A 70040-nucleotide genomic window follows, 5' to 3' on the forward strand; every position below is an offset into this window, starting at 1 on the left:
CCTGCCTGCCTGCCTGTCTGTCTGCTGTCTCAGCTTCTGCTTTTTCTTCCTTTGGCCCCCACGGTCAGGCTAATGTTTGACTCCACACTGTGTCAGTGTTTAAAAGCCACATTTCAAATGCCGAGCTCTTCTGCTGCCTGTGTCTGCTGCCAGCATCGCTTTTATCAGCTTGTTGGTAATTAATTTGCAACTCAGGGGTTGTGCATCAAAAGTCACACTCCTTTGTTGTTCATTCCAGGATTTCCCAAACTGTTAAATGTCAACGACACCCCCTCACCCAGAGCACTTACAGTCACCCACCAGACAGCCATCTGATGGCGACAGCTCCTACTGTAGTTATGGCTGGTTGTGGAGCTGTGTGCAGTGTCAAATTAATTTAAAATGAATATTCATTAAGTCACTAATATGGTGAGTAAATTAGCTAAAATATTGCTAATCATAAATTCTGGGATGGGTCTACTGTGTTGTCATTAGCGATAGTGTTGGAGGCTATTTGGTGTTTCATCCTCTGAGACTTCAGGAGGGTCATTTCGTGCACGCGCCGTGTATGCATAGACCAGACTCGTGCGTCCTTCATCCGTACCGTCCATCCGTGCTCTTAGTTTGACTTTTACAGCATTTGAATGGCAGTTAGCAAGACGTCATTTTAGCGCGCTGGACTGTGCAGTACAGCGCGTGAGCGAGAGGAGAAATAAAGTAATAAAGTGTACGCGTGTGTGCGTGTCTCTGTGTGTGTCTGTCCTGTATGGTGGGCTGAGCTCGCGCTACACGCCAATCAAACGCAAGGCAGGTGCGTGGGAGAGAGAGAGAGAGGGAGAGAGAGAGAGACGGATTAGGAGGGCGCGTGGTGTCTCTGAAAAGCGAATAAAGCCGGCGCGAGCGTCGCAGTTTACTCACCTCTCTCGAGCGGCTCACTCGACTCTTGGAGACAAACGCTGGTGCCGCTTCTATGCGTTCCCCGGATATAATTCAGTGAAACCGGTTAATTTACGTGATAAAAATGAGTTTTAAAGTGATGTGTAGGATGAATCGGTGTCTCTCGTGACGGGGATATTTTTTTTCTTTTTTGACGCTGCGACCGTTTTGGGATTATAGCTACTCGAGAGTAAGAGGTAAGGAGTGCTCCACTGTTACTGCGGTAAAGTTGGCTGACATGTTAAAAATGTACCCTCTTAACGAAAAGTGTGCGGGATAGAAAACAGAATTCCAAAAATGACTTAAGGAAGAAAACGCTTGAAAAGATGTGTGAACAGTTCACATTCCGTTGCATTAACCGTAATTCAGAATGACAGAGTAGCTATTATTATTATTATTATTATTATTATTATTATTAATAATAATTGTATTATTATTATTATTATTATTATTATTATTATTATTTTCGGGTCTATTTCTTGTTCCTTGATAAGCAAAGCCCTCCTCTTTAATATTGCTCCTTGTAAGTTGAACATGATGTCCAACTAAACTGGCAAGCGTGCCAGTTTAATTACGGCCTGTACTTTTACTTTGCCAGAAATTAAACTTTGGCTGTACTGAAATGATAAAAAAATGTAAATAATTCAATGTATACCGTAATTTGAAGCCAAACTCTGAACGCTCGAGTTCGAGTGTTAGTTGTTGAATTGTTTCACTTGTTCTTGCATACTGCTCCTCCTCAGTCAGTTTGTATGGCCATTAGTCCATATTGTGCTGTTCCAGCTCAAAACACACCTGTCTGTTTATAAAATAGATACAGAAATAAATAAAATTCTTATAATTCTCTATTATAGCTTGCAGTTGGGCCTATAGTAGTATAATTAGCTAGTAGTTTAATTGAATAGCTATAATGTGGAAGTAATTGCAAGTGATTTTTTATATATATACATAAACATTTCCTGAAATTACTGAAAAAAAAAAATTAAAGCAGTTTCTTTTTTCTTTTTTTTTTGATTGTTGTGTTTTTTTGTTTTGAAAACATATCACACATGATGTATAAAAAAGATTTGATATTGTTGTGCTGTAGGTAAAATCAAAATTTCTAAAATGCAAATTTCAGAAGTTTTCATTTTTATGTAATATATTCACCACTAAGTAGATTGTTACTGTAATGTAAAACAGGTGCTTTATATTGTACATTCAAAGCATTACATCGGCCTAATTTGTGGAAATAACAGCACGATAAGTGTCACCCAGCCCATGAAAATGTAGTTAAAAATACTTTCTCTTCACATTGAATTCATGGCAATGCTTTTGATAATATATGGAAATAAATAAGAAGACTTTTAAAAAAGATGAAGGGATACAGGATTTAAACTTAATAGGAAAATTAACATAATAGTCATAAAATTGTCTGATTGTAGCCAAAAACTGCCACATTTCGGCCCATGTTTTATCGAGCACTGGTGGGATGAACTTTGTGGGTTACACCATTTTCTAGATTTAAAGGACATTTTATTATATCAAAACTCATAATTTAAACATTAATTTGTGCCTTTATGTTTGGGGAGAAATCTGGATAATATTGCACTTTCATTGTTAATTATTTTAGAACAGTGTGCTATTATCCTCTTTCACAGTTAGATCAGTGGTCAGCTGCCGTTGAAAACACACACAATCGAACACACTCATTACTTCAGAGCTATGAACGGAGAGCTATCATCGTAGCAAAAATAAATGAATTGACTGACTTTCCTGATTTAATGTTTTTTAAAATGCAGAGGAGCTGCATGGAACAAGCATCTCTTGTCTTGGTATTTGCTGTCAACCAAACGCTTAGTATCACAGAACAATGATACTTAAGCATAACATTTTTCTGCACTGCATTTTTCTGAATTTTTTTAAACTTCTCTTTTGATGTTGTATTTCCAAATTTAGACATACTTGTCATAAATTGGGAATCAGATACATTTAATTTAAATGTGTTTGATTTTTTTTTTTTTTTTTTCTTTTTCCGAGTAGTTTTTGGGCACAATTATGTGATTAAATGAAATTAGAATACATAATATGAAATATCTAGATAATTACTATTAATTCTTATTTTTATATTATATTTTAATACAGAGATAAAGGATATGTGTGTGTGTGTGTGTGTGTGTGTGTGTGTGTGTGTGTGTGTTTAAACTTCAACATTAAGGATTTTTTACGATTGATATAAATCAATACATCTGGATTTCTCTTTCTTCCCTTCAGGTCGTTCTACAAGCAGTTTTCCTCCAAGAATGGACAAGACCCATCTTTCGAGCTCCAATGACATCATAATGACAAGCTCAACAGCCCCCTACCAGCAGGAACCCCTGACTCCACCCAGACCCAGCCATCTCCACTCCTCATCCTCTTCACTATCCTCCCCTTCTCCATCCTCTTCCTCCTCACCGCTCAAGCCCAACCAGGTTGGCCAGGTCATCCTGTACGGCGTTCCGATTGTATCGCTGGTCATTGACAACAACGAGAGACTTTGTCTGGCGCAGATTTCCAACACACTCCTCAAGAACTACAGTTATAATGAGATCCATAATCGGCGCGTGGCGCTGGGTATCACCTGTGTCCAGTGCACTCCAGTTCAGTTGGAGATTCTTCGTCGGGCCGGCGCCATGCCCATCTCATCACGCCGCTGTGGCATGATCACCAAGCGTGAAGCCGAGCGCCTCTGCAAGTCCTTCCTGGGAGAGAACTCGCCGCCCAAACTGCCCGACAACTTTGCCTTCGATGTGACGCATGAGTGTGCCTGGGGTTGCCGTGGTAACTTCATCCCGGCACGCTACAACAGCTCCAGGGCCAAATGCATCAAGTGCTCCTTCTGCAACATGTACTTCTCCCCGAATAAGTTTATTTTCCATTCCCACCGCACGCCAGATGCCAAATACACCCAGCCTGATGCTGCCAACTTTAACTCTTGGCGACGGCACCTCAAACTCTCCGACAAAATCCCAGCCGAAGAGTTAGTTTACGCATGGGAAGACGTCAAAGCTATGTTCAATGGAGGAAGCCGGAAGAGAGCGCTGCCCTCTTCAGCCCACTGTTCCTCCATGGGCTCGATGAAGACTCTCCCAGGTTCGGTGGTGCCTCACATGATGGGACCTGACCTGGGTGCTCAGAAAAGAGCCCGCTATGAAGATGAGGACGATCTGGACGGAGGCAGTCTGTCTCCCCGTAAGACACCTCGCAGCTACCCTGTCATCCCTGTCCCGAGCAAAGGCTTCAGCATGCTGCAGAAGTTCCCTCCCACATCGCTCTTCCCCTCACCTTACCCCTTCCCAGCATTTGGCCTCTGCCAGCAGAAAAAAGATGACAGTGATGTTTCAGGCGGGCAGAAAGGAGCAGGGTTGTCGGGTCTATTGTGGCCTGGGCGTAAAGACACTTTTTATCCTCCTTTCTGCATGTTTTGGCCGCCAAGAGCAGCAGGAGGAATCCCTGTCCCCACCTACCTCCAGCCTCAGCCCAGCACCCTCTCTTCCCTGGCAGACAACCCCTCTCTTAGACAGGCCTTTTTGGATCTTTCGGACCCCAGTGAGCCAGGAGCTGTGGCTGGTAATGGAAACAGTGTTAGTTCAACCATGGCCCCTGGCAGTGGGGCCACCACACCCAGATCTGCGCTGTTTGACCCAGAGTGCACAACAGTAACCCCTGACCTTCGCCCTGTGACATCAGAGGGTTGGCTCAAACTTCTGGACACCCCATCCATCCAAACCAGGAAGCCAAGCTATGGTTCAGCCTTCCGCCCCGTCATTAAGGATGCTGAAAGCATCGCCAAGCTCCACAGCAATGGTGGAGGAGTCTCTGGGGCAACGGATGAGGATTTTGGGGTTGTGGTCACCAGGTCAGACCGCCACCAGCGGCTATCACCCAGCAGCAGCTGTAGCTACGGAAGCGAAAGCGGTGGAGAGGCAGAGGGAGTGGAGAGTGAGGAGGAGGGGGAGGTGGATGTGGAGTCGTCGAAGCAGGAGGATGAGGAGGAGGACGCAAGCTTTACAAACAGGCCGTCACAGACTCAAACCAACCTGTACCTCTCTGCGCTGAGCGACAATCCTGGAGAGGAGAGGGGGAAGGAGAGAGGGAGTGGCACCGTGTATAACAGCACCTCCCCTCCCTCCTCCTCGAACCTCATCCAGCAGGAGTCCCCCAGCCTGCCCGCCTCCCCTCCTGCCAGCCTGCCTCTCTCCGGCTCTACCCCACCCCACCGAGAGGACCCAGCTTACAAAAACGTAAATATCCCCCCAGGCCACTTTAGCTAATTATTATTTAAATGGTGCTGCAGTCAGGCAGTGATGTGATCTGCATACGCAGATTGATAGGCTGGTTCCTCCCTGTAGAAATTGAAACAGTCACCCCACTCTGATCCTGGCTAATAGGCCCAGGTGTGGATTGTTTAATGGCCACGGTGTGTTTGTTCTCCCTCTGTCACCTCAGCCTGTTAGGGCAAGTCTAATCTTTAACCTGTCGACTCCCACATTAACCAGGCCTCCGAGAGAGGAGGAGGAGGAGGAGGGAGGTAGAGTTATGAGCAGCCTTTTTAAACCAGACCAAGTTAAATCATTGATTGAGTAACATACTATAAATACATCTCAGGGGGAAAGGGTTTAACCATATATTCCAAATTAGATCATAGCAAAGTGATGCTGCTGTTGGCTGCTAAAAAGAGAGATTGCATTTGCAAGTAATTAGTTAAATTTTGCTCCAAAAAAAAAAAAAATCCAAATGAATTAGAAAATGTAGCAGGTGCTTGAAATAAAAAAGAAATGCAATGTTGAAGAAGAAGAACAGCCATGAAATTAAAGAATCCAAATCAAACAGCCATTGCTCTGTCCTAGAACGTATGTTCTGATCTATTGTAATTGAGCTGAACAGGCACCGGTACCTAACTGGCTATATGTTGTTTGCAGGTTCACAAAAATAGAGACGAAGGACTCCCTGCTTACGCGACCAAAGACAACTCCAGCATTTCTGGTGAGCAGAGACATTTTAATTTTATTTTTTAAACATCCTTTGTCCATATTTTCTGATGCACAGGTTAAAAAAAGTCGTAGATTCCACACTAAACTAAAGATCAAATAATTCTTACAAATATAGTTAACACGGTACGGTGGCTCGCATCAAAAGTACAATTTTGTGAAATTCCCCTTTTTAAACTGTAAAATATAATTCTCTTGCATCATACACTATTTAGCATTTGCAAAATCAAAATCCATTTTCTCTTTCATATATATTGTAGAAAATTCGCTTTGCTTGCTATACTGTTTGCACGGCTTGTTTGACACAACATCTTTCTCCCTGCAGTTGTTTTACTACGTCTTGGTTTCATCAAATGTTTGAACAGGTTTTTTTACACCATTTCATCCAACAGCATTACACAACCTATTTCAGCAAACTGTTACACACTATCTGTTTCATCAGACGTCTGAGTCAGTTGTATTATAGCATATTTGTTTCATTTAGTGTCTGAGTGAGTGGTTTTATAGTGTCTCTGTGTCCCTGCGAGGCTCATATTCCTGTGACGTTTCATTTGCTCCTCTCATCTCCAGCTCTGACCCTTTCGCTGAAGAAAATGTCTCACAAACACACACATCCACGCGAAGGACACACACCATGCACACACTTAGTTATCTCCATGTGCCCGGATAACCAGCTCAACCAATGGGCCTTACTGAAACTCCCTTCCTGTCTGTCTCTCTGTCTCATTTTCTCGCAGATGAAAACAAAGAGCAGAATAGTTTCTTTGTACCAGAGAGTGAGACATCAGCGCCCGACTACTGGAGGGAAAACTCAGGTACAAACACTCGCTCAGGTTTTTTGTGGTTGTGGAGGAGCTGTAGACGGTGAACAACAGCTTAATGATTGAAGAGAAGACAGCGGAATTTTAAAATGCCATGTTAGGTGCTCCCAAAAGTACAATCATTAAAATGGCAAGGTTAATTCAATTTCTTCATTTGGTTTTACTCTAGTGTAATTTGAATCTCACATCGCAGAGCACATGTGAAGCCTGTATGAATCTATACATTGAATCATGATCAATCGTTTACATCAGGAAATAAAACACAATTAATACTTGCCAAGGCAAGTTATAATCTCTAATGATTCATCTACAAAGCAGAAAAATAATTTGTTTGCAGTCTGGAATTGAAATAATCATCAATGTTGAAAAGTAAGGCAAAACTAACTCATTATTTTATAGAATTTGTATTATATAATGGATTAAAAAGTTACATTTGACCTTCCCTGCTGCCTTCAGCACCCACAGTATGGTTGAAAATACTAAGTAAAGATTTTCATATATAAAACAAACAATGCTGATTACAAAAAAAAAACTCTCATTTGGAAAATAATATGACTTCACATACACGAGCTACAGTGGCATCTTTTCTTATTACACAGATGAGACTCGGAATACTTAAAGCTCCTCAGTCTTCAGCTTCATCCACCTCCATCTCCTCCTCCTCCTCTCAGACAGCGAGTTAAGGGATTCATATAAATACACAGAGATGAAACAGCAGTGGAAACCCGCCTCTGCCGCCACTCTGCCGCGGCTGCTCTCTTTAGCGGCGCTGTCGCCAGGGCTGTTACTCTTAGGGGGGCCGTTATAGTTCAACAAGAAAACATCAGCTCAGAGATAAGCAGCCGCGCTAGCAATCTCCATCCTAGACCCATATCGCCGTCGACATAATTGCCTCTTTTTTTTTTTCCTTCCTCAGCGCAAAAAAACCCTTTCCTGTTTGAAAAAGATCACAGCTTATTGCCTTTTTATATCTGTCAGGAAGACATTAAAAGTGCTTTATGACATCTGTGCCAACATTTATATCTCACCCCCCCCTCCCCGCTCCCTCAACCCCTACACACACACACACCGTAATGATCCCTGCGCATAATGTATAATGTATTTCGAAAAATTACACGAAACAAATTAAATGAGACCACCTTTCCCCTGATTGCCAAACGTCTCCCTGGGCGGTGGGAAGCTCTACGTGATTAGAAGGCCCGATTCCTCCGAGTCCCACCAACCCCCCTCCACTGTCTTTAAACTCTCCCTCTGTTTCTAGGGAGAAAAAATAATCTAATTTTCCATTTATGTAATGCAAACCGCCTTGGCTTTGACTATTCACGGTTAATTGACTGTCAAACGAGGTTGTTATCCTCGGGCACTGTCTGCAAATTTGCTTGTCAAATGAGACAGAGAGAGGAGAGGAGAGGAAAGGAGAGAGAGGAGAGGAGAGCTCTCTCTGCTCTAAATGGGAGAGAGAGGGAAGCATAGGGAGGCTTAAGGAGCCAGGATGTGAAATGACTGGAGGAGAATATACATATCGAGTTTGCTGGATCGCTTCATTTAAGGCGTACGATGCCTCATTGTCACAAGTCAGACGTTAGCACAAACACATTAATAAACGCAGAACAATATAGAGACTTTCCCGCTGGTGAATTTGAAAACGGCATGCGATGAAGATGAATAAAAAAAGAAAAGAAAGATGGAAGATGAGGGAAGTTTTAAAGCAACAAGTAGATTCCAGATTCCTCCAGCAGTAACAAAGCATCATGAAATGAATCTATGATGTTTTACATGAATTTACGCTTGTTCAAGCCTCATGCAGCCAGTGGTATCAATCAAGACAATTCTCCTGCCAAAAAATAAAAAGTTTGAGAGGACAGTAACGTGAAAGCCTGCCATTTTTGAGGAAAATTGGTGGAATTAGAACTTCTACTTTGCAGCACAGCAAACCTTCACTTCAGTTTTAGGAGCCAAAAAATCAATTTACTATTATTTCTGAATGTAAGTTGTAAGAAAACAATATGGTCTGACACTTAAAGAACATGTCAAAGTGAGTGCAATAAAAGTCTCCATCTACAGTGCTGTCAAATTGATACCACAAACTTATACTGACATCTTGAGGCCAAAGACTGAATCACAGCGCTCCTCTGAAGACTGATGATGATGGAGGGGGGCAAAAATTAAGAGAGAATACATACAGATACAGTCAGACAAGACTGGGAGTGTGATTATGCACCTCAGATATGTGTTGCATATGAAATATCCTGTCTGATGTAGTGGTAGAATCGAGTGGAATGACGCCTCTCTGTGCTGTAGCTGTCTCTGTCACTAAGTATAGCACATCTCTCCATGTTTTCAGGTGATCAAAGCCAAGGGGCCGCCTCTCCTGTGCCGCTGAAGAAGGACGTTGAGAACATGGAGAAGGGTAAAGATTGCTCATTTGAGTCACGCTGGTTGCGAATGAACATTCAGAGTGTAAGATGTATTTTGCTGCATTTATTTCTAGCGGACAATCCTTTTTTCATCTGTCCTCCTTCTCCTGCAGAGGAGCTCCAGAAGGTTCTGCTGGAGCAGATCGACTTCAGGAGGAGGCTGGAGCAAGAGTTTCACGCTCTGAAGGGCACCTCACCATTTCCTGTCTTCCGTAAGTCATTTTTTCCCCCTCACTTCGTTTTCCTTTTTCATACTCTGAAGGGCGACTTCCCCTTCTCTGTCTTTCTTAAGGTCTTTTCTATTTTCTCCTCTGTTCCTGTCTAGCCACCCAACCTCACTCCTCCCCTGTTTTTCTAAGTCTCCATCCTTCATCAGCTGCCTTTTCTAACTTTCTCCAAATGATAATGCTGCTCAGGCTAATCATAGACTGTTTCGCTAATTTCAGATAATTTCCAAGACCAGATGAAACGAGAGCTCGCCTACAGAGAAGAGATGGTCCAACAGTTACAGATGGTGAGACTACTAATGATACCATCAGTGCTGGAAAATAAATGTCATTTATTTGCCTTTAAATGACAAATAAACATCCTTTTAAGCCTAACTGTTTGCTTTGAAAACCAGTCTTAGTCATGATTTTGAGAGAGAATATAACTCAGACTAACTATGAAGCACATTTTAGTGAAATATAGGAACACTGACCGGTCGCATGAGGAAATGTGACATTAATAACTCAATTATCGCCACAACTATGGCAGACTGCAGACACAAATATGAAATCCTAAGCCACGCCTTCAAACTAAAACAGGAGTTAAATGAAAAATAAATAAAGCCCTCAATAGGATTCAACTGGACACTTCCGCTGTTGCTTATTTGTCCATCAAAAGACAGAGCCAATCATCTGGTTTGTCTTTCACGGGTGAGCGGCTCCTCTGCAGCCGTCTGCCGACTCTTTCCGTCGACATCAATCACCCGAGCAGCTGGCAGACAGCCTGACAGACGGCGTTTGTCTTCGCTTTCTGACACATGCAACAACTGTGCATGCTTGCGTGCACATGATCATGAACGCTGCACCAAGACACACGCAAGCGCCGCGCCGCTTCGTGTAACCACAAAGTCAGACGACTGAACGGGCATTTGCGGGCGTGTACGTGCACAGTGAAGTGCACGTGCACGCGTGGAACGCTCAGAATTGACAAATGCGTCTCGAACCAGCAGATGGATCTGTCTGGGAGTAATGACACATTAATTTCACACAGACATACAAATGAACTCCAACAAAAGTTTGGATTTATGTTGCTGCAACATGTTTTAGAATTTGATTGAATATCACAGCTGAACTTTACACATCTTGCTCAGATTTTTTAATTTCCCTTCAATATAATCTTGATTTTAGTCACAATAACTTCTTTTCACATGCTTTTGAGGCAAAGTAATTGTATTTGCACTCACATAATACGTTATTTTAAAGGGTCATTTTGCATGGAAAACCAGTCAAATGATTGTTTTGTTTGGCTGGCTTATGGGCTGATGAAAAATTATTTTGGCGATGTGTGTATCTTAAAATAGTGAAACTAACAATTTGGTGTGAAACGTGACATTTGATCAGCTACGAGGGTTATCCTAACATTTTCCAGGCCATATCAAGACCATATACTGTGCTGCTCTGTGCTGTGCAGCATATGAAAAACCTTCAGTATGTACTGTGTGTGCACATGTGTCCAAGTCTTGTTCAGGATTAATCTAACTTTTGCTTCTGACCTTTGCTTTTTTCCAGATTCCCTACGCAAACATCATCAGAAAAGAGAAGATCAGCTCCCATCTGAACAAGTAGATAAAAGGTGACTATTTTTAATGAATTTAATAATACAGCTTATTCCTGGGAAAATGTCAACACAGTTAGTAGTCACATGAGGATATAGATATTTGGTTATTTATAACATAGAGCAGCTAGAAAAAGTCAAGTTTAATTGCCTTAAAAACTGATTGTTTTTCAGGACTTTTTTAAAGTCACATTTAGCCTGAATTTGATCATTTACAACCAGACCAACAAACACTAACCAGCAAACGAAACTGGTTGTCCTAAATTACATCACTTTTTGCGACAGTGTAAAGCATGTTAAGTTTTACTTCACAGTGGCTTTCACTGCCTCACCCTGAACACTATCTGGAACCACTGGAACAGACTTTAAGCATCAAGACCAGCGTCAGTCTTTCAGGAACACTAAACCAGAGCATGCCACTAATATTGGGTTTTTATTTGTTGTGTTCACAGGCTGAGTCAACAAAATCCCACGCAAGAGGAGGAAGCTGCCTGGATTTCTGTGAATGTCCCAAGAATAATTAATAATAAAAAAAGAATAGTCTCACAACAGCTGATAGAGAACTACTGGAGACACAAACAGAGAGGACCATGACACTATATATTACATGCATACATTTCTTACATTTCTCTGGGACAGCGATGTTTCTGCCTCTGCAGTACAGCCTCTGTTAATAGCCCTGCACTGAAACTCTGCCTGATAAGAACACATCTGGACCAGTTGGTACTGCTGTGGTTGTAGCACACTGGTTAATGTTTCATCCCTGTTTCTGTTTTCCCTGGGTCCAGTTTGTCCCTCAAACTGACTGTACTGAAAGGGGCGCAAACTGGCGACATCAGGGAAACAGAATGACTCCTGCTTTCTCCTCATTGCTGCGCTGGCAGTCAGACTCAAAGCTTTACCCAACCAGGACCAAAGCAACCACACCCTTTCTTGTCTTTTGTGAATTTTAGGGCTGTTGAAGACCACCAGGAAGGCAGTCATGCTGTTCTGAACTTTTCCAAGCTCTTGCACGATAGAGAGCAAGAGGACAGAGTCATAAATACAGTAAGACTGTTCACAACTCTGACTGCTGCTGGCCCAACTGTACATACACCAGACTGTGGACGAGGACGGGCTTCACACTAAGATTGTTGCTGTCGTTATTATTGTTGTTTTCGTGGTGTCACCATATGGGGGAATCTGAAGAGAAACAAACACACCAGCCTTTATTTATTGGCAACATTCGATCCCAAAGGGATTCTGCTCATCATGTCCAGTTATGTTCATTGACCAAATGCAAATTATCGACACGGTCAGGGGTCAGCCATCGCTGAAGACATAGGTGGTGACTTGATGCACCCAAGTTTGGTCTGTTAGCTTGAATATGCCAGATGAAGAACAAAATAGAGGTGGAAATAAATGAAGTAAGGTGGTTTTTTTTTTTTTTTTTTTTTTTTTTTTTTAAAACCTAATGATGCAAATAGATTAGTATCAATACAGGGTCGTGTCGGAAAACGGATTCATGCTTTCAGCAGACTGAACACCGGCACAGCAGTTTGTGCTCACAGTTTGAATATTTGGGAGTGAATTCTGAATGTACAAAAAAAACCTACAGTATTATGTTCAGTACAGATGTTGCTACATCTTCACCTCTTCTACTGTTAATTTCTGAGCGCATCGAACAGCTGGAGGCACCCTGAAGGCACTTTTTTTCCTCCTCCACCCAGATTTTCTAACCATCCACCTCCAGGCTTCACTTCCACCCAGAGGTCAGGGCAGCATTGCCACGTTAGCTAAATCTGTTTGGGAAGTCACCAGATGATGAATACACATTTAAAGGCCAATTCTGTGTACTTGTTTGCTCTCCAAATGAGCGTCCAGGCCACAAGGAACAAAAGACTGAAGTTTGTCAGTGTTGTATATCTACCTGTAAATGATTTCACCTGACTGTATAACGTCATACGTGAGAATACTGAGCCTCGCGGTCAGTCTATCTATATGTGTTTGTTTGTTTGTTTATTTATTTATTTGAGTATTAGGGCTTAACACCCTGACTGTGAACATATTATTTATTCTAATGTTAAAAGAAAAAGGAGAAATGATGATGATGATGATGGTGCAGTCAAGTGTATGTCAGAAAGAATAAAAATGGGAACTCAGCCACCTTGTTTATAGAATGAAGTGAGCAATGGATAAAGTTGTCATTTACTAAGAGAAATGTTACCATTATAAACTGTCAATGCAGATGTATTTAAATATGTTCTTGTAGTTTCTCTACTATTTATGTGTAAATTAAAAGTCTATACAATAACCAGAATGTGGTTTCATGTCAAGGCCTATTTGCTAAATCCCTAATTTTTATGTTCTGACATCACTCACCATTTTGGTCATTTGATGCTCTTGAAACCAAAGGAGGCTTGTTTTCAGCTCTCTTATTTACGATAAATATAAAAACTGAAATCATGTTTTTTGTCAGGTTGATGTGGTCACTCATTCTCAGTTTCTCAGACGAAAGATAAAACCCAGCACTGATTGTGAACAAGCTTTACAACCAGCAGTCATTTGAGCAGACCACATGGCTTGGTTGCTTTGTGAGGGCAAAGGCGTTGAATTCATGTCATAATACAAAAATATTGGTGATTAATTATTTAATTTGTGCATTAAAAACAGATAACAAAAGTGATGCAGCGGTGTCAGAAGAGCTCAGTAATAGTTTTACTGGCTGGAAGAATTTATAGATAAATGATATTTAAAAAAAAAAAAAAAATGAACTGGTAAAATTCAGATGACCACCACAACACAATTGTTGTGTTATTATGATTATTAATCAGTTCTCGGAAGAAGTTAAAAAAAAAAGGGGGGGGGGAATGTTTTTCATAAGCTGAAAGAAATTAAAAATTAATCGACTAAAAAGGGAGGACACACAATGTGTAAATATGGCCTGATTAATAAATAAATACACATTCTTGAATAGATGCATATTTTAAAAGGAAAAGTCCTTTCACGAGACCATTTTGAAGCGTACGTGTCGACGCCCCTTACTTCTGTTGCACGACCTCCGCTTCCTCTTTACGGCACGAGCATCTCTGGGAGTGGTGAGCGACGAAGAAGACGGGAGGAAGGAGGAGGAGAAGAAGAAGTTGCCAGCATGGCGTTTACACTGTACTCCCTCATCCAGACAGCTATCCTGTGCACTAATGCAATCGCTGTGTTGCACGAGGAGAGGTTTCTCAGCAAGAGTAAGTCTTCTGACATGTTTTATTCAACATACGTCACGCGTCTTATTAAAATAGAACGTTTACCGAGCTAATAGGAGCTAGCTAATGGTAATTATCACTACACTGTCCGCAGCCTATGTAACGATGGTACACGGAGTGGAGATTTTAACGCAGAAAATTGACGTTCGTTCATTAGACAGAAATGTACATTTTGCCCCCCTTTTTTAATTTCCCTTTTCCTGCCTTTTTGTCTCCAGTCGGCTGGGGTGTTGATCAGGGAGTTGGAGGTTTTGGGGATGATCCAGGAGTCAAAGCCCAGATCCTCAATCTCATCCGCTCAGTCCGGACTGTCATGAGAGGTTGGAAAGTTTCTTTCCTGCTTATGTCCCAGGGAAAAAAAACAAAAAAAAAAAACAAAAAAAAACACACAGGAAATGTTGATTAAATGCCTTACCTAGTAGGTCAGGGTATACTTAAATATTTCCTGTCAATGATGCCAATGAATGAGTTTTTGGGTGCCTCCTATTTTCTCTATACCATCATACCTTTGTCTCACTGATGCAGGTTTTTCATTAGATAATTTGCAAGTTTCTTTCCTTTTCTGTCTCCACAGTCCCTTTAATAATAGTGAATACGGCTTCCATTGTCCTGCTGTTACTGTTTGGTTGACAGCAGCACACCAAGCGCCAAAATGAAGCTGGAGGACCAGACATTTGCCAAGGAACAACCACAACTACCATCTTGAAGTCTTCACGCCACACTAGATGATGATTCTGTCGTCACTGTGCTGCACAGAGCGTGTCCATCCTCACTTTCATTGCACTGAGAGGAATCTGTTTCCATGATCTCATGATATGTGTCATATGTTTGATAATGTGGTTGTAAATGAGAAACTTTTAAAGAAGTCTTGTCAGCAGTTGGGCTGACCAATATGTAAATGTTTATTAAATGTTATTACATTTCTATTCAGGGCTATAGCTAGCTTTTTTTTTTTTAAAGAAATATGGGGATTTTGGAGACTTGATTAAAGTTACACAAAGTGTTTTTTTCCGTTTGACTTCTCATTACAATGCAGTGTAATGTGCTGGGCAACCTTTCATCTTCTTAACTTAAAGAGTTGTCAGTTAAACATTATTTTCCGCTGTATACACCTGCAACACCTGGGAACTGTCATGTACTGCAGATGTATATTGTTTATTTTTCTATCCCTGCTCCATTTCATTAATAATCCCCATATGTTGTGAATTGTCGCTATTTCCTCTCTGCTAAGCTCCACAAACATTTTTATTAACACTACTGTAGTTTCAATTCTGAATACGTTAGCGGTGGGGTGAGGGAGAGAGGGGATCTGCTGGAATTAGAAGCATATGTTTATCAGAGAGATTTGCACAGTAAAGCCACTTTGATCTGTGATTAGTCCGAGTTCAGCTGTGAGTTCCCAGCGAAATCTGTAAGCGATCACAGGCGACGGAACATGAACGTGTATGCGCACTTCACAGGTCAGGATGTGTGCTTTTCGGGTAATTCCTGTTGAAATACATTTGATAAGTAGAAATAAAATTGCTTTTTTTAAATTAGATACATGAAGCGACGTATGAAAACAATCTACATAAAAATATATTCGTATATAAAAAAGTCAAATCAAAAGTCTGTCCATCAGAACAATGTAGATAAATGAAAATAGCTTTTAGTTAGAATTTGAATGAATATTGAAAAGTTACATGTAAATGACATTGATTGATTCTTCCCCCATCCTTAACAAAGAGTCAAAGGTTTGTTCCCACAAATAGCAAAGACCAATGAAAGCACCAAAAGCAAGAAACGCTCAATAAAATAGGTTAGCGAGAGAAAAACACAAATAAAATCATCAACAAAACATTACATTTAAGCTAGTAGTGTTTTAATAAGGGATTTAAAAGATGGTGCTGATTTAGATATTTAAAGTGTGGGCTAAGTCCTCCAACATCATGTTTTTCACAGTTATGAGTGGCACAATATTTATGTGAAAACAAAAACTGAAAACTAAAAAACAACATTAGCGACAGTGTTATTCACTGGATGTATATGGAAAGGAGGTTTGATCCGTGTTGTCTGGCATCGTGCAGAGAGAAGGTTATTATCGCTTTGATAATACCTCCCACCATATTAAATCTATCTGAATGCCCTAAAAGACCTGCTAATGCGATACATCTGTTGGTTGTTAGTGGGATGGAAAACATATGTTTCTTTTTTATTATTATTATTCTAATGAGTGATTACGTGGTTAAGGATAACCCTCTTATCAGATTATAACATATAAATTGGAAATAAAGTACTATTGAAGAAGACAGTGATATCAAAACGACACTGATATATATATAAAAAAAAAAAAAAATCCTAAAAGGGGCAACAAACAAAATACATACAATAATTTCAAAAAGAGTAGAAGCAGTTATGGTTTTTGAGCTATAGGGGCGGCAGTGAGTTCATCGAGAATAAAACCCAGCTTTAACCAGCGAAGAAGAAAACGTCGACAGGAAGTAGAAGGAGCTGTTGTTGCTAAAGGTTAAGTGCGCTATTTGCTGACTTTCTAAATATGTGAACTTTATTCAGTGATTGTGTTGATTTTGCTATTAAAACCGCAGTATTTTATATCAGTAAAGAAGTCGCTGAATGCGTAGAAATTAAAAGCTAGGACTGAGTGAATGCCACTTTAGCTTTTAGCATCCATGCTGGTCCAGTGATGATAGTGAAGGAGGTTTTCAGACTAACTTACTAACAGTAGAACGTAACTTAGTGCAATAGTTTTGTTTTTGTTTTTAATCTATACACGTAGTTGTTAGAGTTTGGTGTTACAGTCGGTTATTAAAAATTTACAAATTTCAGTAACGGCAAAAAATCAATATTATAGAACCACATGCATAAACACAATAACATAAGGTTATTCTCTGCTTGGCATTGTTCTCACAACACAGTACCCTAATATCATTAGAGCTAAATTCAATAGACTCGTGACCTACAGGCTGTGTGTGTGTGTGTAAGCTATTTTGGGTGGGCATTAAGAGCATTAATTGTACCCTCGCATTGATAACTACATGACAGAAATCCAAGCATGTCTAAATAATAGGGGATCACACAGCCATAAAATACAATCCCAAAATCTGTATTCCAGGCAGGAAGTCATAAATTCTCAGGCCGAACTGGTCAATAATCCTCTCAATTTGTCCTGATGCAGGTTTGAGCAACGCAATAATCTGATAAATTCTGCCACGACCAATCTGAATTATGATTATGAACATATAATCTCAAAAATAATACATTATTATGGCAGAATAAGCTTTTTTTAAACTGAGCAAAGCTCCGTTTACAGCGGACCTTGGTCATATTTGGCAGGTTGGATGACCAGAATCAGAGACTGCACTCCACACAGCTCTTATGGAGCAGCCTACTTGGTGGCTGTAGGTTTGGGTGAGGACTGAAACCTGTTGAAAACATCCTTTGTGAAGGTAGAACGTCACAAACCAAATGGCAAGGAGGGTGATTAATGCTATTTTTATACAAGCAAATTATATAAAATCTATAAACAGGAGACAAATCTGTTATCTCACAGTAGTGACTATCAATTGTCCACCACTGTTTTTGTGATGGTTCACCGTCCGTCCTCCTCTGCAGGTCTCCGGCATGGCGGGCAGACGGGCTCTGAAGGCTGTGCTCATCGACCTGAGTGGAACTCTGCATATAGAAGACACGGCGGTGCCTGGGGCGCAGGATGCCCTGAACAGGTAGGACACAACCCCCAAACCAGGGACAGGCGTGAAACTGAAATGAATGTTGCAAACTACAGCACTGCTGCACACTCGTGTAGGTAGGAGATGCAAAAAAATGCAGCTGACAGTCCTTTGATGCACACATTTCTCCATCTTCATTTTGTTATTATAAATTCCTAGGAATTCTAAATGTGCTTTGAACTGCAAGACATTTCTGTTTTGGCGCCGTCAGGTTACGGCAGGCATCTGTCGCTGTGAAGTTCGTGACCAACACGACAAAGGAAAGCAAGAGGAACTTACTAGAGCGACTGCAGCATCTCAACTTCGAGCTCCAGGTAAAACAGCCAAGCCAAAATCCAAGTAGTCCCGATGCTTCTACTGTCATGTTCAGTTGAAAATGGGCGACATTAAGAGAAACAGGTGCGTCACTCTGCAGGAAAAAGAGATCTTCACCTCTCTGAGTGCAGCGAGGAGTTTGTTAGAGCAGAAGCAACACAGGCCGCTGCTGCTGGTGGACGACGGCGCGCTGGAAGACTTCACTGGTACGGAGCTGTGAGTATGTGTGTGAGACACCCAGCTTTGAACTGCTGTTGTAGCTGATCTTGACCTCTGACCTCTCTGTGAAGAGGGTTCAAGTAAAGGGAAGTTCTTCAGTAAGTTGACTTAAGTGTGACAGAATTATTGTTACCAAACTGTCAAAAATAGTGGCTAATTTCCAAGTGATGAGAGCCCTGATTGGTAACTTGTGACACAACAACTCTTTACCTTTGTGAGTCTGAAGGCGTTTGCACTCAATGAATGATCACATTAAGATTAAGCTGATAAACTAATCCTACTATACATTAACCGTCTTTCTGTCTCCAGGCATCGACACGTCAGAGCCGAACGCTGTCGTCATCGGACTCGCTCCCGATCACTTCAACTACCAAACACTCAATAAGGCTTTCAGGTGTGAAACTCATTCATTAGACACATTCTTCAGCCAGTCAAAGAACATTTGAGTTTCAGCCACTGACAAGGTGTGCGGACAGGTTTGATTTGTTTTCCCTTACTGTGCAATAGTGCAAGAGTATTTTTTTTTTTACAAGTAACACTCTGATTCCAAAAAACCATTATGTGTAAATAGGGTTGCAAAGTGCAGCCCGTTAATCACGTGTATTTCTCCGCAGAATGATTCTGGATGGAGCTCCTCTCATCGCCATCCACAAGGCTCGCTACTACAAACGTAAGGATGGTTTGGCCCTTGGCCCCGGGCCCTTCGTGACGGGACTTGAGTACGCCGCAGACTGTAAGGCTGCTGTGGTTGGGAAGCCGGAGAAGGCGTTTTTCACACAGGTTAGAATGTGATATTATGTTTCCACCTTTTTTTTCTCAACCAAGGATGAGAAGACACACGAACATTTAAATCATATTTTTACTTGAAATCTCAATTTTAATTGACTGAAATCCACCTTATGATACGCTAGACCAACTTTAGAGTCTCATTTTCGTTTGGTTGTTTCCTTCAAATAGGCTCTGTCTGATATAGGATGCAGCCCGAATGAAGCGGTCATGATAGGAGATGTAAGTATGTTGTGCTGTCGATGGGAACCAAATCTGAGACTGTTCACTCCAAATATGCACTTCTTTTAAATATCATACAATATTCATTTAGACAATATTATCGTCTCGTTTTCTGTTGGAACTTCCACCCAAAATGTGTGTTGCTTTTTTCTCATAGGACGCCAGAGACGATGTGGGCGGGGCTCAGGACGCAGGAATGTTAGGAATTCTGGTCAAAACAGGTAAGAAAAAAAAACTCTTCCTCCAGTTTATTCTCATTCCTCCACCAGTTTCTCTTATTCTCCCAGTCCTCTCTTTTCCTGTCTCCACATAGACTTCACTGACTGCTTTTGTGGTTAATGGCATTCTGCCTTCTCTCAGGTAAATACAGGGAAGGGGATGAGGCGAAAATCAACCCTCCTCCCCACCTGACATGCGACAGTTTCCCAGACGCTGTGGAGCACATCCTGAAGAACCTGCTATAAGCTATTAGTGCCAACAGAACCTTTCATTTGCACATAAAAGACTCCAGTTATCACTGCTGTAGACATAAGCCTGAGTGATTGTCCCTAAAGATACATTCACACAAATATGTCTGTTTGAGTGTGGGACCAATTTCTCTCTATATGTCCAGAATGCTAAAAAGTAAAAGTAAGCATTCATTTCAGAAGCAGCCACCAGCTGCTGCCACAACAACAAATGTCTTCTCAATATATACAGTGTAATAATGTAGAAATATAACTTAAAATAAAAAATACTCAGCTGGTAACTGTTGTTTGTTAGTCCACTGTGCGTGGTGATTTGTACTTCAGCTTAATTTTATCAAACGTACTAAGCTAAAGTAATGATGAGTTTGTTTTTGTAAGAAAATTTCAGCGTGTGTACGCTGATAAAGAGCATAATTCTGCTGTGGGCAGGTCAGTTTGTTATGATAACGCTGTTGGTATGAAAGTCTTTTTTGTTGTGTTCAAATGTTCTGGTGTGTCAGACAGACTCGTACTCGCTCTCCCAGGCTGCGTATCTGTCCATCAGGTTACGGGCCGAGGGTTTGGTGTGCTCGATGACTTCCAGGAAGTCAGCCGTCGTCACAGTTTCCAGCTGGATGGCGGGCATGGCAGTGTCTCCTGGGAAAGAGAATCCCAGTGAGGCTGCAGCGTTTCATTCAGGGACACTTGACAGAAACATGGCTGCTGTGTGTTGGCCTACCTTCCCGATGCGACTCCAGAGCATCAAAGATCTTGCGGACTGGTCTCATGGCGGCCTCCTTACAGACCAGTCTTATATCAGAGCCTGAGTAACCCTCCATCCCCTGAGACACACACACAGACTGTGTTGAGACTGTACGGTACACTCTCTCCTCTCATGACATGACAGGCAACGCACGACTGAACACATTTTTTCCAGTCAACTGATTTTCATGTCACCCCAAACAATTCTGAATATACACTCTGCAAAGAAAATGTGAAGTAGACAAACGATTAAACACTTCCTTAACTGTTTTAACTGTAACACACCTTTGCCAGAGTTTCATAGTCCAGCGCAGTGTGTAGCTCCACCCCTCCTGTGGAGCTAAGGGGAGGCAGCCAATGAGAGATCATGGCTTGGCGAGCCGGCGAGGAGGGGAGACTGACGAGAATCCTCTTCTCTAACCTCCTCAGCATGGCATGGTCCAGTTCCCTGAGACAAGAGCAGGAAGTTACAAATCCAGCAGCTCACTCCTACTTTTCAAAGATAAACTAATGTCCGTTGAGGTTTCTATACGCGGTATGTATGTGGTCCGTGTTTGTGTTTAAGTATTACCAAGGCAGGTTGGAGGCCGCCAGGACAAACACCAGATCCTCTGACCTCGCCAGACCGTCCATCTGAACCAGCAGCTCAGTCTTCATCCTGCGGCTCCCCTCATGCTCTCCTCTGGAAATAGACATCAGTCTGTTGTCATTCAATGCTCTTTAAAGTGACATCACTACATTACACTTACTGTAGCAGGAATGACCACTGAGGCGTTTTTCAGTACTTTTGCAGGCGCTGTCTGTGGACAGATTGTCTAGTCCAAGGACACTATGTTCACCTGAAGCCTTCCAGCCTATTGCGGGGGGTGAACCCACAACCTTCAGCACTGGGGAACAACATTTCCATTTCCCGCTCTTTGTGGTTCAGCTCACCCCATGCTGGTTCCTCTCTGGCTCATCACTGACTCCAGTTCATCCAGGAAGATGGTGGATGGGGCGTGGTACCTGGCCAGCTCAAACAGCACCTGCAGACGTATAGATACACAGAATTACACGAATCCAAACCATAAACCTGCAAAGCATGGGAGACAGTGTGCGTTGTGTTTGATCTGCTGTGTGTGATGAACGACCTACCTTTACCAGTTTCTCAGAGTCTCCTCTCCACTTGCTGACGATGCTGGAGGCTGAGATGTTGAAGAAGGTCGTCTTGCACTCTGTAGCCAAGGCCTTTGCCAGCAGCGTCTTACCTGTACCTGGTCAAAAGAGGTGCATGTCGGCAACTGATTAAGTTTCTCTTTCATCAGCAATCCTGACAAAGGTTTACAGCACTGGAGGTCTTACCAGGGGGGCCGTAGAGCAGCAAGCCCTTCCACGGAGACAGGATGCCTGTGAACAGCTGGGGGTACTGTCAAATATGAACAGCACCAAAAAACCTTTAGCAAATCACATCAAAATTCTTTATAAGAACATTCTACATCTACCAACATATTCTTCCACCAACAGAACACGCATTTCCATTGTCAGCGGACCAATCAGAAGCTGCGCTGGGTGAAAAGAAAACCGATTTGTTTGCATTGGTGGCTGAGTCAGTGCTGCAAATACCACATACTGCAAATCAGTCTGAATTTTAGGTGGCAAACAGAGGCAGAGTCAAATCACCAAACTGACCTTATACCCCAGAGAATGAATAATAATGGAGGCAGAAGTTGGGGATTGTGGGAAGGCGTTATTCAATAAAACAGGCCGGCAGAGGAGAGGAGAGACACATCAGTCCTCATCTCCGTCTGTAAATGTCAAGAGGATGCAGACAACCTGATTTGTTGTCATCATACCCAGGAGAGGGGTCCAGGTGATGATGATAGAAGTGTATATGCATCTTCTGTGTGTGTGTGTGTGTGTGTGTGTGTCCTCTACTAATGTGTCTATGTGGCAGCTTTTATTTGTATGTGCAATCTCTGTATGTTGAGAATGTGGCTGTGTAGCATGTGTGTGTTCCTTCCTCCCTGTCTGTCTATCCGTCTGTGCATGTGTGTGTTACCATATTATCCCAGATATAGATTAAATGTCATCCTAACAGACTGGCCTGACCCCGCCGCCCTCCTTCTCTTTAAGCCCTTTAAGGGAGATGTATTCAGAATCGAAGACGGGCGACCGGAGCTGAAATACCAGCGTGCCCGAGTGGCGGCCGCACCTTGATGGGATAGACGACGGCCTCTTTGACTAATCGCTTTGCGTCCTCCAGGCCGATGATGTCCTCCCACCGCACATTGGGGTTGTGCAAATAGATGTCCTTTCAGGGTGAACACACACACACAAACAGGCAGAGTGAGGAATGTATGTGGAAGAGATCAGCTGGAAATACACACACACACACACACATATACACACACATCCTGGTGCCATTAGGCCTGCGTAAATAGGTGTCCTTTAGAATGAAACATCAGATAAGGGAAACAGATAGAACCTGGGCCTTCATTAATACAACAGATCAATTCATTCACAACGCAGCTCTTCACTGCTCTCCAGTGGACACATTTGGTATCACATAAATCACTTTAAGCATAATTTCACATTCTGCTCAGAGAAAATCAGCTCCCACTACATATTTGTTTTTCAGCACGTGTGCTTCTTGTTTGTCAGTGTAATGTAATTTGTAGTGTGTGTGTGTGTGTGTGTGTGTGTGTGTGTGTGTGTGTGTGTGTGTGTGTGTGTGTGTGTGTGTGTGTGTGAAGTACCCTGCTGATGATTGCAGCCAGTTGTCTCATCTCACCGCTCAGTCCAGAAAAGCCACTGAGGGGCTTCAGCAGTCGTTCCTGCGACAACACAGTGTACGATCATCATCATGAGTAGTGTGGTGCTATTAGTTGATTTACTGATGTTTGCTCTCATGCACTGTGTGCCAGTCAAATACCGGAAGAAATACTGAAAAAAAAGGAGATTTTTATGTCCTCAGTGTTGCTCAGAGGCTCCAGTATCATTACCATGTGGTCTGAGTCACTGCCAGCTCCTTTGACAGCATCATGGCTTGAACCTTTGCTGTCAGTCATCTGGCCCTGAGATAGGCAACACAAATTTTATGAGGGTGTGAACATATTTATCAGTCTATGTGTATGCTTTGTATTCATGAGGGACTTGACTGTGTCTGCTGTTCACACACAGGTGCAGGATTAGGTAGTGACGATCCCTTGTTTTTATGAGAGAGTGAACTCAAAAACAAAAATAAACAAATAAACATATTAGAGAAGCTGGGAGATCATTTGTGTGAAATCATCACAGATGACATCGATGGAGACTGGATGATGGGATTTGATGTTCATTTCTCGTGTTCTTGGATGAGGGCTGATAATGGCTGAAGTTCCCCGGTACCTTTCTGTTCGCTGCTGCGTCTCCGGATGCTCCATTTCTTAGGGAGGAGACGTTGAGACCAAACTCTGACGACTCTGGAGGAGCAGAAGAGCCGTTCTCCTGGAAAATGAAACACAGTCGTCGGGATGTCAGAGCGATCCCCTCTTACTTCAACACTCTGCTCTTGGTGTTTGCGATGTCTCGTGTTTAACGTTGTACATTTGTATGCGAGGCTGTCCTCTTGGCTCCGTTTCCAGACTGCGGGCTCTGGGACGGGTTGATTTTGGGGAGAGGCTTTACAGCTGAACAGGGACTCCTGAGGAGGAGACACAGAGGACATAGATCATTGCTAGATGTTGTCTTTTTTTTTAAAAAAATTCTGTCCTGAACATGAAATGTTTATGAAATGTGAGAGTTGGAGAGACTCGCCTCTTCACTCCACCACTTCTTGCATATCTGTTTTCACCTTGACATAAAAGAAACAACAGAAAATATGAATTACCGACTGAGTTTGACTGAGTACATTCCAATAATTCACCATTTAACTGCAGCGCTTATCCCATCGAGCTGCAGATGTGGTCTGCTCAGTGGTCGTATACCTGCTTCTGCTGCCCTCCTGATGAGTTTGGGATATTTCTGGAACTTGACGTAGTGATAGCTCTCGTACTCCATCAGCACCATCTCCAGATCGATGTTATCGCAAACCTCGAACCTCCTCACACCTCCATTAGTCTCCTGGTCCAAGGCCACCGCTGCAGCTACGTAGCTGGTGGACGGACACAAACACAAACACGAGAGTTTGCACATGTGCATGCACGTTGGGAAGATCACCAAGTAACACAAACAAGGTCAACTATGTCTGCTATGACTTGGTTTTGATGTGTTTAGGTGATGAATTGCATGCAGCCGATGTCAGACATATTCTGCACAGACAGACACACACACACACACACTTTGCAGGCTTGTGTGTCTATAGACACAGTATAAATTGGCACAGCCTTTATACTGCTGTTACTCACATACCTGCAGCAATCAAAACCCACCCTGCACTTTTACCCTTTACCTGCTTTAAGAAACTCCAGGTAAGACCACCTGAAGGCCAATGCTCATCATTCATACTGACCCTTGCCCCAGCAGGTGTTGGTAAATGAGGATGAGGAGGCTCTTCCTCCTCGTCTCGGTCCTCAGCTCATCCTGTTGGACAGCAGCACACAAACCTTGAGACTCAGGAGCTGCTCAAACGCAACTGCTGCATTATCTATTATTACTATTATCTGTGTTTTGTTTAGAAAAACACAGGTACAATGGACTTTTTTTTAGAGGATATCATAGTTTAAAAGTATTACACAATTATTATGGAGACCGTCATAGCGGAGATCATACAGACACATTGGGATGTGAGGACACAAAGTCCCAGTAGAGGGCGACAGAGCGCCATAAGTGACGCCCAGCCTCTGCTTGAGTATCCAGGCAACCAGCTGACGCCGAATAATTGTGGCTCTGCTGCATGCAAAGCTAGCCTCATTAGCTCGACGGCTAACTGCTTCACGTTTAATTGCGACGTTTTAGCGGCTATTTTCTGCATAATATATGTCTAAAATACAGTAACCTAGCCCTGAATACGTGTTATACTCAGCGTAACGTCACGTGCCATCTATGGCAATTAATTAGGCCACAAGCAGAGGAAACGTCACATGCCCCTCTCCCAGGTGTCATTGTTAGTTAGCTTAAAGTTGTTAGCCGGCCAACAGTTGCGACACACGCAAAAAACTAAACTTTTTCACTCACCGCCTCCCGCGCTTGATGGGCGATTTTCATAGACTGATATGAAAGCTCCATCATGATTCTGTACAGTTACTGAGACCCAAAGTCAAATCTGGTGTTCAGTCAGACGTTTGTGAAGTTCCTTCGCCGTGTTTTAATGCGGGGTCTGAATACTTTCCCCTCCGGGCTGCCGTACACACAGGTGAAACGTTGCTATGACGTCTTTGGTGTGTAAATACTACAATACTACACTGAAAAGGAACAAAATACTGCTAAACAATAACAGCGCCACAGAACTATTGAAATTATACAGTTATAGTAAGCCTGTATTTATTAGCAAAAAGCCTGTTGGAAATGTACATTATTTATTTTAAAATAATAAGATGAATTAAATAAAACAGCTTTCCAAATCCTTAGTTATAAAACCAAACATGTTTTATAAGCATGCTTGTATCAATATAAGATTAGAATTGAGCGTGAGATTAGATGTGGTTGAAGGCTCTGGAAAAGAGGGTGCGTGAACTTGTGGTTAGAATAGGTTATTTATTTACTTATTTATTTTGCTAAACAAATAAATAATATGTGACCAGCTATTAAAACAGATAAGTCTGAATATTTAAAAAAAAAGAAAAGAAAAAAGAAACTTCAGCCTCATGTCAGCAACATATGTTGTAATGTTCTTAGTAATATGATGTGAGAAGACCTCAAAACAAAAATGTCAAAAGATGTGATACTGAATGTGTCCAGTAGAGAGCAGTGAAGAGCTTTGCTGTGAGTAAATTGAAGCCATGTACTATTGAAGGCCAAAGTTCTATTTATTTCCCTTATCTGATGTTTCATTCTAAAGGCCACCTATTTATGCAGGCCTGCTCGCACGAAGATGTGTGTGTGTGAGAGTATTTGTGTGTGTACATACACAAATCTTCTTTCTACCGCTGTGACTGTGAATCTTGTTCTGTATTATTTTGCATTGTTTTTTTGTCTACTTGCATCCATAATTCTGTTTGTGTGTGTGTGTGTGTGTGTGTGTGTGTGTGTATGTTCACCCTGTAAGGACATCTATTTGCACAGCCCCAGTGTGCGGTGGCAGGACATCATCGGCCTGGAGGACGCAAAGCGATTAGTCAAAGAGGCCATCATCTATCCCATTAAGGTGCAGCCGCTGCTCGGGAATGCTGGTATTTCAGCTCTGGTTGCCCGTCTTCGATTCTGAATACATCTCCCTTAAAGGGCTTAAAGAGAAGGAGGGTGGCAGGGTCAGGCCAGTCTGTTAGGATGACATTTAATCTATAACTGGGATAATATGGTAACACACACATGCACAGATAAATAGAGAGGAAAGAACAGAGTGGATATATAGTATAAACACACACAGGCACAAGCAGTATGCACGTGTTATAGTGTGTAGAATATGTACACAAACACCTTCACACATCCTCTCCTTCCTGTGCATGCAAACAGACACACACCTGATATACACAAACTTCTGTTATCATCACCTGGACTTCTCTGGTGGGTATGATGACAGCAAATCAAGTTGCCTGCATCCTCTTGACATTTACAGACAAAGATGAGGACTGATGTGTCTCTCCTCTGTTCTGCCGGCCTGTTTTATTGAATAACGCCGTCTGTTCACGCAGCATCCCTCCACCTATGCGCAATCCCTAACCTCATCTCTATTTTTATTAACTCTCCCATGCATATAAGGTCAGTTTTGTGATTTCACCCAGATTGTGTTTACCCCCCGCTGTTTGCTTTGCAGAACAAAGTTGTGATGGATTACACACTGTGATTATAAGTCACTGTGAAAATCACTATATGCCAGTGGTGCCATGACTTGAGTAGAAAGGCGAGTTCTTTGAAAGTGGTCTTGATTTGCCGAATGTGCAGTCATCACTAATAAAACAGGCTTGCATCGTTTTCCTTCAAAAACATTTATTTCTTTTGGCACCGTCAGTTTTCAGCTTTACCTTACAGTTGATTGCACATCCGAACATTTAAGGAAGTTGTATTGTTTTGCCGTCCATCCGTAAGACAACGCTGCTCCTGATGCTTCTGTATATAAACCAAATAAGTGCAGCCTGGGGTTGTACACTACGATACAGCATAACTGAACTCCCTCTGAAACCCTATATATCCTTGATGGGTTCAGGCATCAGTCTGACAATAAGGCTATTTTATCTGAAAGGGTTCAAACTGGGAGATGTTGGATTCAGCAGCAGTGATTTGCTTGTATTATTCCCCAAAGGCTTTGATTTTCTGCTATTTCTGCTCAGCATTATATCACAATGCACAGTTCTCGTCCTGCGCATCGTGTTTCGGTTTTGCCCTGTTGGGCTAGTGCAAAGTTCCAGACGATGAACGGAGGCTGGAGCAGTCTTTCTTGGTCAGAGCGCAAAATTATTCAAGTTTCTCTCAACAGTTGCATTATTAAAATGTTTGTATTAACCATTTAAGCTCATAAAGCTCTGCGAAGTATTTCAGATGCAGCTTTTGAATTCAGTCATCGTCTCTCAATTCATCCGCCCCATTGCATGAATGAAACGTGTCCCATTTATAGTGTGACACGGCAGAGGTCAGTACGGAACTACAGTGTTTTTTTTGTTTCCATTTTCTAAGACAAATATGAGTAACACAAACATTTCAAAGGGTTCGTATACTTCTCCAAAGACATATCTGCTGGTGTTTGGCAGCACCACACAGTGGGTACAGTACTTGGTGTAAATGATTTGCTTTGTAGTTTGACAAGTCACAGGGCTACAAATGTGATTAGATTTAATGGATAAAGTTTTGAGAGAAAATAAGGACTGGACCCTTACACATTAAGCCTAAAAAAGTCAGGATTGTGAGGAGAAAAAAAAGGGAAAATTGCTCCATTAAATTTGAAATCTGTCGCTGCACAGTGGCTCTGAAGCAGCCGAGCGCACAGAGACGACAGAGTGGCTGAAATCGTTAAAAAACAGCTGTCTCTGAGCTGCTATCGTTTGGACTTGTACTCACACTGAGCCGAAAATGGGACATTGCACAAATATCCAGGCTGTTTTCTTCAACATATCCTTTTCAAAAATATATACTATATACAGATCGCTGATTGGGAATGAGGAAAGGGGGCCACATGATCTTTGGAGCAAACTTGACTTCTTGGTTTCCTGATGTTGGTTTATGTTCGATCTTCATTAAGTCCCTTTATGAAGTTTATTGAGAGTCCATGTGCATATACATATGAAATGGGTATTTCCTAAGAAAATAGTAGCTTTGTCTCAAATATGTTTGGTTTACATGCCTAATTAAGTATTGCATATTTGTTTTAAAAGTAAATCCTTAGTCCCCAGATTTGATGGTCAACACCCAGTCTATGATTGGATCACACGGCATGTTAATGCCAGGTGTAAACAGGATCAAATTATTCCCAGAAGAATCTCAGATTTGGGAAGAGAACATACTACTTGTGAAAGGGGTCTTTGGGACTTGATTGTTTCAACCAGAGTACTGAAGACCTCACTGTCTGTGAAGGCAGTCTGAGCTCTCAGTGGAATGTAGATTGTATAGAGTGAGATGCTGAGTATCACTGAAGGTGACGGGCTAAGGCTTCATTCAGAATGATATGCTCTTTAAGTAAGTGTTGCACTGTTGTTGATGTGAAAGAGACCCCAACACTTTCTTTTGGACAGCCTCAATGACAGGCAAGGGATTGGATAAACTGTACTGATGCAAATTTGAACTGTCAACCGTTCCAGGTAGAAATATTTAGCTTTAAATTACGCAAAATGTAGTGGTGAACTTTTGACGTTACTGTCCCCGTGCGGGCATCCAAGCCTCGACCGTGCCTCAGAACACCCCGGCCTCTGTAAGAAATGTGCCAGCCTCGAGCAGCAGACCCTTAACGTAGACACGCATGGTGTAGAACATCGTGAAGAAGTCTTGAGTGCTGAACAGGGTGTCGGCCAGAGCGAATCCCAGAGTGGAGGGGATGAAACCCTGGCCGTACTCCACCATCCACGTCCCGGCACTCCACTGGACTGATGTGGCCTCGCCTACGCTGTGTACGATGGTGTCACCTAAGGGAAAAAAATGGAAGTGTGTCGAGTGTCTTTTCCACTCTTAAGTTTACTTTCAGTGTTCAGCACCTTACTACAACCCCTGGTGTGCGTTGCTTCTCTATTACAGACCAAAATATATTACCAGGGTAGTATATTTCACTCTTCGTCGTCCCCTCCTTCCACTGCCTGAAAGTGCCAGATATGATGGTGTCAGAAATCTCAGCCCAGTAACGACCTGACGGAAGACAAGCGCAGACATGGAGTCTAGTTTATATTGTTTTCGACGCGGATAAATCACAAAATCCTTGAAAAAGAACACAAAGATTATCCTTTAAGTGCCAAGAAAAATGCTCCCAATTCAACATAAGAAGTATGTTGAAGAGAGTATGACCACACAGACAGTCTTTTGTCCGCCTTCAGTCCTCACCTGAGTGTCCTCCTGTATCCACAGCAGTACCGAACAGCAGCAGGTACTCTGTGAGCGAGGCATGGAGGAGGCACATGGAGCCCATCCAACCTCCGGCGTTCACAAACACCCACTGCAGGTCCTCGTCTGGCAGGATGTGGCCAGGATACCTGGTTCAATTACACTTTGTTAGATGATTTTAAACAACTAACAGATATTCACATTAGAAGGGTTACCACTAACGGTTACTACATTACTTGGCTCATGACACAAACTTTCAAATAAATCAGTCGATGCAGCCTTATCTGCAAGGCAGAGTAGGTCATTAGTTTATGGCAACTGGAACAGGATCCGCACTGTAACATAACACACCATGTGGCTCTAAACACTCCGGTTAGGTTAAACAGAGAATCTAATGCTGTATGTCGATTGGCTGAATGTGTGCCAATCACAACTGGGGGAATTAATTCATCACTTTAAGTAAAAGTAAACATGCTCAGGGCAAATTCTTTGCCATCAAGTGTCTGAATATATTTCAGAAACAAATTAATGTAATCATTACCTCTTCCTGAGCTCCACAACCACTTTGGAGAAGGCCTGCTCATGGTCCTGTCCTGAAGGGAGACACGCACAGTAACTGTTACTTATGTAAGGCAAAGGGGAGGACAACATCCATTCATGTAACGTTATTTTTACTTTAAACAGCATTTTAGTGAACTGCACGTTGGCGTTGACCCTAGTTAGATATAAAACTTGACATTCCCAAACTCACCTGCGTACTGTTTGGCCAATTTGGCGACGTCTTCTTTGTTGAAAACGTACTGCTTGGTGGCTATCCACTGCCGCAGCAGCAGCACGACCAGGACGGTGACTGCGGCGAACACGAACAGTTTTACACTCGCTCTGACTACAGACATGGTGGAAACAAAACTAAACAGACAGAGACGAGGCAGCAGGGTTGACTACACGTGGAAAAAGTGGCAGACAGGTCGCCTCAAACTCGCCATCGGCAGGGGAGGCGTGGAGTCTAAGGGACAGCTTCTTCCTGACTCTGATCAACAGGGGGCGGGAAGTGGCTGCTAAGCCAATCACAGGGCGCGTCATCGCGTCGGCGACAGCGGCTTCGGGGTTGCCAGCAAATTTTGGAAACCCCCCTTAAGTTGTATTTATTTTGCATAGTTATAGAAAACAGAGTCATTCACAAAGATAGATTTTAAGATGCTGTGTTAAATTATCTTTTATTTTGTTGTTATTTTGTCGTTTTTACCCTTATTTTTGGACTTTTTGAGGCTTGTCATCAAATGCGGTTTTGTCCCAAAGAGCACGCTTTTTTCTCATTTGTCAAAAAACAGGAAGTAGGCCCAGCGGGGTTTGTGGGGAGGGGACAGTATTTGGTAGCTGTTAGCTGAAGTTCAGAAAGAGTGGATGGTTTCAGTGATTTGACATCGGGCAGGTGACAGTTCTTACACAGCACCGAGCGACCGACATGAGCTGCAAAGAAGAAGTCACTTTTGACCCTAAAGGTATGGAGCTTTGCGAACTTTCATTCATCCAGGATATCAGTAGCTGCAGAAGGTGCTGTTTACATTTGTGCTGTGGAGTAATTCTACAGACATTTTACAAATAATCAACAGACATAATTGAACTTTGAATTAATTCATTACACTACAGAGCACTTTTATCCATACTGTCACCCAGTTTACTGTTTTCACACCCTCTACCTCCTCTTCATCGTATCAGGCTTGCAATTAAAACAGCGTCGACCCATTACTACAGCAGATATATCCAATCAAAGTGATGCATCGTGGATTATTTACAAACCGAATTTGCTAATAGATCCCAGCAATTCATAAAATATTTAGAAATATATTCTGCCTCGAAGCTGGATTTTTCGATAGTAGTGGAACCATTAAATTAACATTTGTTTCAAGGGAGTTCGGTCACATCAAACTTCCGTGTGAAAGAGAACGTTTAGATTTCAATATATCTTGTTATTATTAGTCAGTCCGGCACAGTGACACATTTTCATGATGAAGTTAATATGTCAGGCCGATCATAGAGGAGCCGTTATTGCTCTGCACAGACAGCTGTGCAGTCTCGTGACATGTTCCAGCAGTTCCTGTTGGGTTTAAAGTTGTAGCAACAACAGTCGTCCCTGTAATCCACAGATATACCTTAATCATCTGTGCCTGAATGCTGTTTCAATTCATGTTTTGGTGATTGATGAGCTGCTAATATACAATAACTGGAGTATCCCATTTTTTTAGACTAAATTAATTATTTTTTGTCATAAAATTACTAATTAGATTAAACAGATTTCTTCATCAGGTTGACTTTTGTGCACATTCATATGATTAGCTCTTAAGAGAACCAGCACTCTCTTTATGTGTGTTTGTATGTTTTACATTACTGAAACCTTTTAGAGCACCAGCACCTGCGTTATAACCCTCTGCGGGACACCTGGGTCCTGGTGTCAGCCCATCGCATGAAGAGACCCTGGGCGGGTCAGGTAGAAAAACCTCCTGAGCAACATGTACCCAGATATGACCCCGGCAATCCACTCTGTCCTGGGAACACACGTGCAAATGGGAAGGTAAGAAGAGGTAGTTACAGGTAATTCAGCCGTTTTACACATAGGTCTACGTTACACAGCCAGTGGCAGCTTGTTTGGTCATGGTTTCCTCTGAACTCCCACCTCAGTCCACCCTCTGATCTCAGCCCAAATTGTTTTCCTTGCCCCAACAACTTTGCAACAGCAATGTGACCAAACAGCCTGTGCAAATTTAGTGTTTTCCCATTTCTGATACTTTTGTCTGTCTGTGTTTCTCCAGGTAAATTCAGACTATGACAGCACTTTTGTGTTTGAAAATGACTTCCCCGCTCTTCAGCCAGATGCTCCAGATCCTGGTAAGTACCATTTCTGACGCTGCAAAAGTACTGGAAGAAGTCATTGTATTGCAGAATAGAACATATTCAAGCAACTGGTTGCAATATCAGTGTATAAACATTTGTTCAACTGCTTACAAAAATTGAATTTTTTGGCCTGTTCTACTTTATTGTTGTTCTTAAGCTAATGTTTAGAGAAATGCAATTTATTGTTTTTATACTTATTCAGGATTTTGATTTTTGAAGTTTGATTTTAACCTTACACTAAGAGGCAGCTGGATTTGCGAGATGGCTTTAAGTTACATGTTTGTGGCCAAACCACAATGGTCCGGACCAACCAGTCAGTTTTGAGTGGGAGCTAAAGCTCTTTGCAGGAGCCAGTTTTGAAAGGAGCTGCTCACAGCGGTGGATTGTCCCAAACACAGAGGCAAACTTGAGTGCATGTCTCGAATAAGAAAATCCTCAGAACGTACAGTTTGTAGAACTTGAGCGGAGGGAGGTTGTCATCGTTTTGCAGCTCAGTGATTTGTTGGTTGTTGGCACATTGGCTGGTTCCACATTAAATGGCAGCAAATATGTTCAGTTCCTTTTGTTTCGTTTTCATGCCCTAAAACCTCTCATCAAACGCCTGAAAGAGTTTTCACACTCAGCAGCACATTCAGATGTCACAGCAGGCTTTTGTTCTGGCAGAATAGGAAAATGCACAGTGTTTCCTCTTCCCGGTTGCCCTTGCCAAAGCTTGAACTTCACATTTGAAAGCAGAGAGCTGAGAAGCTGCCGGAGGTTCAGCTCTGAGAGGTTCTTGGTAATGTCCACCATGAAGGCCAAATCACAGACACTTGCTATCACTGAGTTTCCTGAGGTCTTCCTTCATCTCTGTGAATTACTCCAGACAAACAGACACTGTATAACAAATTTACTTTGTTTTCTAGCAGCTCTGCGGAAGGAACACAGCTCTCCTTCACAAATTCTCCTTCTGAATGAGGTTCTCAGCTATTAGCTTGCTCGCCACAAAACCTCCATTTATAACACTGTTTCTGTCAGAATGTGGTCTGTGAGAGCTGCTTGCTGGGCATCCAGACTTTGCAGACGAGCGTTAACTTTATCCAAGCTCATCCAGGTGAGCGTGTTTTGAGCTGTCATGATTTTTGTGATTGCACTTTTTCCATCACTGACTGTGTCCCCACAAACTAATGTGACACACTACTTGCCTTTTCAACCACAATATAATCATCTGTTAATAACCACCCCCCGGCATAGATGCTGCAATAGCACCAGTTATAGCAGAACTGAGGAATATTTCTTCATTGAAAGATGAGCAAAAGAACAGTACTGAAGGCTTTTTGAGTTTGCCAAGGGTCCGACTACAACATATGGTTTGTTGAAATTAGCCATGATGGACGGTCTTAGACAGATGGTTCATCAAATCCCCTGTCAAGTATATTTTTAAAATTGCCTCCTCTCTTCTAAACAGTTTGCATGGACGACTTCCCAGATAGTTTCGTGGAACAAACCCTCTACCATGTCACGTTACATTTAACCTTGGGTGTAGACAGTCCAAAGCCAAACCTTTATATACACATCTACAGCTGATCTCTGCATGCGTTAGGCGCAAACTGTTTTATTTTTGGGATCACTTTACGGCGCAATGAACTGTTCGATAGCAGCTTATGTACTTTACAAACTAAGCAAGTAAAATGTAACACATTGTGGAATCTTAAAATAACACATTTACTGTCATGTTCTTCAGGTTTGGATCAGCATCCATTGTTCCAGTCTAAAGCTGCCAGGGGTGTCTGGTAAGAACGAAGCTTCATGTCACATACGACAGGATAATCAGTGTGTGCTGTCTTTTAATGTGAAGGTGCGTGAAGTATGTGTAATTATTATTTGGATTGATGCCCCCTGACTGAAGATGGAATGTACCCTGAGCTTAAACACGTAGCAAACATAAATTAACATGTGGTTGGAAGGTTAGAATGTATTCAGTCATGCATGTTAATCAGCGTTCCCTTTTTAAAAAATTATGATGCATTCAAATTTATGACTAATTAAACCGAACTGATGAGTGCAATCAGAGCAGTCACGCTGAGGCAAGTCTCATTTATTGTTGCGATCGTTATCATCGTAATCAGCCATTAGGTGAAGCTAATTTTGTTAATCAATGCACTGCATGCCACCTGTTTTCAGGACATCTTGACCTATGCACAAACAAAAACAACAAATCCTCACCACACATGCATTAACTCGTGTGTTTCCCCTGTGAGGCCAGCAGATGGGGACGTTTTCTCACTGCTGCATGTCTTCCAGTCTTCGTGCTGATTGTTAAATTTCAGGGTGTTTCTCTTCCTTCCTGACTCATTCTGCGTGAATTTAAGTGTTTTTCTTTTTATGCTTAAGTGGCTGTATGCACGTTTGGTCAGCACAGTTTTTGTGTGTTTGTGGTCCACAAGGCCTCGTGGCCATGTCAAACAAAGAGGACCTCGGAAACTGGACCAGTTCTTGTTGCCCTGCAGCAACATTCAGAAAGCCAATTAGAGGGAAAACAAAATGGGAAATGGGATTTGGGGGATTTGGGTCATGGGAGGCAAAAGGAGAAATGGAGTGAGGGAAGAATTGAGAAAATTCTTAATGACTTGACATCACCCCTTCTCGGTCATACATTCCCTCTCAGCAGTTCAGGTTTACACTTAGAATTTGTAAAACCTGCTTTGTGAAACAGGCTCCTGATGGCGTCCTTAGACAGGAACTGTAATTTTGTCAATTGGTACGCTTCACATTGATTCCAATTATTTTTAAGCATTATCCAGAGAGTCTTAGCATGCCTTTCTGTCTTTTAATTACAGGAAAGCATAGAGTTCAGCAAATAATTGCATTTTTTGGGGGTTCTAGTGGATCTATTTCAAGCAGTTCACCTCTATGGTAACCAGGAAACAATCATCTTTGCTTGCACTTGTTTTTAGCCATGCTAGTGGTGTGGCTCTGGATAGGCACCACTGTGGTCCAGGCTGAAATATCTCAACAGCTACTAGGTGGATTCCATGAATGAACATTCATGCCCTCCACAAGGATGGGTTGTAGTAACTGTGCGCCATTATCGGTTCACAATTTTAATGTGTCCTAAACTTTGGTTTATCACCAAATTCCTAATAACATTTCCATCAGCCTCAGCCTCACTTTGTGTACACATGCTAACACGTCCGTGAACATGGTAAACATAGCACTCTACCTGCTCCGGGTCAATATGTTAGCATCATGTGAGCATGATCATGTACTGTAAGCGTTGGGTTCATGCAGTTCAGTGCTTGTTGGAGGTCTACACGCACACCCACAAAAACACACGCATATATACACTAGAGTCCTGGCAGCTCCTACTGTATAATACTCATAAACAATTCATAAATATGACTAGTCAGTTTTGCTCAGAGCATAAACACCGACGTCATGTTCAATAATTGATCACGTACGAGCTGCTCGGGCCCTAAGAAGAGCCTGTCTGTCGATACAGATTTCGTTTTTCTGCCTCTGACAGTGGAGCTGCTGCACCCCGCTCATCCCAGGTAAGGCAGGGAGCGAACATACACGTCAAAACTCTGTATGAAGTTGTTAAAACATAATCACGCCCTAAAGCCTTTTTTTTTTTCTTTTTTCTTTTTGCAGTTAGTCATGCTCACTTTACTTTTTAAAGATAATTCAGAACAAAATGACACATATCAAACATCTAGCTTATATGGTTGGAGCTTTTACTCACGGCTCAGTAAAAGCTCTAAAAGCACACACAAGAATGCATGTCGGCCTTCAGGTATGTGATATTGATGCAACGTGTCGTTTTCTCTTTTTCAGTAAGGTCATGTGTTTCCATCCCTGGTCTGACATCACCCTCCCTCTCATGAAGAAACACGAGGTTGTCAAGGTGATTGACAAGTGGGTGGAGCTTGCTGAAGAACTAGGCGCCACGTATCCCTGGGTTCAGGTATGGGATGTACACACACACACACGCTCATCCCTGTTCACGCTCACACATCACTGGAGTCGTTTCTCCCAGGGCCGGACACCCGTAAAACCGTAATAGGTCGACTTTTCACCCCGCTCTCCTGCGTCACTGATCATTCCATTTTCTCCTCTTTCCAGTTTTTCATTTTAATGTGTCTTGTATCGGATGGGATGAAACTTTAATGATGCCTCTGGGCAAACTCGCAAATTCAAACAGCAGCAGCTAGCAGCATAGAGAAGGATATGAATAAGATAATATGTTGAAGCTGATACGACGAGCAATTGAATTCTTCCTATATCACATGCTGAGACTGTTAGGACAAATAAAGACGCTGCATTTTTGCTGATATATTCAGAGGTTAGACGCTGACGTACATCTTTGCTGATTATGGTACATTGTTAGGTAGACTGATGGAGTGATATTCTAACTGAAACCAGACAAAATCACAGCTTATTTTTGTTCGTTTGTTAGTTCAGTGTGTCGAATGGCACTAACTACTACAAAACCCATGATCCCCATAAGCCATTACTGTGGAAAAGACACAAACACCAACTTTAAAACCCTGAACAAATCAAATCCCCTAGAGGCCATCCCCGCTCCGGTACCCTGGAGGCGATAGATGTCGCTCCCTTCTGGTATTGTTTCCTCATCAAAATCAAAATTCCCTCCTGAGGTTTAAAAACACCTTTGAGTGCAGGAATCTTTTGAAGTGTCCCATAGAAAGGCACCGAATCACTTGGGACGGGGGGAATTGGATGTATGGATGTAATATGAGCAATAAGGACCCCACCTTTCTGCCAGATTTGTCCTGTAATCGGTTCCTCCTGAGACTATCCTGTTTTAGTCGCCTGCATCTGCAAGGATTCTCTCTGTTCAGGAGTCCTTGAGAGAGACTCTGACCTTCTGATGGAAAACAGCATTTCCCATAGTTTGCTTGCACAGCCCAGCGCTGACATCCAGCAGGCCACCTCCTCGTCTTCTGTTTTCGTCTCTGCGGTCCTTTAGATTTGCTTTGCCTCAGCACAAAATAAATAAGAAAAAATAAACCCCACTAACTTTTCCTCGTGTTTCCTGTTTTCAGATCTTTGAGAATAAAGGAGCTATGATGGGTTGTTCAAATCCACATCCGCACTGTCAGGTAGGAAACGCACACACGCACGCAATCGTTCACTAATGCATACGTAGTGCAAATTAACACTCATACACAAACCGCTTTTTTAAAGGTGCAGCATTAACATGAAATACCAAATGCTTTTATCACATAGGCACAATACCATTTGGTGTCATTGGTCCAATTTGCACATCTGAGAGGCTTGCTACTCAGATTCACCGTGACAAGGACGTTGACATGTGTGAAAAGCAGCCAGACAAGTCACAACACAGAAGCTGTTATTCGACTCCTCATTCAGAAACGACTGTGCGCATTGGTCTCTTTTTGTACGAGTGTGTGTTTGTTATTTCTTCTTTGTCCGCTTTTTTTTTATGCACAATCACATCTATATTACTGTTCGGGTGTTTTCTTGTCTTTTCGTGTTTGCCTATTCAGTAAGGTGATTCAGGCGAGATTAACAACTCGGAGCGAGAGAGTGAGAGAGAGGCATTTCCTGTCAAACTGTCACGTCACAGTGTGATGCTGAGAACGAGCACAATCAGGAAGGAGAATGACAAAAACAGGAGGACCGGGGCTAGACAGAGCGACATGTTGAATTTTAAACAGCGATATTGTTCTGTGTGGTCAAAATAATATGTCAGCTATCCGAGCAATGCAGAAAACAAGTGAGGCAGGCTTAAATGAAAGGACCACAAACACTGGAAAGTACACAAACAAAGACAGGACCATCAGAAGCGAAATCCCTGTTGTCAGCCTGGGAGTAAAACGCAACTTGCTGGAAGTTTTGCCACCTTTCCTGGTTGGTCAAAGACCAGAAAGAGTAAAAAAACATATTTGACTTCATTCAAAGCCTTCCGAATTTGTATTGCAATATATAAATCAACAGCAGATGGCAGTGTGTGACCTCACAATACCACAGTTTCAACACACAGTTTCACTGATGCGACACGACTGATCCGTTTCCTTGTTATTCATTTGTTGAGACACAAAGTTGCTTTAAAAAGTCGAGATACAGCCACTGTAAAAGAAGAAAATGTCAGAGTAAGATGGTTTAAAGCCCCATTAGTACATTCAGATGCTGTCAAAGGCTTGTTTGCACTTGCATAACTGCTGCCAGATCAAACAATATATGTTTCATTTTCATGTTTTGCAGTAGAAAAGAATTCACTCTCAAACCTGGATCCCGGCTTTGATGGAGCTTGTTAAAAGTTTTAGCAGTTTTCTTTCTTGTGTCCCTTTTTTTTTTCCTTGCACTCCAGATCTTCCTTTCTTAAGACATCAAAGTCCAAGAAAAGACTAATGCGTAAATGTGCGCGCGTGTTTACGGCCAGACAAGCCCTTCAGGCCAAAAGCGTAAGAAGCAAGGATCTAAAACTTTGAAGAATAACCAAAATGTAAATCATGTTCTGGAGGCAGCGTTGCTTCTGATAACTTTGCTCTCATAGGAACTGAGCTGCATGTATTTTTATGTAAGTGGAGGAAGGAAACCTTATGCCTCTGGACTAGTAATATGCTTTTTTACAGAAGTAGCACAAACCATATACAGTATTAATTCTGAGAAGTGCTCAGAATATGTTTGAAAACATTTGCCTCTCAGATGTGGACGGTTATTGAATCCACATTAAATCCCTTGTTTGCCTTTCACTCTTGAATAACAACATTTGGAGATGGAGTTAAAAAGCCTGATGGTGTTAAAATAGCTGTTAACTGTGATGCCTGTTATTTTCAGTTCTGTCTAATTGGGAAGGATTGTATACTTTGTTTTTATCTTGTGTGTTATCTCTATAGAACAGATGACAGATCTGTAGATACAAAAACACAGGTGTACAAAAAGATCCACAGCTACAGATGCTGGTATGCATGCAGATCCTATATATCTGCACACACACTACTTTACATGCCTGGAGGCTTGCAGATGTGCACACACATATAGTCTACTCATGAACCACATCTGTCTCTTTCGGATTCTCCAGCATCACGACTCATGTTACGTGAAGTTGCTTTCTGCTTCCATTGCAGTGATTGTGTGGCGAAACTTACTAAAGTAAAAATGCCAAAAACACTGATCATTTATTTTACTGCGTTTGCTTTATTATTAGCATATTAAAGCTGCAGTAGGTAAGATGGAGAAGAGAGCAGACTTAGCCTGAAAATTTGAACCAACACAAGTTTCACGTCATTCCCCCTCCCTCTCCGCTGCACTCATGCCCTGCCTCCAAGCCCCTCCTCCCTGTGGCGTCTGCGCAGCTGCCGTGACAACCAGTAACGTTAGCTTTAGCATCGGAAACAAGCTAACTCTGCTCAGCCGCTACATCACAGTCGCTAATATAGTGTATGCGCTGCGGAGTGTTACTGTAACAATCACCATATTAGCTTTATGGTTATTTGTTGTGGGGCAGCACAGTGGCGCAGCAGGTAGTGCAGGTGCCTCACAGCAAGAAGGTCGCCCATTTGATCCCCGCGTGGGTTCTCTCCGGGCACTCCGGCTTCCTCCCACAGACCAAAAACATGCTCATTAGGTTTATTGGTGACTCTAAATTGTGAGCGTGAATGGTTGTCTGTCTTGTGTGTTGCCCTGCGATCGGCTGGCGACAGGCTCAGGGTGTACCCCGCCCTTCGCCAAATGACAGCTGGGATAGGCTCCGGCCCCCCCACAACCGGTATATACAACCGGTCGGGTATAGACAATGGATGGATGGATGGTTATTTGTTGTCTTAGCTGCTCACAGAGCTGTGTGACTGAGCGGTAGCCGGCAGCATGAGCGGAGGGAGGAGGCAGGTTGCAGCGTGCGTTAGTAGTGATTGACAGATGTCAGACACTCCCTCAGATGCTCCTCTGGCTCTGATTGGTTGCTTTGTGTCGGTTGCGGGCGATTCTTGCAAATCGCAGTAGGAGCAGTAGGTGGGACCAATGGAGCCGTTTTTTTTTTTTCACAGATTACATGTTTCATGTACTGCTGTCTGGGCATAGGGACAGTTTTAGCAAATATGAGAAAAAATGACTTTTATAAAAGTTACCTAGTGCAGCTTTAAGTGTTACTTGTGAATCTAAAGCAGTGTTTCTCAATTCCGGTCCTCAGGCTCCACTGGCCTGCATGTTGTAGATGTTTCCTGCTCCAACACACCTGATTCAAATCAGTGGCTCGTTATCAGGCCGCTGCAGAGCTTTATGACGAGCTGATCATTTGAATCAGGTGTGGTGGAGGAGGGAAACATCTAAAACATAAAAAGCCAGGACGATACAGCTGCATGACATGTTTCCTCGAGGCGAGACCAGCAGGACGCTAACAAACTGCGTGGAAATTAAAAAAATGACGAAGCTCCTGCCATCAAAAGGACCATTTGTACATTTCCACCATGAAGTCAAAGCACCCCCATCCCCCGTTGCAAAGGAAAAACTTGCCTGTGACATTGTGATTCCTGCGCTGCATTCTGGGTGAAAAAGTGGAGGAGTGTTTAATCAGAAAACAATTTGCCGTGCAGCCTGGAGCAGCGCTCCTTAAAGCAGCAGAAGAGGCCTTTGACTGGTACTCCGTTAGTGCTGATGGGATATTAGAATTGGAAGAGCTACTCGTGGTGACACAAATACACTGTATTAGGCTTAAAATCTCTCCAACAATTAAGGAAAAGGGGCAAAAATACCCCCCCAGAAGCAGTTTACAATCATTCCTCGCCTGGGCAGCGTCTCAAATAATGCAAAGAACTCAAACTGAAGACCAAACAAGAGACCACAGTCAGCTATGAACACACACAAACAGCTTTGCTCCCCAGTAGCTTGCAATCAATATTCTGGTGGAGGTCTCACTCATCAGAGCATGAATATATGTTGCACACTTTTACACTGGTGAGTTTTGCATCCCTGCATATACGTGTGTCCATTAGTTTGGATGCTCATTACGATAAACACATATGCAAATGCTTCCTATTCAAACCCTGGTAACTTGTTATCTCAGGTAGTGATTTATCACGCAGCAGTGAGCCAGTAGTTACATGTTCGAGTCATTTGGCACTCTTTCCCTGCTTTTACAGCCATTAAAATACCATCGAGCGCAAGCATAAATTATCCGAACGTCTGCCGTGACGTTCACTGTTGTCCATAAAAAGCTTTCTTAAATGCAGCAGAAGTGCGTTATGAAGCTAATTCCACGGGCTAAAAGTGTTTTCCCCAAAGTGAGATTGAAAATGAACCGGAGTGCTGTTTGTGGAGGTGAGTAACGCAGACGAATGCTTTTCTGCAAATGGAATGGCCTGCGGGATCTCAATCCGTCCGCCTGTTTTCTCCAGGGATGTTTACTTTTTCAATCACAGTTAATACCAGCGGCTCATTTGGAGTAAACACTGTCTGCCGCTCGGTGACAGTTGGTGGCTGATGAGGGGAACGTTTCAACAATGTGTTTGTCTGCCATCAAAACAGCTGCTTTTAACTTTTACATTTTTGTTTAGAGAGGTTATTAATCACAGTCAGGGAGCCAATTTTGTCTCTGTGAGTGTGTGTGTGTGTGTGTGTGTGTGTGTGTGTGTGTGTGTGTGTGTGTGTGTGTGTGTGTGTGTGTGTGTATCATTGCTCTGACATTTACAGTATGTTAGGTATAACTGAATTGCCTGTTGTAATGGTTAACTGGTTCAGTTGCTATAGCTGTAATTTAGTGTGACTTTAATATCATGCATGGCAGTATTTGTATTGATAGTGCAGTTTATTTGTTTCTCTGACTGTAACTTAAACTCATGCCTTTTTTCGTGTATTTTGCATGAATGTAAAATGGTGCAATGAAATGAAATCCCCCATTAGCAATACATGCATGTAACTTTGTAAAGGACAATAATACATCATGTCAGTGTTTTTCCATATTGTAGCCTCTCTGCATCTCCAAATCATTCTATATTTTCAATGTACTTTTGCATTTAAAACACATTGCATACATTATGAAATGTATTTTGCAGAGGCTCTGTAGTGTGTTAAAGCACATATTATTTTTATTCTTAAATCAATCCACACTTTCAGCAGCATTACCACTCAACATTACCATGACGTGATAGCAGATATTGTCAGAATGAGGTTTTGGGCAACAGGGTTGAGGACCTAAAGGCAGACCCCCAGGCAGGATTGGTTAAAGGCACTGCAGTGAGATAGAGGTCAAACAACAGACGCGTCCAGTTCAGAAATGGATGGGCAGGTAAACACAGGCCAACAAGCCAAAAGGAGCAGGTCACAGACGAGCAGCAGGTCAGGATATGAACTGGCTGGCAGAGACTGGAACAGCTGGACTGCTACAGCAAGGTACAGTAGCTGTATAGATGCCTTGGCAGAGGGAGAAGGGCAGGCGCTGGTATATATTCTGGGAATTAATGAGGAACATTTGTGCGAGGAGGAAAAAGAATCCTGTTCTTGCAAAGGGAGGAAACTGAGGGCGTTTGGTGGGGTTTGAGTCCCAGAAAATTCAGGGGGGTGAGAAGGGAACATATTGGTTGCGAGGCTATAGAGGAAGAGGGGAACGTAAAGAATAGCTTTTTCGAAATACCTGTCTTATCGTCATCTTCTTCCATCTTCCTGTGACATCATAGGTGTGGGCCAGCAACTTCCTGCCTAATGAGCCGGCTCTGTCGGACCGCTGCCAGAGAGCCTACTATCAGAAACACGGAGAGCCGCTGCTGCTGCAGTACGCCAGACTAGAGGCTGAGAAAAAGGTACAGCTGCACACATGCAAACACAAAAGGCAAATAATGTTTTAAAAGAACATCTACGGCGGAATTTCGCCCTCGGAAATGTGCAATTTACTGCTCGGCTGGCCTCACTAAGTACCACGTTCAGGGACTTTTAGGGCTGAAAATTGAAATGAAATCAGATTTTTTGGAATAAAACATGTATAGATTCTATTATGTATCAGGGTCGAAATGACTACAAAAGCAGCAGTAAACGTTTAGGCCTGGAATTCATATTGAATAGTCCAGAAAACCTATGCATCATGGGAAGCTGTTCAACAAATCTGGCGTCCCAGGCAACAGAGGTCAGACACAGTAAATCAATAACGCGCAGCTTAAAGGTCATGTTTTCTTAAATGAGGTGCTTATTTTGAATTGGACTTTCCTCACTGAAATTTGAGTGGTGATGGCCAACAGAGTCATTATGTGAGATAATGGCTTATGATAAACTTCAGAGGCTCGCTCCAAAAAAAACCCCTAAATATGCAAAACGGTGGCGCCGTATTTGTCTCACCATGCCCTCCTTGCCTCTCCCCTCATCCATCTACTCTCACCCATTCCCGCCATGCTTGCTCTCTCATCCTCTTACTTCATCTTCCTCTTGTTTTTCCCATCTGCATCCTCTGCCTGTCTTTCAGTCAGTGAAGCGTGTGATTGGACAGCAGAGACGCTCATTAGCATAATGCTGCGGCATCCATCTCCAACCCGCATGAAGATTAGGAAAAGCAACTCTACGTTTGCGCGTGAGTCGTATGTGTGCGGCAGCGGGAACCATCGAGGAGAGGGTCTAACGGAGCACTGAGCGCATTAAGCATGTTGGCAAATGTCTTATTAGTAAGCAGACACTTCGTGGAAAGCGTGAACGAACTCTCTGCAGGATCATTAAACTTGACAGAGCCGTGACGTTTTTGCTTTGCTCCCTTGAGCTGAAACGAGATGGCTCACTTATACTTTATTATTTAATGCACATAATCTCAGGTTGCATTCGCAGCTACAACCCTTCTCAAAGCTGCCTTCAGTTGTGTTTATCCAGCGATGAGCCAATCAAATGTGCTGCCAGTGTCCTAATGAGATTAACTGGTATCGCCTCACCTTTTTAGGCTTGCACCTGGAAGTCGGCCTTCGAGCTGAAATTGTGAAAAACAGATATGTTTTTGTTATTTGGGTCGTATTATGATGTCACTGTTTATCATCTGTCTTCCCATGTTTTCTTGTGCTGATCAACTTTCCTGTCTTGGGTTGATGAGGAGATTGATACCCCTCTCACAGCTGTGCTGCAAATGTGTAGCTGGAGCCATTAGCTTAGCTTAGCATAAAGAATGGAAACAGCTTGCCTGGAGTGGTTGGCATGCAGCTGGTGTAGACTCCAGGAACTTACTGGTCGGATGCTGGCTAAGTTCATCAATGGCTCACGCCATCTCAGAAGTTTGGGAAAAATCCGAACAGCAACTTCTTCTCCGTCTTTTCCTTCAGTGGGTCTCGTTTCTGCGGCTTGTTCGATTTCCCGGGACAAATCACAGTCATTATTTGCGCTGATTAGCCACTTCACACATGAAGCTGGAATCCACTCGGGGTCTAACTTAAGAGCAGGGTTTTTCTACTCTTTTTCTACCCTCGAATCAAAGCTGATTCTTTTGAGTGACTGAAGGAAAAGTATTTAATTCCTCTTCAGGAATAGTCAGAGAAAGGGACAATGGGCTTGATGATAGAGTATAAAATTGACCAAAGGAGTTGGAGCTCAAAGTAAGACGGAGGCAGAGGAGAGAGCGAGGAACAAAAGGAGACAAAAGAGTGGACGGAGACGAGTAAGGGCAGAGACACAATGTCGGAGAGAGAGAGAGAAACCAGACAGCTACTGATTCATTCAGGGAAGGAGCTGATACCCGTTCTGCTGGGAGTGTGTGAGTGAGAGAGGAAGAGGGGATAGCATTAAGGTTTCGAGAAGAGCAGAGTAGACACAAGGCAGCAGCTCGTGGGGACTGACCTTTATATAATCAGAGTGGAAGCAGGAGTGTGTGTGTGTGTGTGTGTGTGTGTGTGTGTGTGTGTGTGTGTGTGTGTGTGTGTGTGTGTGTGTGTGTGTTCGCACGAATGCCTTAAACTACTTGCGTTTGTGCGTGTGTGGACGTGCGCGCATGCGGGCGTGTCTCTTTCTGCACCTGCCTCTCTGAGCTGGGGTTACGACCGTAAATTGGCACACGGCAGTGTTTGGAGGAGTCTGAGTTGGGGTTCGGCACCTCGGTGACACTCTTGACTTTGAAACAAAAACTTTTCTCAGCTAATTGAATAATGCTCTCTGGGATTCGCAGTGAGCGAGGCGTGTGTTTTAGGACATCCTCCGCTCCTCCTCAATCTTCCCTCTCCGTCCTGGCACCCTCTTATTTCTCTATCTTCATCGTACTCCCTTTATAATCGCGTTAATGGCGGCGGATGACGAATGCAGTTGATAAAAGGGTGTGAGGAGAGGAAGATTGAAGAGGAGGAGGAGGCTGAAAAATGTGGAAAGGGAAGCTACAGTCAAAGCGTTGTTGCACCAGGCGCTGAGAAGAAGCCTTTTACTGTTAATACGGTTCATTAGGAGAACTGAACACCTTGGGATTCTGTCTGATTATTCTGCAGTTATTAAACACCAGCTCGTTCCCTGTAGATCCCGTAATTAGGCGCTAACGCTTGGACAAGTTTGCTCAAACCTCTGGGAGATTTACAGCCTGGGACGGCCTAACAATCTTTGCTTTGGCATCTGGTTACTGATAATCAGTTGTTTTCTTCTTTATTTATTTTAACAGCCAGCAGCAGAGGAAAGGTATGTCACATTACATTTCCATTTGGTCATATGACGGTGAAACATAAAGCCCACGAACAAGAAGTTATAATACATACAAATACATGCTAAAAAACATATAATACATAAGAATATAGATAAGATCCTCACAGCATGCAAAGATAACATCAGGCCTGTAGCTTGATCTAAATACAGGCGCTTCCGTATTCAAAATAGGATGATCCTAAAATACATACAGTACGAATAGAAATCTACAACATCCAGCCAATAGATATCTGAAAATAGGTGTCTCCTCAAGAACAGAGTCAGTGTCACCTCCTCCTATTTAAGAGCCAACATATCTGAAAGTGGACATGTTATGTTGGGCTGTTGAGCGCTCAATGAAACTGCCCTGCGCTCACCCCGAAAGAGGACGCGATGTCACTGCTGTCATGTGGATAAAGAATAAATAGGAAAGGCCAAATGCACATGAGTGGCAGCGTTGCTTCCTGTCTTGCTGGCACCACAGCCATAGCAACTTTATATAATCTGTCAGCGTGTTTTTCGGCCTGTTATTCAGTTCTTCCGCCCTCAAGTGGCCAAAGAAATCAATTAATACAGCTCTAATAACTACACTCCACTGATTATCGATCCGGCGGCGAGGTGCTTTTTATGCTCTGAGGCCTTAACACACCAGCATTTCCATTTCTGTTCATGATCAGGCTGAGTTGTGTTTCTGGAAATGTATGTTAACATGCAGTTGCTGGACATCCGGTGCAAAGAAAAACGACACAGAGAGAGGTTTTCTGTGCTGTTTGGGGATTCGTTTGGAGCTGACTTGTTCATTACAGACCTTAACACACACATACACACACACACACACTCTGAGCGAATCTATTTCTGATGGACATACCAAGGTCAGGTTGTGTTTGGACCCACTCATGCACTTTTTAAATCTCAGTTTATGCCACATTTTATTTTGCATTTGAAGTTTATCATAATCAGGCTTCTCGCTGCAAACAGCCAATCCTCACCGACTTGCATTATTACCATTTTGAACTCGGTTTGTTCTAAAGTAGGAGCGTACTCAGTCGAGCTTTCCTGCATATTTTCTTTTACTTAGCGTTCCATGTTTTTAATTCATGTCTGAATGCACGTCGGGAGGCATCTTAATAAGCTTAAGCAGCCTGATCAAATTCATGTGTTTCTTATTGGTTTTCTTTATCGTGTGTTCGTGATAATGTACGTGGGTGAACGTCCATGATGCAGGATCATTTCATCAGCATGTTCAGCTGGGATTCAGTTTTCAAATGGCTTCGTGATTACCTGCTGCAAACAGCCTACATGAGGTGAATTGTCTATTGCCGGATAGGAGGAATGTCAGCCCATATAAAAGAAGATGGATTTGGATGAACATGAAACACATGAAACAGCTGAAAAGGAGAAACAAAATCATGAGATGAGAGACAACAGGTCAAGTGGTAGCAGTCCTCTCAAAAGTGGAGCACAAGGTTTGTCGTTGATAAATTGACTGTTAAGATGGTTCTGTTTTTTGTTTTTTTGTTTTTTTTTCTGAAGAAAACCTTCACTGAAGAGATGTGTTCAAGGAGCTCAACCAGCTGAATGATGCTCACATTGTTCACACTATTTTCAGACATCCAGGGTCAGGCTCACTGGCTCCCGTTGATTTAAACAATTCTCAATCGTTTTAGAAAACAGCCTTTTACTTATTTTAGAGGAAATCTGAAAAGAAAAAAAAAACAAAAACCCGATGAATTTTTGACATGGTAGCTCAACTGTGCTGAAATCTCTTCAGCTCAACAGGCTGGTCTGCATTCAGTGCTCGTACAGGGTACACAGTAGAGGCATCCGAGCACGAGGCGGTAATTCCAGTTTTGAAATGTAAAAAGAACAGAGTGAACCGCACAGCATACTGTTGCACCAGGTTAAGCTATGAGGTTGGATTTGTAGTAATTCCCGTCATTAAAAATGTCACGTGACTTTAAATTCTGTTCTGTTTCCGCACAGAATCTGAAAGTTCCGGCTTCATTTTCCAGCGTCCTGTTCGTGTTTTTGCATTAAAGAACTTAGATTTCGTCTCTTCTACAGGAGCGCGTGGTGGTGGAGAGCTCTGACTGGCTAGCAGTGGTTCCATATTGGGCAACGTGGCCCTATCAGACGCTGCTGTTACCACGGCGACACGTCCTCAGAATCATTGACCTGACAACAGAGGAGAGGGAGGGTGAGTGTGTGTCAAGATACTGACAGAGTGAGTGACTGAGAGAGTGATAAGGCAATTAAGACCAGTTTAAGGTGGCGCAGTGGGGAGCCTGCAGGTTTGATTCCCAGCCAAGGTGCCTCCTGTGTGTGCGCGTGTGTGTGTGTGTGTGTGTGTGTGTGGGCTCCCAGGAGAGGAAACTTTTCATTGTACACCCTCCGTGAACTTTCACCTTTGGAATGGCATTTAGTTGATCCCGAATCAGTTTTGTAACACTAAGCTAATTAAAGATGAATCTAAAAACAAATTAAATCATTATTATATAACATTTTTTTCTGTAAGTAAATATTGTGAAGGTTTGATTCTCTAATTTTCCTCTCACTTCCTTACAAAATACTACAACCCTGATCCCAATAGATTGAATGCTGTGTAAGACATCAATGAAACCAAATGTGATCATTTTTAATCCTTTTTGACACATACTCAATTGAAAACACTACAAAGACAATATATTGAATGTTTTATCTCATCAGCTTCATTGATGACAGCAACACGTTTCAAACAAGTTGGGACAGGAGCGACTAAAGACTGAGGAAGTTGTGAAATGCTCCAAAAACACCTGTTTGGAACATTCCACAGGTAAACAGGTTCATTGGTAACAGGCGATAGCATCATGGATGGAGCGAGGTGTTAAACACAATTCATTTGCAAATGCTTGCATTCTGTTGTTAATTTACGTTTCACACAGCGGCACTTTTTGGCATCGGGGTTGATTGAAGGTGGTAAATTTAAGTTGATGGTGGTTCACATATTATGTCCCAGTAACTCTCCCAACGTTATGTAGCTTAAAGATAACAAAATGCTTGTTTAATAGCTAAAAAAAAAAAATGTTCCTTTCTTCCTAACGTTATGGCGTTTAAATGACGACAGCAGATGTTGTTGTTGTTGTTGTCGGGAGAATGAATTCTCTTAAGCACGAGGTGATCTGGTGAGATTACCTACCGCTTGCCTCTCAAGGACAAACACCGCTGCATCTTTAAATTAACCGAGGGCTCATTTGGAAGACTTCTGCTGAGAGCCCAAAGTCTGTTTAGCTGATTGAGCTCGCGTGTAATGAAGACGTGACGCCTAAGGCACATAGATAAGAGGGATCAGCGGGATAGGTGTCTTCTGAGACACGGCCCATTACCGCGCTTTCACACTGAACAAGAGACCAATCAGCGCGGAATAACAAATCAAAATCCTCCTGCAGCGGGGAGGTGCCACGATCAATTTTTTGCCTGTAGTTCGCCTGCAGCTGTTAGAAGAACCGATGGCTTTGTCGGCGTCTGATGGAGGGATGTTGATTGTTATGAAGAACGAGATCAATGACGAGTGTATTAGCTGATTATGGGCAAAGTTGGCTGAACGGCATTAGGGTGTCACTGGGACATCAGTTCTCTGAGTATTTTCAAATTGTTTTCAGCCGACATCAAAACACTTTACTGTCCTTCTAGCATTTATCCCTCTGCCAATAAAAAAGCCTACAATTTGTACAGTAAATAGACAATTCACTCCTGACTGAGAAGATATTCTCACATTCTTGAATAAAATATTATTAAATAAAGATTTCATGGAGGAAAAACATGCTTTATATATTTAATAAGCTTTTAATGCTTCATTGATTGTAAATTGAAATTAAAGATTATGGAAGTTGCTTCAAATTTGAATCCACATCGTGATGCTTTCTGTCTGTCCGTGGCTGGTGTGTAAGAGAGAAACCTGTGTGTGTGTGTGTGTGTGTGTGTGTGTGTGTGTGTGTGTGTGTGTGTGTGTGTGTGTGTGTGTGTTGTGTATGTATGTATTTTCCGTCACTGCTCTTGTCTGACTTATTCCTCGTGTGGCCTTGCATTCCCCCCAAGAATAATAAAAGTTTCATCTTCTTTTCAATTTACAGCATTTCTAGTTCCGCATTTCTCCTAATTTTCAGTCACAGTATTTTCAGTATTTTATTTTATTTTTTTAGTTTTCACCCTTAAACACCCTCGTTCATTGACGCTCCCTATCAAATGTCTTCTGTCTTCCTATTGCGCAGCTCCCAGCTGTTTCTCACTGTATGTCGCTCTCTCCTGTCTGCCTGTTGTCCAGGTCTGGCCGACATTATGAAGCGCCTGCTGACCAAGTACGACAATCTGTTTGAAATCTCTTTCCCCTACTCCATGGGCTGGCACGGTAAGGCAAAAAGCGGGCGATGACCTGTTTAAAGTCTCTTTTGTGGCGTGACAGAAGGAGAGGGGGACAGATGGCAGGAGAGATTAGAGATAATTTTAATCTAAATACATGAAAATCTGTGGCTGGATGGGTGGATTATAACACAAATATTGCTACAAACTGGACGCTGTTCGCGAATCATCTGTGTCATTATCTGCAAAAGCCAGTCATGAAATATGTGTATGAGTCTTGTGGCAGTCAGGATTTTAAAAGACTTCTAGTGTTGTACCAAATTCAACCGCAATGACGAGCGATAAAGAGGGAAGAGATGCATTAAAATGCTTTCACAACTTACCTCACGTTTTCCTTTCCACCCTCCTTGGCTTCCCTTCTTTCCTATCTTTATCCTTCCTCTCCTCCGTCCTTTCCTTGCTCCTTGAAGTCAGTGTTCACTGCTGTTAATGCGAGCCGGACGTCATTATTCCTAACACTGCAATATTAGAAGCCGCAAATCAGCCAGCGTGCTCCGCTCTTTTTCTCTTTAATGTCATTTTTACATCAGTTAATGTCATGCGTGAGCGTGGCATTAATATCAAATCGAAATATTCATTAGCTTGTACAATGTGATGGGAACGATGTATAAGCGGAGGTGCGGCGTGCGCTTCCCTCAGGTTAGATAACTCCTGTTACATTTCACTCATCTCCGCTGTAATAAACTGATGAATGAGAAGCTCTTGGCTCTGATGTCACCCACTTATTACCGCTTCACACTCAAGACAGATCAGCCTATTTAAAGTTCCTCTCCAGGCATTGATTAAATCTCTAAAAACTCATCTCTGTTCATCAAAATTACATATGTCAGATTTTTTATTTAGGTTTTTTTCCCCATGAAAAGAGTTTCTCTCTCTCCTGCCTGTCCTTCCAGGTGCTGCCTGACTCCCGTATTCATATCCCCGAGAGAAATATTGAATAATCATTACAGAACGCGAGAATGTTTTTGCTTTGCTTCGCCGAACTTCGCTCTGGGCCCGGTGCTGAGAGGAGTGGTAATCCTGTGTTTGAGCTCCAGAAACAACCGAAGCGTCAGATATGTGCATTTTACGAATCTCTGCCGTCATGTTCATCTTAATTATTAAAGCCAGGAATCACGATAGTGTTTATCTGAGTGTTTATCCTTTTTTTGCCCATTCTGATCAATCCTAAGCACGCATGTTCTCCTCCATATCATGGACGTTAGACAGCCTATATTAGGATTCATAGGGTGAGTTCCTTTGTCACCACTTGTTTTTTGAATCCAGAGAACATTTTTAATATTCTCATCTTAAAGAGCATCACTTAAGTGATAATGAAGGATTGACTGAAATTGAGATTTGACACTATCTACACTACACTATGTTACGTAAAAGTTGCTGTTTGCGGTGTTTCTTGCAGTTTGTCATCCTGAACATCTTATTTCATCTTTCAGCATTGTGTGTCTGGAGCCTGCACCCATTCTCCTGTAGTTCCCATTATTTTTGCCATCAGAACACCACAGTCACAGGCAAAGAAAGAACCAGTTAAACGAGCAAGCAAACCTGCAAAAAAAAAAAAAAAAAAAAGCTGGCAAACGTCACCTTTTGTAATGAGGGCCAAATTACCTTTCATGCACAGTGACAACATGTATTTCGCATCACAGCAGTCAAAACGTGGGTCTGAATCTTCTTTTAACTACAGCCAGGCAAGCGTTTGATCGGCTCGGTGTGACAAAGCAGCTCGCACAAAAGACCGTAAGCTCTGTCCAGAAAGGTGAGGAATAACCGTCGAGACAGCCGCAGCTCAGGACGGGCATCATCTGATATTTATCTGAACCGAGACAGCGAGGGGAAACAGCGATGTCAGCGAAGCGCCTCGCAGCGGGTTCGGACTGAAACAAAGGTTAGCAGAGCGCGGTGATGCGGTGAGTGATGTGTGACAGGGAGGAGAGCGGTGTCATCACGGCCGAGCGGTCAGAGTCATCCTTGTATGAGCTAAAGGTTGCAGGTTCAATCCCCGCAGCAGTTGTGTCCCGCTGAGTTGTTTCAGGCTGCTCACTGACTGTGCATCATTCTGAATAAGAATATAAAGACTACAGCGTGGCTCTAGATGACAGCTTGTACACACATAGGGCACTTTTCTCTGACAGACCTTCTGTCCTCGAGCAGCATTTTAAACCAGGTTTTAAGTTTTTTTTTTAAGCCATGCTATCAGTATGGCTTTATGCATGGCAAAGTCAGTGTTCTGTGAGCTAGGTTTGAATGAAATCAGAGAAATTATGTTTAAGGGCACTCGTGTAGGTCTGCATTATTTCAACACAGACCAACAAGGGCAACCTACTCAGTTGTTTTCATCAGGCCGTAGACCTCTTTCTCCCTTAGTGCCGAACACTCTGAGTACAAGGTTTTTTTTTTGTTTTTTTGATTGAGTCTACAGCTCCATAGTCGTGAAGTAACTCATCAAATTAAAGACGCTGAAGAGACCGTTTTTAAGCCATGGTCACATGAACTCAGATCCAGCTCAGAGAATGAAGCACTGTGTTTTTCTACTTCTTCTCCTTTTCTTTTCTTTTTCTCAAAGGATGGCAGCCCACATGAAAGATGGCTTATAAAAAGAGAGATATGATACACTCAGTGAGGAGTGCGGAGAAAAGGACAGAGGGCACGAGAGGGCACAGTCATCGACTCGCTCTCTTCTTTTTATTTTATCTGCTGTGAAATCTTTGAAGTAAAAACCTTGCTCTAAAAGTTGCCCGTGGTGAAGGCTTGCGTTAAGTTATGGCTTTAATCTCCGAGTCTGTTTTATTTCTGAGATAGGGACTAAAGCTCATAGGTCACGCTGCAGCAGCGTGTTGAAGGTTATCGGCAGGTATTTAGTCAGTTCATCGTATTTTGGCAGAGAGAGTGGCAGAAAAACTAATCTTAAATAAACACATAATACCAGAAAATGCGGTAATACTGCCTAAAATGCCATTTTTCACACCGCCTCCCTCATCTTCTGTTTCCAGACTACACCCACCTGCCTAATTATCTGTGAAGTATCACAGTTTGGTTGGTAGAGATCTTTTTTTTTTTTCTTACAGCGTGCTACTAATATTCTGCATTGCTCTTTAAGAAGTCAATAGAATACTTCCAACTGTTTTTTTAATTGGTATGAGAACTTTCAACTCCCAAAATAATGGCGTTATTTTAACGTCATCAACTGGGATTAAGGGAAAAGAGACTGCTGAGATTATAATAGATGTGCTGTAGTGCGCTAACACACACGCGCTGACCGCCTCAGTTCGGAAACACGCACTCTCATCCACACACAGACCTGGCCCACATAATGAGTCGCGTTATCTCTCCATCTGTGTTTGTGCTTTATTTATGCTCATTTGCAAGCAGCCGGCTTTTATTTGGGACCAGGCTTATTAGTGGCGGTGTGGAGACAGAAGTGGTTGGATGGTGTCTGAGTCACCTGGGAAATTATGGATGAGATAAAGCTACCTGCTTATTCCTTCAGGAGCAAAACACACAACGCATTACTGACTGTACTGACTGGTTGGATGAAGGACGAGGACACAGACAGAGACAGATAGACGCATAGGTACGCAGAGTGTTATTCACACTGAGGTGTGAATTCCACTGCACGGCACTGAAACGTCCTGAAGCGGTAACAAATATGTCCAGTGAACAGTATTATGATTTGTCTCTCTATATGACGCTGTTCACAGTTTGTGGGCTGTTCCTCCCAAACAAAGCCTCCGACTGATTGGATGAGTCAAGCTGGTGCTGTGTCTCCGGTCTAATGTCCTCCTCTCTTCATCCAGGAGCCCCGACCGGCCCCCATTTAAAGAAGGACAACTCTCACTGGCAGCTGCATGCGCACTACTACCCTCCTCTGCTGCGTTCAGCCACAGTTAAGAAGTTCATGGTGGGGTACGAGATGCTCGCCCAGGAGCAAAGGGACCTCACTCCTGAGCAGGCGAGTAATGAAGCACACACATCTGCTGGCTTACACACCAGTGTAATTTAGCTTATTGTTGTAAGGGAGCGGGTGGAGAGTTGAGTCCTAATTTATCTGTGTAAACCGCTGTGTTCTTTGTATTTCCAGGCCGCTGAGAAGTTAAGGAACCTACCCGAAGAGCACTATAAAACCAGAGAGAACCAGGAAAAATGAGGAGGGGAAGAAAAAGGCGATGGAGGGAAGTAAAGGTCAAAGTGAAAGGACCTGAGTGATGGTGGAGAGAAGAGACGTGAAAAATAAAGCTTTTTTTAACCACTGTATTCTTTTTGGAAAAGTGTGGTTGGTGCATTGGTTTGGTTTTTTAAGGACTGTAAAAATAAGATTTAAAGTCCATGATATGTAACTGGAACACACTTGGTGCAGCATGTTGAAGTGCCTTTCTGAACGCAGGGGTTTAACATACTTTACATGTCTACAGTTACAATTAGTCATTTTTGGCAGACGCTCGTAACCAAAGCAACGTACAACAAGTCTTTATTCCTCTGCACCGGCAACTTTTGTTGTTGTGTCTGTCTGTCCGTCGGGCGGCACGGTGAAGCAGCAGGTAGTGTGTGTGCCTCACAGCAAGAAGCTCGTCGGTTCGATCCCCGGGTCGGGCAGGGCCTTTCTGTGTGAAGTTTGCATGTTGGCACTCCGGCTTCTTCCCACAGACCAAAAACATGCTCATTAGGTTAATTGGTGACTCTAAACTGTCCTTAGGTGTGAGTGTGAGCGTGAATGGTTGTCTGTTTTTGCATGTTGCCCTGCAATCGACTGGCGAGCGGTCCAGGGTGTTCCCCGCCTCTCGCCTGTTGACAGCTGGGATAGGCTCCAGCCCCCCCGCAACCCCGGAAAGGGATAGTCGGGTATAGAAAATGGATGGATGGATGTCTGTTCGTCCCATCCTTGTGATGTTGTGACAACTCAGGAAAGCCTTGAAGGAATTTCTTAAAGTTTGGAATTTTGTCTGAAGGATAAACTTGAGTTAAAAATCAAGGTCACTGTGAGGTCACAAAACACGTTTTTGGCCATTAGTCAAGATGTCTCAGAGGGTAAAACGATGAAGGGATGACATTTTGTATCCAAAAGGTCAAAGGTTAACTTCTCTGTGACATCGGAATGTTCTTGAAAAACATCTTTCTGGCCATTATTCAACACTGTAACTCCGGAACAGAAGGGCAGAATGTGACCATGTTTGACATTTGGTCAGATACTGATTTGGTGACACTAATCTTCGGAGTCTACCTTCAAACTGTGCTGATTGTAATGATCTTCTGTGCTGCGCGGTTGAAGATGTGTGTGCGTTTAGATGTGAAGCGTTTTACATCCATGTTTGAAGCATCGTAGTCACCACAAGCTCATTGGTTTTGCTGATATCGAGCTTCAGGTGTCATTGCATCATGAGATGAAGCTCTCTGTCAGTCGTCTGTGCTCCTCAGTAAGTCCTCACTCCACATATGAGTCTGGACAGACATGGATTTAAACTACAACTCGACTGGTTGGCAGAGGCAGACAACCACAAGGCTTTAATTCGAGTTCTGCACATGAAGCTGGCACTGGGCTCCTTACCGCAATTATAAAATGGGCTTCTAACAAAATGTGTCATGGAACCCGTCCTCCATGTTTTCGGGAGATAATGAGAGAACATTACTCTTTTCTTCTCAGCTGTCCCTTCTGCTCAATTCAAACAAACTTTGTTCGTTGTTTCAACAACAGAGCTTTTTTTTTTTCCCCCTCCAACAACGCAATGAGTTATTTGTGATTCAAATGAATGCCCTTGCTTCTTGGAATTTTTTTTTTCATGGAAAGCAATTGTTGAATTAGATTGACAGCTTTCAGCCTCCAAGGTGTGACAGAGTAATGCTTATTTTACTTTTTATTTTTTGCCATGTCTCTTGTTTGCGTTAAGAGAGCCAGTTGTACCCTGCATTAATATAAAGTTTGCTTCATGGCATTCTTATGCTGCAGCAGTGTTTTTGAGCATAAATACCACAAGATTCAAAGTCTGAAATTCTTATTGATAATAAGATGTTAACAAGTTGTAACAAGTCTGGAATGAAATCCAGAATAGAATCTACTTTGTTGGTATACTAAAGTACCGCACTGACAAATGTGCTAATTACACTTATCCAACAGTACACCTGACGATGGTGGCGCAAAAGATAAGAGATAAATGAGTAGTTAATGAATGAGGGAGCAATTTGAGACAAAGCATGGCTCTGAGTAGTTCAGCACCACAGACAGAGACACACAGTGGCTGACTTTGACTGTTTCAGCACCACGGACAGAGGCTGCATGCGTGTTACAGGCTGGCTTTACATTTAGTCCAAGTGTATCTTAATATAATAATAAGTTCATGTATATATGTGCATTGAAACGATTATTAGTTGCTGTAGTTGTTTTCTTTGTTCAGGCTAGATCCTTCCTAAAGCGACAGCCCTGTTTAAAAATGGATTCCTAACTGTGTTCTTTTTTCTTACTTTCTTCCATCAATATTGCTTTCAGATGACGTCTTTGTAGCAAATATGAACAGGAAATCTGAATTAAAAACTTCTCTTGAAGTGTGACTGCTGTATATCACACTCCTGAAGCAACATTGTTCAGACTTTGGACGCATTGACTGCTGTTAAGTAGCTGCAGAGTTAGTTTACACTGGTGGGATTATCTGTTCAGTTCACATCTGTGACAGCTGGAAGACCACACAGGCTCAAGAGTAATAGCAGGATCTGCTCCAGATGTGACACAGAGGACCATGCTGCTGATTTATCAAGTATTAAAATGGAACAATATGGATTTCACATGATAGGATGACTTTACAGTCGCTCCATGTGGGTAATTACTTCATTATAATTATGTATAATTACAATTAGAATCTTTATACCAGCTGCAGAGAAATTAAATGAATACTCTTGGAACTGGTAAAAAGCCTAAAAGCATCACTGAGAGCCCTTGTCCTGGCAATCATTTACTCACTGGAGAGGGGGTGGACAAAGATTCAGCTAATGAGAGGATTCATGTCAATTAAGATACCAGCGTCCTCCAAACGTACTGCATGAACTGCTGCAGGAGAATGGCTAAAAACAAAGTGAATCTGCAGTGTGTTTATCAGGTGATTGTTAAACCATGCAAATAAAATGCCAGCTTAATTCTTGACATGTTGAATGAGGTGTGCTCTCACTGTGGTAACAGCAGATGGTAGTGTTGCTTAAAAAGTGAGGACCTGGATTTAGTCCGAGGAGCCGTCTCTGATTGAGCTTGCACCAATACATTTAAATGCTCTGTCTTTCCATCAGTTGAACTAAAGGTTTCTGTGCATGCTTGGAAATGTTTTCTCCTTCAGCGGGGTGGTCAGGGTCAGCTATAGTTCCCCTAGAGCAAAAATAGGTACTCAGGATTGAGGAAGATGTGCGTCATTAATGAGACAATAGTATGCATCCCAGGGTGTCTTGATGGGCTTCATATCTATAAAAAAAACACTCTGCAGCACCCAGTAATTCTCACTGCCTGTGTTCAACTTCAACAGGGTTACAGTGCCACTACAGGACCTACTCCTCTTCACTTCCTGACCATCACTGCCTCACAATCTGGATGATGAATCAATTTAACACTCAACCTGATGCATGCAATGCTGTAAGAACACTGATTTTATGATCAGGCGGCAATAAGTCATGCAGTGACCACACACACACACACACACACACACACACACACACACACACACACACACACACACACACACACACACACACACACACACACACACACACACACACACACAAACATATACATACATATGTATGTATACACAGTCATCAGGGGGCTAAAAAACTCATATCAAATATATAAATGGGGGTCCTCACAAGTATAGATGTACAAACCAGTGTGTGCCTTCTTCAAATCTTAATGAAACCAATTTGCGCTCCAACTGCCTGTCAAATTAGTCAGATGGTAAGGATTGGTAAGGACCATATGGCCATTTATCCCAAAACCACTTCAGTTTTATTTCCCACCTTCCAGGAAGCCACTATTTCACTTCATTTCAGTATGATAGAAAAAATCAGCTTGCAGGGACTTGCTGGGCTGTTTTCCTGTTGGCGCACCAGCAATCTGGTGTTTTTCCTGGGGGGCGCTGAGGTTATTTCCTCAGCTGTGCAAGTTTGGTCACTCACCCTTTGCCACAGTATGAGGCGGGGGGCGGTAAAGGGTGCGTGATGCCAATCCAGCGCACAAATCTTGGTGCCGACGTTGAACAAGTCTTGTGCGGATACAGTAGCCCATGAAAAAACAGAGATATATCTCTCTCCACTAATAACTCCCTCAGAGCTGTCCGTTCCTACCAATCCTCTACCCAAAACACCAGGTAGTCTTAACTGTAAAGTGTACAACATGGAAAAACTAAACCACACACAAACTAAGCCCTCATTCATGGAAATACTGTGTATGTAATGTAAGTAGGAATTTAACCACATCATAGACTTGAAATGGCCTGTCGGGATATCATGGAGGTGGCAGACTGTGAGTTCAGGGGTGCTTGCTTCCGTCGGTCAAAGTGACCACAGAGTGACTGAGTGAACAGCCAATGGAAATGCAACTGAGGGAACTGAACCGTTTGACCACTGTGATGCAATGGTTTCTTTCAAATGTCAATAAGACCAGGTGTTTAGCAGATGCCTCTTTCAAGAGCAATGCGTTTAGAAGCAACCAGTGCTAAAGACACAAAACAGTACCATTAGAGTATGATAGGATTTTAGCGTGACAGAGCAATGCAGTATCCACTCAAAGTGGCTATAGCATTATTTAGGTTTTCTTATGGTTAAATTAAGGCATTGACTTGTTAGGGAAATATCTTGGTCTGTTTTAATACAGAACATGTCAGCAGTGACTTGAGATTTTGTTTTATTATTAATATTTAAACAAATTCATGATCTTTCCTGAACCACATGAACCCTGGACTCTGGTCGCATAGTCCTGTCCATCATCCACCCCGGCCACCTCCCTGCAACTGCAGTGCGGTACATAAACACAGCCTTTCATTCACTCAAAGAAACACTGACTGATCCAGGTAGCAATTATGTTGTCACCATATTGTTATTCTGAATGGAAATTAGTTTTATATAAATGGAATTTCTAGGAGACAGGGTTGCCTCAAGCTACTGGTCACACAGAACACGACTGATGGACCTGACAGGACATGTCACGCGATTCACTTGCCCAACTATTGTGGGCTACAGTGTTTTTGTCCACTTTTCCAGGATAACAGTGTGTCTTATTTGAGAATAAAATCACTTTTTAAATACTGTATATTGTATACCAATACACAAATACAAGTTCTTAAATTACAAATTACATCATTTTTTCCCTTCCAACCACTCAAAAGTAATTGAATATGTATTTCCTGTCCAATTTTCAGACCATGTGACATAAAATTATCAAAGCACATTGCAAAAACTCAAAAAGCTATAAAATGCAGAAAATATTACTTAAAATAAACAAACCTATCAAACCTATCTGCCAAAATAACAGGACTAAAAGCAAGCACATTGGTCTGGATACAAAGAAATTCTGACTTTGACAAAACAGCTTTGTATACACATATACAACATAAAAAGAAACATCAAGGTAAGCATATTACCTTGAGTTAAAGTATTTTATCTTCATTAGACATTGCTTTTTGCAACTTAAACTGGAACATACTGGTAGGCACAAATCTTTCAAGTGCTTACATCAAAATCTACCTCTGGGCACAGACATGCACAGCAACTTTAGCTGGATGACATCCATTAAAGAGCAATTTGACCCTTCCTTCCACACTTGACGTTGCCCAGTCACTTACTTGCTTTGAGGACCTCATGATGCACACCTGTTTTCACTATCACTAAATGAACTGCGCCAGCATCAGAGAAGAAGAACAACAAAAGCATCGTACATAACCAGGCTGACCCCCTTCCTGCTGTTGTCATTTCCCTCTAAACACTGGCTGCTGTTTACCCCGTCTTGACAGATGAATATGAAACCAAAACGGTTTCTGACTTCTTGTTTCTTAGAGTTGCATCATTTAATCTGGCCTCACCTTTTTCTTTTCTCGCAGATCAAGAGGAACCTTTGACTCAATTCTGCTTTCCCAGCCTACTTTGAGCGCATATTCAATAAAGGTGGATTTCACTTTTATCGCACAGAAAACATTGTGTCAGATCTGCCTTCATCTTCTCTGCTGGTTTTCATGTCTCTTTTAAGGCGAGCCCCATCCCGAAAAACACACAGGGCTGAACGTTTCGTGTGCAGGGACTGACCCGACGTGAACTGTGATCTGCAGGGATCACCCACGTGCTATCTTTGCCTGGATTTTTGCTATCATTCACTGCAATCAGTCATATTTGGAAGGGCGTTTACATCATAGTTGTTGCCATCTAAATAATTAGCAAGTAGATTTTGGAAACGTGTGCTAGTGCTTGAATATTCTCAAGAGGGTAGAACAAGAACACATGAAAAGAGCATCAGTATCTTTTTTGAACTAAATCTTACTTTCCTGCTTGGCAGTTATTTTAATGAACAACTTTATCTCCGTTTCCACACGCTGTGTAGCATTTTTGTCAGCCAGCCATTTTATCCATTACGTCTTGGCTTTCTAGTACACTGCAGACTATTGTTACTTGTTACCTGTTATTGTTGTTGTTTTTAAAGAAGAAAAATGAGAAGCAGATTTGGCAATGTCATTATTTATTTGTAAAAAAAACACCCATTTCTATCAGCCATCATCACATTGGCTGTCTGCTATACCTCAGGAAAGTGTAACTTTTATTTATCTTTTTTTTTTGAGGAGGAGGAGGAGGAGGAGGGAGGGATTTCAGGTCTACACATAGAGAAAGATGCAATGGTGCATGGGCAATGACACATACGTACAAGCCACACACACTCTCACCACTTTCATTATTTATACGATTTCGAGTGAAGCTCAATCCCAGCCTCCCCATAAATATTAATACTGATTCCAGGTTTCGTTAATATATACAGTTGAACAGTGGGAAATGTGCAGGTGTAGTTTACAGACCAACAGGTTCTTCGGGGGCATGGATGTTGGCGAGACAGTGTGTAGCCCTTTTTATGTACTGTGACAGACCTCATTCATTCAGGTCAATATTTATCCAGTCCTCCAGGCTCACCGTGGATCCACTTCTCATCTATTTCATCACCCCTACGAGACTCTCTGTGTGTGCATTCAGGATATATATTTCTATCTCCGCACAGACAGCGAGGAATGCGCACGTGTGTGCATGTGTCTGTTTGTGTGTAACGCCCGCGTGTCCCCTCACTGGCAGAGGAAGGAGGATAGTTTGGCTTCTTTGCCAGATTCTTGCTGCTTGTCTTTTCCAGGACTGGTCTGGTAGAGAATTGTTCTCCCAGTGCAGCTAATGATGCCAAATGTGCTTTATGAGATCTGATTAGAAAAATTTGCATGCCCTCATGGTAACAACATGTTGTGTGGTTTAAAAAAAAAAAAAAAAAGCATTCAACAAATGATCACAGAGGGTGGACGCAATATCATGAACACCTGTATGAGCGCCTTGCCGTACACTACACATTGACCTTACTATGTATTATGTATACTATTAAGATACAGTGATAAAGATGCTTGGAATGGGTTGAGTTATATCATAATTTGGTATATCAAGTAAACACTAACATACTCACAATGATAATGCTAACATGCTGCTGTTTAACAGGTACCATGTTTACTTTAATGTTCACCATCTTAGCATAGCATGTTAGCCTGCTCTCATTTTCTAATTAGCACTGAACACAAAGTACAGCTGAGGCTGATGGGAATGTCATTAATTTTGCAGGCATCAAAAATTACAAATCAATATTCTGATCTGATTGTTGCACACTTGCGTAACAAGAAAAGTTAACAGTCATGAATGGATGACTGTTAACTGGATGGAATCAGTCCAGTTGCACAGTCAATCTGCTGGTGACGCTAGAACCAGAATCGTTCATCCTTCGGGGGATATGCTTTCATGCCAAATCATGCCAATTTATCAAATAGTATCAGATATTTTGGTCAGATGTTCTTCACCACTCAAGATGTCTTGATCGACTCTTGATCAGACGACGAGCATAATAACAAACATGTAGACTTTAATCAATGAGCTGTTTAGGTGTGTGTGCTAGTATAAGCGATGAATAAGAAGAGTTTCACACTCAGCTACAAGCTAATCTCTTTCATCTGGATTGTGTGGTTGATTTACCACAAGGTAGCACTTGTGGTAAATCAACCAGTGTGGTACAATATTGTTATGAACAAAACCAAACACCATTTTATCTATCACACTTGCATAACAATCATACGGGTCCAATTTGCACCTCTGATACGGAGGCCTTGCGGTTCACTGAGGTTGTGACAGTCGAGATTTGTTCAAGAATTTTCAACCAGCACTTCACATCACTTCTCTCCTCTCCTCCGAGATAGATGCAGGCAGAGATAACAGCTCAGTCGACTCCAATTAGAAGGAGGTGTGAGTGAGCCTCTCTCCTGCTAATGTCACCTCGCTGGGTGCTAGAGATCCTGAGATTAAGAGAACGAGGGATAGAAAGGGAGGCGACAGAGCAGCGGATACATGGAGAAGCAGAAGATGGCGACGGGATGCGAGGACGCCACAGAGTGACTTCATTTGAATATGAAAGAAAGTGATTTAAAGCTGCAACCTACAGCCTCAGAAATTATCCGGGTCATAACATGGCCTCTCCGGCACAATCCCAATCCCAAGGTTGTTTATCTCAGGACTACTGTACTGGACAGGATGTTCCTGTAATTTGTTCCAGTTCATAACTTGAGAGCCCTTTTTTTACGAGGCTCTGACATAGCACCCTCCCTGACTAGACCCACCATGCTCCATTTGCACTCAGCTCACCACTTCATCTTCAGCTTAAACCACAGCTTTGACATATCATCACCATATAAAGTTGCCATAGCTACAAACAACTGCCGACCTCCAGCGAACTCGGGGCAACACTCGCATTCATTCAGAGCTGCTTCTGCAAGTCTGGTTTGCCCTCCTCCACGCTGTCATTGATCTATTGCGACTATAAAAGTATGGATTGGCAGAGAATTGGCTTATGTTTAAGTATAATAATTGTATATTATTTGCGCGGTGGGAAGTTGTTGCTTCGCACTTTAATTGCGCCATGCAGCAGCTTGTGACCTTTCTGGCTGACAATGCAAATACAGTCTGTTCAAAGCAGATATGTCACGCAGGAAGTGATGTGTTTGATTTTACCTTTGCCTGGGATGGGTGGTCTGCTTCCACACACACAGCCCTGAGACTGTACAGTTAGGGTAAGCAAGGGTCAGCTCAGCAGCTATCAGGCCTTTACACCTTAAATCCAGATAGATCACCGTGCAGAGAAGGTACACAGGATTCATCTCTCTGTCTGAAAAGCAAGTTAACAGCGAAACACAAAATCAGACTTTCCCTTGCGTGCATTACTTGCGCATTTCTTAATTCTCAGACCAACCACAAGCTATCTCTGCCTTGGGGCTCTATTTCAAATCAGATCAGCAGCAGAGCTCAAATGAAGCTGAAAACATTCACAGTTGGCCCCTGCAACCACACAGCGCTCGTATAATGGAGGTAAAACAGCCCGTTTTTTCTTGACATGGGGAGACACTCAAGCAAAAACTATGATTAAAATGCAACCAGAACATGATTAAAACTCTGCCACAGCACTGCTGCTGTCACATAAACTTTCTAAACAGTCAGTGACAGTGTATTCTCTCCCCATCTAAATTCACTTTGCAAAATCAAACTTTCTTGCATGCCACACCCTCGACTGTCAAAGTTTTTCAGGCCAACCATCACTTCATTCTGCATGGAGCTGCAGTTTAGATCAGCTGACTTCAAACGAAGCTTTATAGTTAGGTCCCAGAGTCACGTACAGCAGGCGTTATGAAAATGAACTAAGAATGATAGTTTTCAAGACATAAGGAGACTCTCAAGTGTGACAAAGGAAAAAAAAAAACACTTGGCCAGAAGGAAAAGCCCATGGTGTGGGTTCACTTCATTCAACAGTATACAGTACACTGATGTCTACTCAGTGTGGAGCGGAGGTATGTAAATGAACAACAGAGGGCAGTAAGAGACTTAACTAGTGACCGTGATATACAAGACGTATCACAGGTATCATTAATAATAAGGACTGTGTGCATTACTCATGTGAAATGAATTCCACCATTAGCACTCGAGCATCTGTTAAAATGATGATAAGTGAAAAAAAAAATGAATTTGCGTCGGTGCGAAGGCAGGATGTGATGAATACACCTTCTCCGGATAAATAAGATGCAGAAATATTTGAACAACGTGCTGCTGGAGGTGAGAGTGAATATTATAATCCTATTGTATTTTATTGTATTTTACTGTAGTCTGTTCAGAAGACGTAAATATTTCTCCTGAGGGCTATCAAGGGTTTATCATATTTTACATACAACATGCACCATCTGGAAAACAGCAAATCTTACTGATTAATGATTGATTGCGATCCTCAAGAAAGGAGGCAATTTAAAGGAACATTCGAGGTTCACGCAGGAGGATCAGTTTCTGTCATGAGGAGTCTTCTGCGGCTGTGGAGGGAGCTTTTTAAAGTGTGAGAAAATGACCTTGGTCATGGTCATTGAGTTTAACTCCTGGCTGACCACTATGGGCTGTGGGAGCTACAGTATTATCACAATGTTAGCGGATAGACCACACTGGCTGTGGGTTGGAAATGCTGCAGTTGTTCTTCAGAAATGTGACAGCAGATACATTTCTGTAGAAACTGATTATTCAGAGCAATCTGTGCTGTTGAAGGTTCACCTTCATCATAGCATCTTGTCGCTAGTAGACTCCTCTTCACTGGTCACATATGTTCTTTTGGAGGCCATTGGCAATCTGCCTACCTCGTTTAGGTATGAGGACATGTTGAGATGTCACGTGGCATATTTTGTATATAGATTTATATCCCTCTTCATCCCTGATCGTATCCATCTCCTCTTATCCTCATCCTTTTATCCTCATCTTTGCTATTCTTCCACATCCCCCCCATTTCATTTTCCACCATCTCCCTCTGCTCCACCACCACCACCTCCAGGATAATTTATCAGTATAAGAGCTGACTAAGCAGCTGTTGGTGTTATCATGTTTTTTTTTTTTGTTTTTTTTTTTACATTGACAAGAGAAACAGATACAATCGATAGCCCCACAGGGCTACGTGGGAGTTTCATCGCTATCAAGAGAATTAGCAAGCAGATGGATTTCAGAAGCTGAATATTAGCTGCCAGAGCTCAGCATGGACCCAGATGCCCTTAACTCCACTTCATAAAACAGCAGAGAGGGCTGCTGGATTATAATATTTATTAGTGTCTGCAAGATAAACAGGGTAAACACGCAGCTTTATCCCAGAATCTCCACGCTCTCATTGGAGAAAGATGGTTCAATCTAGAGGCAGACGGAGACTCTACGCCTTCTTCTGCCATCAGATATTTGGAAAAAAATGACACAAATGCTACTTTAGTAGATAATGAAACACACACACATACACCGAGAGGCTGAAAGTGATAACCTCAATGCTGGTCAAATCAAGATAGGGAAGATTGAACGCCATAGGACTTCTGGAATAAGCCTCCAGGTCTCTGGGCTACAAGAAAAAGCAACAAACAGTCTTTTATCCTGTTTGCCACAGCGCTGTTAAACAAGCACTTGTTAACCTGCGCTGTCCACTGCTGTTATGTGGATGCTATCTCGCCGGCTACTCTGTGTTGTTTATTGTACCATTTATTGTCTTGCAGAATTTGTTTTATCATAGCGGCTCTCACAGAGCAGGCCGACGCGACCCAATTTTACCCCATGGGGACAATCTGATTACAGTTTTAATTCCCAAATGTAAATCTATCTTTGCTATCTCCTGTGGAAAGGCTGTGAGCTTTTTGTCTCTAAGGGAGGTCCACTCGCTGCGAGCTGCTCCCAGATTTATTTATCGAGCGTGGAGAGGCATATGTTTCAACGCACCACGCGGCCTTCGCCATGTGTGATAAATAGAATCGCACTCAGGATACGGCGAGAAAACATTTATCTTCATCTGATATTTTTGTGTTTTGTGTCTATCTTTGAATGTGTTTAACCCCCCCCCCTTTTTCGTCTCTCACACCCTGTGGGGACAAAACAAACAAGTAAGTGCTGTGAGTGAATTATTCCCCGCAGGTGAGTGTAAAATCTGTTTCATTTGAATCCCTATGTAGTGAGAGCAACTGATCACGCTAATGCAGCTGAATGAAAGTTTGTTTTTTTTTTAAAGTTGAAAAGTTTGTTCGTAAATCTGTCAAAAGCCTTTTAAACCAAAATGAATGTGAAAAGGTGCTGGTGTTTTCCACCGTAATTAGCAAATTGATGAACGTGCAGAGGTAATATAGGAGGTTTATCAATCTTAATGCAGCGACAAAGAGGAAGCCAGGATTCAGAAACGCATTATCCCTCTCTGTTTGGCCAAGGCCAGGAAGTCTATTTCACACTCTGCTGCAGTGACAGCATGCCAAACACACAGTTTGACTCTTCTATTTCTGCATCCCTCACACGGCCACAGATGTCCAAGGAGACACACACACACCTGTGCATCGGCGAACCAAATTTCTGCTGTGGGCTTTATTATTCGACATTAGCTCATCAATATGGAAAAGATTTAGATCTATCCGCGCAGAGCGAGGAGGGAGCGGAAAGGTCTTGGGGGAAGAAGCTTCACCAACGTTTTAACACGGTTGTTTATTGGTGGTGTTTTCGTTTCCCCGTGAATAAGAAGCGGACTGTGTGACATTATGTCTCCAGTGAGGCCGTGATTGATTTTTATAGCAGGGACATATTTCTGCTTCTTACAACAGCAGCTGTAAATGTCAGGTTTCGGTGTCAGTCCCTCACAATCAAATAAGACCTGCCTCTTTCTGGACTGACCATTTAGCAGCGACATCCAACAATAACACAGGGAGAAATTTATTATATGAGGCGCACAGACACTGCCATCTCAAAGATTATTTTTCTATTTTATACAGTTGACAGTAGAGAGCAGCGGGAACATGAAGTGATAGAGGAGGGATGATGTATGACAAAGGTCAAACAAGAACAAAATGTCTTACCAAAACAGCTATACAAAGACCTGATATTGTCACAGCACCGCTAACTCCATCCACCGTCTTACATATTTCATGCCTTTATTGTTGCATCTTTTCAACAATTGTGCAGACAACCAACAAAATAACCAGCAAAGACAGTGAGAATCAGCCAAAGCAGACATGCAGCCATGGGATGGGTATGAAAGATGAATGTAGCAGACTGTTATCATATTAGTATTTGAAGATATAATAAATACTGCAATATCTGTTGACTTACATTACAGAAATGGCACGACAATAAGTGAAATAAAACAAGTAGAAGTGCAATTTCAAGCAGATATAACTTGTCAAATGCGTGCTAATAAAAGATATGATGTTCCTATTAAGTGCAAGGTCATTTGAAACCATAACTCCACAGGTCAGGCTTTCAGGCTACAAGAGAGGGAAGCGAAGACAAAAAGAGGAAGGGACTGACAGCAATGACAACGATTGTTGCTTTCGAAAAGGAGAGCTTTATTTATGTCTTCAGAGAGTGTGGAGGAGAGCAGACAGAGGAACCAAAGGATGAGAAAACGAAAGAGAAGATGAGAACAGAGGGAAGCCAACCGAGAAGAGAGTGGCTGGATGAAACAAAAAAACAAAACAAAACAAGAGCGACACACTGAGTGACACACAGAGTGACAAAGTGAGAGACAGACGAGGCAGAGAAAGGAACTGAAGTATAACCTCGAGAACAAAAACAGTGACTGGACATTAGTGATTAGGGCAGGGCAGACAGCAGCACACTCAGGGGACTCAGTCTGTGTGCCTGTGTGGACATGTATTACTCACATTTCCGCAGTCAGATCATGGGGACTCATCTTCCTTACAGGGACAAAATGTCCCCAGAATGTAAATCATTAAAGATTAGGGTTGGGTTAGGGTTAGGCAAGTCATGGTTAGGGTGAGGATGTCTCCAGGAAACATGAAAAATGAAAGTCTGTGTAATGTCCCTAAAAGTGATGGAGGCAGTGTGTGTGTGTGTGTTTGTGTGTGTGTGTTTGTGTGTGTGTGTGTGTGTGTGTGTTTGTGTGTGTGTGTGTGCAGCTGGTGAATGATCCCCTCCATTCATTCCAGTTGGCTCCCGTGAACACAACAGCAGTATTAAAAACACTCAACTTGCCCAAATTGTTGCACCAACTTTAATTAAAGTCACAAATTTGGCCCCATTCTGTCTACCTCCATCCAGCTCCCAGTTCAAAATAGCTCTAACTTCAAAGTGCCTCTCCGAACACAGTGTGTATTGTAATTCAGTACACAACTTCACACCATCATATTTTCTTGAGCTTATCAGCCGTTATGAGCCCCATCATAGACAGTGCTGGTTGTGTCACTACCCCCAGAATAAGGAGAAAAAAATGCATTTGCAAACACATTCCTGTAACTGTGACAGTTATTTCAAATGAGAGCGCCTAATGTTGTTATTATTGTCATTGCTGTGCCTCTCGCTCGTTCGCTCTCTGTCTCTCTAAACCTCACAGTTCGAGGTAGATGGCCGCCAACCCAGGCTGCCCGGTTCTGTTCGACAGTTATGGCTGTTAAAAGGCAGTTTTCTTCATCCAGGATTAATCTTAAATTGTTCTCATCTTCATGTGAAGCCAAAACAGCTGAGTCATCACGCAGGTAGTAACTCAATCGCGATTGCAAACACTGCAACGTACTGTAGATGGGACACATTAGGTAAAATGCCAGTGAGCAGCAGTTGTCAGCAATAGAAAAGTGCTGACAGTTAGCACTTTGCCATTTGGGTTTTCA

The 70040-nt window shown here is 42.5% G+C and overlaps 6 protein-coding genes across 7 annotated transcripts; 4 read left to right on the forward strand and 2 right to left on the reverse strand.

Annotated features, from left to right (window-relative positions):
* The first annotated feature begins 3179 nt into the window (after window positions 1–3179).
* Window positions 3180–13389, forward strand: skor2 (SKI family transcriptional corepressor 2). The gene is made up of 8 exons (XM_070988981.1): window positions 3180–5180; window positions 5859–5922; window positions 6665–6742; window positions 9093–9158; window positions 9279–9377; window positions 9612–9679; window positions 10941–11004; window positions 11439–13389. The coding sequence occupies exons 1-7, from the start codon at window positions 3198–3200 to the stop codon at window positions 10995–10997; spliced, it is 2415 nt and encodes an 804-aa protein (XP_070845082.1). The 5' UTR covers window positions 3180–3197; the 3' UTR covers window positions 10998–11004; window positions 11439–13389.
* Window positions 13390–14052: 663 nt separating this feature from the next.
* On the forward strand, window positions 14053–16545 carry ier3ip1 (immediate early response 3 interacting protein 1). The gene is made up of 3 exons (XM_070989135.1): window positions 14053–14207; window positions 14444–14545; window positions 14800–16545. Exons 1-3 carry the CDS (start codon window positions 14117–14119, stop codon window positions 14853–14855), a joined length of 249 nt encoding a protein of 82 aa, XP_070845236.1. The 5' UTR covers window positions 14053–14116; the 3' UTR covers window positions 14856–16545.
* Window positions 16546–16669: 124 nt separating this feature from the next.
* Window positions 16670–20241, forward strand: hdhd2 (haloacid dehalogenase-like hydrolase domain containing 2). Of its 2 annotated transcripts, none has more exons than XM_070989133.1 (9): window positions 16670–17702; window positions 17838–17947; window positions 18165–18267; window positions 18369–18474; window positions 18797–18881; window positions 19102–19267; window positions 19445–19495; window positions 19653–19716; window positions 19856–19979. In XM_070989133.1, the coding sequence occupies exons 1-9, from the start codon at window positions 17691–17693 to the stop codon at window positions 19957–19959; spliced, it is 801 nt and encodes a 266-aa protein (XP_070845234.1). In that variant the 5' UTR covers window positions 16670–17690; the 3' UTR covers window positions 19960–19979. The 2 variants fall into 2 exon arrangements, with proteins under 2 accessions (XP_070845234.1, XP_070845235.1); XM_070989134.1 differs by having other exon boundaries at window positions 16680–16730; window positions 19856–20241.
* On the reverse strand, window positions 20157–25984 carry katnal2 (katanin p60 subunit A-like 2). The gene is made up of 16 exons (XM_070989132.1): window positions 25837–25984; window positions 25172–25242; window positions 24648–24814; window positions 24478–24514; window positions 24268–24364; window positions 24070–24168; window positions 23685–23756; window positions 23439–23516; window positions 22895–22993; window positions 22045–22108; window positions 21838–21956; window positions 21637–21728; window positions 21275–21385; window positions 20989–21151; window positions 20681–20783; window positions 20157–20598 (listed from the first exon to the last, which is right to left on the reverse strand). The coding sequence occupies exons 1-16, from the start codon at window positions 25888–25890 to the stop codon at window positions 20459–20461; spliced, it is 1566 nt and encodes a 521-aa protein (XP_070845233.1). The 5' UTR covers window positions 25891–25984; the 3' UTR covers window positions 20157–20458.
* Window positions 25985–27734: 1750 nt separating this feature from the next.
* Window positions 27735–31311, reverse strand: sigmar1 (sigma non-opioid intracellular receptor 1). The gene is made up of 5 exons (XM_070989696.1): window positions 31031–31311; window positions 30821–30872; window positions 30280–30428; window positions 29995–30087; window positions 27735–29870 (listed from the first exon to the last, which is right to left on the reverse strand). The coding sequence occupies exons 1-5, from the start codon at window positions 31173–31175 to the stop codon at window positions 29641–29643; spliced, it is 669 nt and encodes a 222-aa protein (XP_070845797.1). The 5' UTR covers window positions 31176–31311; the 3' UTR covers window positions 27735–29640.
* Window positions 31312–31615: 304 nt separating this feature from the next.
* galt (galactose-1-phosphate uridylyltransferase) lies at window positions 31616–57683 on the forward strand. Its single transcript, XM_070989789.1, has 11 exons — window positions 31616–31781; window positions 32682–32851; window positions 33090–33165; window positions 34895–34943; window positions 36988–37117; window positions 38220–38276; window positions 43812–43934; window positions 48820–48952; window positions 51056–51139; window positions 54942–55096; window positions 55226–57683. Exons 1-11 carry the CDS (start codon window positions 31745–31747, stop codon window positions 55289–55291), a joined length of 1080 nt encoding a protein of 359 aa, XP_070845890.1. The 5' UTR covers window positions 31616–31744; the 3' UTR covers window positions 55292–57683.
* The last annotated feature ends 12357 nt before the right edge of the window (window positions 57684–70040 follow it).

Source organism: Chaetodon trifascialis, chromosome 20, assembly GCF_039877785.1.
Source record: "Chaetodon trifascialis isolate fChaTrf1 chromosome 20, fChaTrf1.hap1, whole genome shotgun sequence".
Lineage (NCBI taxonomy): Eukaryota > Metazoa > Chordata > Actinopteri > Chaetodontiformes > Chaetodontidae > Chaetodon > Chaetodon trifascialis.

Coding starts and splice junctions, on each gene's coding strand:
- skor2 (XM_070988981.1), top strand. CDS start 3,198: ATGGACAAGACCCATCTTTCGAGCTCCAATGACATCATAATGACAAGC. Junction 5,181..5,858: donor AGGACCCAGCTTACAAAAAC/GTAAATATCCCC, acceptor TGTTGTTTGCAG/GTTCACAAAAATAGAGACGA. Junction 5,923..6,664: donor AGACAACTCCAGCATTTCTG/GTGAGCAGAGAC, acceptor ATTTTCTCGCAG/ATGAAAACAAAGAGCAGAAT.
- ier3ip1 (XM_070989135.1), top strand. CDS start 14,117: ATGGCGTTTACACTGTACTCCCTCATCCAGACAGCTATCCTGTGCACT. Junction 14,208..14,443: donor GGAGAGGTTTCTCAGCAAGA/GTAAGTCTTCTG, acceptor TTTTGTCTCCAG/TCGGCTGGGGTGTTGATCAG. Junction 14,546..14,799: donor AGTCCGGACTGTCATGAGAG/GTTGGAAAGTTT, acceptor CTGTCTCCACAG/TCCCTTTAATAATAGTGAAT.
- hdhd2 (XM_070989133.1), top strand. Junction 18,268..18,368: donor ATCTCAACTTCGAGCTCCAG/GTAAAACAGCCA, acceptor GTCACTCTGCAG/GAAAAAGAGATCTTCACCTC. Junction 19,496..19,652: donor AAGCGGTCATGATAGGAGAT/GTAAGTATGTTG, acceptor TTTTTCTCATAG/GACGCCAGAGACGATGTGGG.
- katnal2 (XM_070989132.1), bottom strand. CDS start 25,890: ATGATGGAGCTTTCATATCAGTCTATGAAAATCGCCCATCAAGCGCGG. Junction 22,109..22,894: donor CCGTCGTCTATCCCATCAAG/GTGCGGCCGCCA, acceptor CATATTTGACAG/TACCCCCAGCTGTTCACAGG. Junction 21,152..21,274: donor GCGGCCTCCAACCTGCCTTG/GTAATACTTAAA, acceptor CTCTTGTCTCAG/GGAACTGGACCATGCCATGC.
- sigmar1 (XM_070989696.1), bottom strand. CDS start 31,175: ATGTCTGTAGTCAGAGCGAGTGTAAAACTGTTCGTGTTCGCCGCAGTC. Junction 30,429..30,820: donor GTTGTGGAGCTCAGGAAGAG/GTAATGATTACA, acceptor TAATTGAACCAG/GTATCCTGGCCACATCCTGC. Junction 30,088..30,279: donor GGATACAGGAGGACACTCAG/GTGAGGACTGAA, acceptor GTCTTCCGTCAG/GTCGTTACTGGGCTGAGATT.
- galt (XM_070989789.1), top strand. CDS start 31,745: ATGAGCTGCAAAGAAGAAGTCACTTTTGACCCTAAAG. Junction 34,944..36,987: donor AAAGCTGCCAGGGGTGTCTG/GTAAGAACGAAG, acceptor TCTCTTTTTCAG/TAAGGTCATGTGTTTCCATC. Junction 55,097..55,225: donor GGGACCTCACTCCTGAGCAG/GCGAGTAATGAA, acceptor TTGTATTTCCAG/GCCGCTGAGAAGTTAAGGAA.